At 40.5% G+C, this 64323-nt stretch overlaps 2 protein-coding genes, 1 long non-coding RNA gene and 1 pseudogene across 5 annotated transcripts; 2 read left to right on the top strand and 2 right to left on the bottom strand.

Annotated features, from left to right (window-relative positions):
* The first annotated feature begins 10239 nt into the window (after window positions 1-10239).
* On the top strand, window positions 10240-24775 carry LOC115280079. The gene is made up of 4 exons (XR_003903631.1): window positions 10240-10286; window positions 18232-18417; window positions 24443-24525; window positions 24620-24775. It is a non-coding gene; the product is annotated as an uncharacterized LOC115280079 (long non-coding RNA).
* LSMEM1 (leucine rich single-pass membrane protein 1) lies at window positions 21530-35032 on the bottom strand. 3 transcript variants are annotated; one of them, XM_029924735.1, is made up of 4 exons: window positions 32264-35032; window positions 28000-28128; window positions 26124-26252; window positions 21530-22124 (listed from the first exon to the last, which is right to left on the bottom strand). In XM_029924735.1, exons 1-4 carry the CDS (start codon window positions 32331-32333, stop codon window positions 21994-21996), a joined length of 459 nt encoding a protein of 152 aa, XP_029780595.1. In that variant the 5' UTR covers window positions 32334-35032; the 3' UTR covers window positions 21530-21993. The 3 variants fall into 3 exon arrangements, with proteins under 3 accessions (XP_029780595.1, XP_029780601.1, XP_029780610.1); XM_029924741.1 differs by having other exon boundaries at window positions 31964-32354; XM_029924750.1 differs by lacking the exon at window positions 32264-35032 and adding an exon at window positions 28234-28489.
* LOC115286102 lies at window positions 25321-25419 on the top strand (annotated as a pseudogene).
* Window positions 35033-35595: 563 nt separating the features above from the next.
* On the bottom strand, window positions 35596-58188 carry IFRD1 (interferon related developmental regulator 1). The gene is made up of 12 exons (XM_029924770.1): window positions 57853-58188; window positions 53973-54077; window positions 53476-53560; window positions 52563-52687; window positions 50597-50754; window positions 47752-47802; window positions 47491-47669; window positions 47297-47405; window positions 42662-42796; window positions 39011-39139; window positions 38512-38607; window positions 35596-36331 (listed from the first exon to the last, which is right to left on the bottom strand). Exons 1-12 carry the CDS (start codon window positions 57941-57943, stop codon window positions 36242-36244), a joined length of 1353 nt encoding a protein of 450 aa, XP_029780630.1. The 5' UTR covers window positions 57944-58188; the 3' UTR covers window positions 35596-36241.
* Window positions 58189-64323: the final 6135 nt, after the last annotated feature.

The raw sequence follows: 64323 nt of genomic DNA on the forward strand, positions 1-64323 counted from the left end.
AATTAACTGACCTTAATAATTCATATATATCCGAACTGAGGGATCATTAGACTTGCACGAAAGGCCTGGCGTCTGAATGAAGAATCCTCAGAATGATCTCAGGGACAGCCTCATTTTAGAGAGGTGATCTATTTTTGTTTTCTCAAGAACAAATCTACCACCTCCAAAATGATTGAAGATCCTTTCTGCAAATTACGGGTTTGCCATAATACCTTGATTCCTCCAATTTCCTCAGCCCCTCCAGGGAATGTAAAATATTTTTAGAATCACAACAGCCTAACACATTAATTGGATTTCATTATGCTGGCTGCTGATTGGAACGTTCTACAGTAAAGGGGAAAGTGACTGTGTGTGTCCTCCACAGACTTCCAAATCAGCAAGAGGGGGACAACAGGCCTCACTTTTCTGGGGGATTAATACAATCATTCAATTCACAGCCTCCTGCCGTACAGGCTGCTGCATAGAAACCAGCCATGAAATTAGTTCAGTGAGCCTCTCGGCTCTTGAAGTCACTCTAAGAAAGAGAAGGAAACCTGATAATCTCATTCTTGAAGACAGTGGGACACCCCCAAGCAGGTATAGTATTGACATTTGGCCTTCTGGGGCATAGCAGGCAGAGGTGGAAACCCATCTTAAGTCCACACAGAAAGGAAGGGGGAAATGAATCATAGCTGCATTTGCTATCAGGACAAAGTCACTTTCCAAAAGCATTTATTAAACAATACACCCGCTTCATAGACAGAGGAGCACACAGATGGAGGCGGGGGCTCTGTTGCAGAGGACAAACAGCAACGGTGAACAAAGAACAGCAGGAGGTTCTTCAGCAGGTCAGGACACCGCGGTGATGACAAAGATGCAACTGGCCATGGTGATGGGGGAAGAAGAACACCTGCCCCTGGCAGCGACTCTAGCCCATCCGGCCAAGGCCAGCACTGCAGTGCGCGTGCCGCCGCTGAGTCCCAGAGCCAGCAGCAGGGCCAGAGGACACCTGCCTCACCAGCCAAGGGGACCTTGCCAGAGGCCCAGCTGGAGGTGGGAACAGGCCAAGAGGATGCCAACATGCAAGGACCCCTGTCCATGGGATCCTGAGTGTTGGGGGTGCTTGTTCCCCACAAAAATTCACATTGAAGCTCTAATGCCCAGTGCCTCAGAATGCGGCTTTATTTGGAAATAGGATGTTACAGATGTAATCAGTGAAGACAAGGTCATACTGGAGTCGGGTGGGCCCCTAATCAAATATGACTGGTGTCTTTATAAAAAGAACACCACGTGAAGAGACAGACACAGGCCAGAGAATGCCATGTGAGGATGGAGTTCTGCCACACGCCAAGGGGCTGTCAGAAGCCGTGGGAGAGACCTGGAACAGATCCCTCCCTGGGGCCTTCAGAGGGAGCAGGGCCCTGCTGACACCTTGATTTCAGACTCTGGCCTCAAAAACTGTGAAATTTCCATTGTTCTGAGCCACCCAGTTTGTGGGACTTAATTACAGCAGCTGTAGGAAACTAGCTCACAGGGCTGAGTAAAAAGGTTTGGAGTGGGTGGGAGAGGGATCGATTCTCTGGCACTAGAATCCAGCTGTCACGGTCCAAAGCCCAGGAAGGTGATTTTGGACAACTTGCTAGCTCTTTAAACCTATCCCTCCATCTATAAAATAGGGTTGTGTAGACAGTGCTTGTCTGTTGCATTTTTATGAGGGTTAAATGAGATAATGCTGGTCACATGGCTGGCCCTGTGCTGACACATATTAAGCATTCAATGAATGTGTGTTAGCTCCTGTTAAAGGGCTGCAGAATCAAATTAGCAAAGTGTGGGTGACAGTGGACAGCCATCTGTAATCTTTTTGTTCCTAGGTTTTACTTTGTACATTGCATGAACCGTGGTGTGCTTTTTCTAGCATGGCAGCTAAAATTATTTATCTACATGGCTGATCCAACATCACAACTCTCCTCAAATCCTTTCCCTATCACTGCCTCACGAGAGGACTCCTAGGTTGCAAGTCCTCCATTAGTCCCTGTCTCTACATCTCCCTTCCTCCCTGCATCTCCATCCATCTCTCCCACAGCTTTCCCTCCTGGGAGGATGCCTTTTCCTCTTTGCCCTTACTGTCGGTTTCGCCCACCTCTAGCTAGAAATCTTTCCTGCTCTCTAGCTGCTCTGCCTGGAGCAACCTCCCATTGTGGGCCCTCCCCTCCTTTCTTTAAACCCCCTCCTGTCCTACCTTCTCCTCCAAAACACATCCACATCCAATTATAGTGAATGGAAATAGGAGGCAGGTTCCCACTTACACCTAAACATCATCAACTACCTTCTAACCCCAGCCCACCCACTGCTGATAAAAATAACCCTCTAAAAAATAGAATGAGTCAGTTGAATCCAACCTCTCTCCATTGAAAGAGCTCTGTCTCCACACCCTGCACAGAAACATGGCATGTGCAAGATAGGGATGTCTGTGTGGGTAACAGTTCATGAAAGAAAGTTGCTGGGAGCTGCCCTGGGCCCCCTCACCTTCCCTGCCCTGCATCAGTGTCTACTAGATGCTCCCAGGAAAAAGCAGAGGCAGAGAAGCCAGTAAGTCATCTGCAAACGTACAGAAGGGAAGCCAAGTCACACAGGCAATCCCCTCTTTTCTCCACCATGCTATTCACCATGAATCAACCTTTGGGATTTCTACCCACCTGTTATAGAAGCATCATCCAAGATGTGAGCTACATCAAGTGCAGCAGTGCACATATTTGTAGGGAGAGGAGTTCTTATATTCTTTCCCCAACATCTTGCTACCAATTAACAATTAAATAGTACATGATTCTGGTTTTTCCCTGCCAGTGCCTATTTCTTTTGAGGAACTATTCTTTTTCTATTCCATAGGAGTCTCATGATGCAATCAAGCAAAACCACACACACAGAGTGAAAAAAAAAACCAGACCTCATCCTCTTGGCAACAGTGATTAGTCAAGGAATAAGCACATGATCTATAGTATAGCTATAGCACAAATCAGAGTCCTTCACTGTGGCGGCATATACACATGGGAACAGAGAAGTGCCTTTTCCTACTGGAGTTGCTAAACAGAAAGGATGTTTGCATGTGATTTTCATTAGCTATCACCCTCACCACATTGAGAGCCCGTCTGCAGGAACCCACAGAGAGAAGGTAGAGGTAGGAGACTGACAGAGGTATACACAAAGACCTAGCAACATCATTTGAGCCCCTGCATCCAGTCAATCTTCAAGTCATATCCCCCACCACGAGCACCGTCACCAGCAAGAGGTGCAAGAGCCCTTTTTTATTTAATTCACTTGGAGTTGGAGTCTTAGCTGTTGCAACTAGAAATTATATTGAGCCGATGGCTTCTCATGCCAATTATTCCATTTTTTCCCTGGATATTACACACCAAGAAAGAGATTGGTTCTTCCAAGTCAAACAAAAAAAAAGGGGTGATGGCACCCCTTTACCCAGAGCAGGGGCCAGCTTACCTTTCATTAACCAAACTAAGAGGATTCACTCCAATGAATCTTCAATTAAAGATCTGTTTCCATGTAATTCCATTAAGACTACCAGCTGTCAATTTTTCACACACACACACACACACACACACACACACACACACACAGGCTCAGAGAAGGCACCCTATGGGACACCTTGTTATATACCTGGAGGCAAATAGATACGTGAGGGGGAAAGCTGTCCTTCCATATGCCAGATACAGCTACATCTCTATTCTAGGTCAGGCCTTGTGACACAGATACACAGTTTCCAATCTGGTCTTTGTTGAGGCCTATTAATTAAATTTCCACTCAGGTAATCCTGGGAGAAGAGTTGAGGGCAGGTGTGAAGGTAGGGGCGCCTGGCAGAGCACAGGGAGGATGTTAACAGTGGCCGCTTACCTGAAGAGGGGGTGAGAGTGAGACGGACTTTTGAGGACCCCTCCTCAATAGGCTTCTCACCCTACTGAAGACTCTGCCAACTGTGCGGAGTTTTGAGAACCAGGACATTTAAGAGGCTCATCTCCTTTCCATAATCCAAGAGGCACTTAGCCAGCCCATCTGGTCAAGGAAAGGAGGGAGGACTTGCAAGCTTTCAAGAGATTGAAAAATTTGATGCATTGCTTCCTCTGGCTCAGAGGTAAGAGGAGAAGAAATCCCCTGTCTCATGCCTCAGCTCCTCCTGTTACCTCCCTGAGAGTTTGGACATGCTTGTTTTCCAGCCTCCAAAGAACATCTGCTGAGGGTTTTGCAGAGTCCCGTTTACGTTCCTGGCGTTGCTCTTACTTAGCTTGCGGTTTGCCTGCCATCATCAGGAAGGCTCTGGGCAAAGGCAATGATGGCAATTCAATGACTATGTAGACAAGATGGCCCAGGGGTCGTGGGAAATCCTGCTTTGTGGAGAAAACACAGACTGTACAAGCATACCCAGGGGAGGCGTTTGTGCTCTGTTAATCCCCAAAGCATCTTTACAAAGAAAAATTAAAGGCAAATTTAGACTAGAGTTAAGTAAAGGATATTACAAACAGAAAATGTTATGGGTGTGCTAGGAAAATAAACATTTGGAAGTTCCTGAAAGAAGCCAGTGTGAGATGTGTATATCGTGTGCTCTGAATTATCTGGCAGATAGCACTGGGACTTCAGAAATTAAAATTGAAATGGGGGCAAAATACCCTAAGAGAAATAAACCTCAAAGATTTTTTTCATTTTATTAGAAAATAATTCACATCCGTGTGGTATCTAAAACTGTACTGTGGAATGGAATGGCTCAAAGTGACAGGTTTGTGATTGAAGGCATCTGTAAAAACAAGATTCCCCAAAGTGCCTGGCAGGAGGAGCTGGTCAGAGGGCATTTTCCTGACCTGAGACTTGCCAGGCAGAGAGCAGTGGTTCCTGGTGTCCTGGAAACCCCATTCATTCTTTCTCTCCCTCTCTCTTCAGGGTCTTCCCATGTTTGCCCTTGGCCTCCACCTCCCATCCTACTGACACAGCCCTGGCCCCGCCATAGCCACTGCCACTCTGAAGTCATTTAACATCCTTGGATAGTGAACCATCATTCCAAACTCAAAAGCTAAATTCATAAATTCTCCTTTTTTCCCATCCTCCCCTCCCAATCAAGTCTACTTCTTGACTTTGTTTCTGATGATAGCACCTCCGTTCTCTGAATCATCTCCACTAAAACCATCAAGGTAGTTTTCACTTTCTGTCCATTAACCCTCCCCCTAAACCCACTGTGGAGTAAAGAATTAACCTCATGTATAAAAAGGTCTAGCCTTTGCCCTGGGCTCTCAAAAGGTGATCTCTAGGCCATTCAGCTGTCTTTCCTGATAAGAATATCTTTGTTGGAGCACCTGGGTGACTCAGTCGGTTGAGTGTCCAACTTCGGCTCAGGTCATGATCTCACAGTCCGAGTTCGAGCCCCATGTCAGGCTCTGTGCTGACGGCTCTGAGCCTGGAGCCTGCTCCAGACTCTGTGTCTCCCCCTCTCTCTACCCTTCCTGTGATCATGCTCTGTCTCTCAATGATAAATAAATGTTAAAAAAAATTTTTAATGTCTTTGTTTACCTGGGGACCCTCAGCCCTAGTAGATCATCTAACAGTGTGATTTGTGGGGCACTAGATATGAACCGGGTTAGGAAGTAGTTCCCAAAGATGGCCACAACAGTATCCTTTACCCCACCTTCTCTTTGGATGCCTGAGCTGACTGTGTCAGGGATCTGACTAATTTATGGCTGTCACGTTGTGAGGAAATCTAGATCACAAGGGGAAGCCCTCGGTTGGTGCTCTAGTTCACAGCCTCCACCAGGTACCAGAAAAATAAGGGAAGATACTGCTGGTATTTCCAGTCCCCAGCCATCAAGTTATCCCCCGCCTCTCAATCCTTCTTGGCTGAGGTCCCAGACATTGTGGAACAGAAGAGAACTGATTCCAATGTGTCCTTCCCAAATTCCTGATCCACAAATCCTGTGAGTGTAATAAAATGGAAGTATTATGCCACTAAGTTTTGGGCCAATTTGTTGCCTCGCACCACTAAGTGATACAGTTTTCTGGCCACACAAGCCTGAGTTGGGCTTCCATTCTCTGGACTCCTGTGGCATCTTGTACTTTCCAAACTGAACGGTCATTGCTAGCTTGTTCGTCTGAACCCCACTAGGCATCACAGTATGAAGTCAGAGACTGCATTTCTCTCTAGGTGTCTGTGTCTCCTCAGCATTCTGCACAATGCTTAGCAATAAATAGGAATAATCCTCATCCAACAAATCCCCAATAAGATGGTGCCACAAAAGCACCAGACAACTGGCCAAAAGCATCACACAACAGGAAAAAACATGCACCTGGCAAATCAGATGTATCATCTTCTTGTATGAAAAGAAGCACCTCGGATCAGTGTGAGAGTTGATAAGAGCCCAAGCCCAATTCCACCATAAAACCAGACCTCAAGGTGTGAATTTTTCATAAAAGGAAAGCAATTTCTATACTGGAAGACAGACCCAGACAGCAGAAAGGCTAAAAGGTCAGGGCTATGATTCTGGGTGGAAAATTATACTGGGAGTTTAAACCACAAAGGGACTCAGAGAGAGAAACAATGCCTAGCTGACCTTTAGCTAAAGCCTGAAATTAATTATTAATCATAGATCCTGACCCACATCTATTGAACTGAATCCTATTTCAACAGAGGCCTTTATGCTGCTCAAAATATCTAGGGAAAAGGGTCAGGATGTCACACTGGGGAATAATGAGGGATCAGGAAGATTCACTCCTTGGATTAGGAAAAATTAATGTTTGGCTAAGAAGCCAAGATTTTATTTAAAAGAACTTGATGGAAATGATAACATGTGAATGCCTTGGCCAAGTAAAAACCTGCAAAAACAAGAAATGTTATCTAATCTTATTTCCTAACTAGAAGTAGGAATAACAGATTACAAGAGTGTGTGGCAGTATATGAAATACTAACCTGCCAACGCAACAGCATGTAAATAAAGCAGACAAAGGAGGTTAGGTAATAGAATGAAGACTTCTTTAAAAAGAAAACTGGAAGTTCAATTTAAAAAACTATTTCTAGGCCTGAGTAGGTGGCTCAGTCAGTTAAGCGTCCTACTCTTGATTTCAGCTCAGGCCAGGAAGGATATCACTGTTCAAGGCTTGTGTTGTCAATGTGTAAACTGCTTGGGATTTTCTCTCTTTCTCAAAAATAAACAAATGGTTTTTGTTTTTTTTTTAAATATTTCGACAGTAGGGAATTGTATCTTTTGACATTTTTCTCTCTTCGATGCTGTGGGCTTTCTTTCCCAAAAGCACTAATATGAAAGGAAAGGTGTTAATAAAATAACCAATTCTGACAAATGGTGGAGTGGCATACTTGTTCAAAGATATTAGAATCAGAGAGAACTGGGGTCTCGCAGAGGTCCAAGATGGTTCTTTAAAAATTCACATTCATGTTCATCTATGGGAGTCATTCAAGCTGAGAAAGAACGATGTCTTTTCTGTTTTCTCAAGCTTGAAGGGAGTCAAAAGCTTACTAATTTTTTCAATATGTATGCATGCACATGATATAAAATTCTACAGGTATAAAAGGGTAGAAGCTACAACTAAGTTTCCCTCTAAGAATGCTTTTTAAATGCCCAGTTTTCTTTTGGAAATTTAGAATCTCTGATGCTTTATGTGGGACCTACAGCAAAAAGAGCATGAGGAGTAATTTTCTGTGTTTGTACCAGGAAAAGAAATCTATTCAATCGATGTGTAGTGTTATTATTACAGTCACTTTCTGTCTTAATTCAACTCTTCTTAATTAAGTTACTTTCCTGCCTCACCATGTTTTGAGACTTATGACCATGGCAAAATCCTACCACCTAGTGGAAAAACTCTTTATCCTTCACTTTGAATCCTTTTTAGAATTTAGAACACATTAGTCGTTAGCCATTAGCTACCTATGTAGGTCACTTTGAAAACTTTGTTTTAAGGGAATGAACTGTTCAGACACTTTTAATCAATGAAAGATGCTGTAAATTTTGGCCTCAGAGGCTTCAGCCATGTATCTATTTCTGAGACAAGCAATAGTAACTGGGACCTGCGGAGATCTACTTTCATTGCTAGGACTTTTTTCATTTTTGTATTCATTTAGTGTTGATAACATCAAGATATAGGCACCGGTGGGTGACATCAAGTACAATGTTCATCTCTTGGACATGTTAAATTCATATCCACACCTGTCTATCTGCGTCATTGAAACTGAGAAAGCAGCATGTCTTTCACAGACTTGAGGGAAAAGACATGTTTCTTTCTCAATTTGAATGACTCTCACAGACAGGTGTGGATGTGAATTCACCGTGCTTTCTGTGGATTTTGAGGTTGCATTTCAAAATGGCTAGATGACAATTCAATGTGTATTATAGACAGGGACTTTCCAACGCTTTATTCAGTTTGACTACCCCAGCACAGGTAGTCAAAGGCATAAAACTTGATGCAGAGATTATGGGCTAAGGCTCTGACCAGCACAACAGAGAAGAGAAGGGGAGGAGAAGAGAGGGAACAAAATGGTTAGATTTTCCTGAGACTTCAGTCCATTCTAATACTAAATTGGCATGAGTTGACACTGAAAGAAAATAAGATGTTTGCTCTTTTCCATATTTTCCTCCTTCTTCCAGATGGAATCTTGTGTTCAGGTCATTTCATTATTCACCTCAGACAGCAATGAGAAATCTGTCATCCTTACCTTCGTCCTTCTGTAGTTAACACGTCATTTTCTCTGGCTGCTTTTAGTATTTTTTCTTTATTACAGATTTTAAGGAACTTGATTATAATATGCTTTCTTCATGTTTCTTATGTTTTGGTTTCACTGAGCTTCTTGAACCCAAAGATTTTTAGTTTCCATCACATTTGGAAAACTAAGAGCCTGTATTTATTCAAATATTTTTCTTCTCTCCTTTAGGGACTCTAGTCACACAAATCTTAGACTTCTTGGAATTTTCATATAGTTCATTGATGTTCTGTTTACTTCTGATGGTTTTTTCTTTATTTTAAATGTTTATCTTATTTCTGAGAGAGACAGAGAGCAGAGACAAAGTGCTAATGGGGAAGGGACAGAAAGAGGGAGACACAGAATCCAAAGCAGGATCCAGTCTCCTAGCCATCAGCACAAAGTCTGACTCGGGGGTCAAACCCACAAACCACAAGCATGACCTGAGGTGAAGTCCCACGCTCAGCCAACTGAGCCACCCAGGTTCCTCTACTGGTTTCTCTTTTTGTTGCATGTTTCATTTTAATTAATTTCAATGGCTTTGCCATCAAATTCACTGAAGATTTCTTCTGCAATGTCTAATCAGCCATTAATACATTCAGGGCATTTTTCATCTCGTGGCTTGTTGTTTTCATTCTAGATGCTTTAATTTGGGTCTTTTTGATGTTTTCCTTTTCTTTAGCTTTTTAAACATACGGAATACAAGCCAAGGCAGGAAACTGAAACAATGGTAGGGCTTACCCTGTTTGTTTCCTCTCTCTAGAGGTAAGAGTCTTTCAGTGCCTGATGCCCATTATCTTGACACCACAATTGCATATATCTTGGGGGACAAGGGAACGGTAAATCCAGTCCTAACTACTTTGTCTTGATCAGAAGCAGAAATCCCTTCTTCCATTGTCTAAGGTCTCTTGTTTGACTTTTCCTTGGATTTCAGCATATTAGCCAATGTCTGTTGAAGAAATTCTCTTTTGCCCTAAGCAACAGTATCTGATACACTGAACAAGTAGAATTCATGGAGTTTCATCATAACAACAATACCCAAAAAATGTATTTTTGTCTCCTATATCTTTAAACCTCTTCAGGAGGTAACCGTTCTTCTCCTGATCTTGGGGAGAAAAATTCGGAGCAGTCTATGTAGAAGTTTTCAATATTAGTACCTTCCCATGTATAGATCACTTCCGAAGAAGGAACAGAGAAAGCAAATGTCAGAAGACATCTTACGTCTCTAATATAGGTGATAGATTGGGAGGGGAATGTGGGAAGAAAAAAAAGAAAATAGAATATATAAATAAGTAGCTACAATGAATTTATGTAATATCATAGGCTATACACATCTATAATGTGTTTTTAATTTCTAATCATTCAGAGGAGCTATAGGGAATCACCATATTCACCCATAAAACATCGCTGAGTGCCAGAGGTAGAAGTTCAGACCACATAAATCTCTGATCTGACCTAACACAGGTGGCCCTCCTTACCACAACACAACCATTAAGACCTAACAATAGGTTGACATGGAGCCAAAGAATGTCAAGAAATGGACACAAAATCAATCAAGAGTCAACTAAAGGTGAGTGCTAACAAAAATAATTTGGAAGTAAAACTCCGCCTCAGAAACTGATAATGAACAGATGTAGAAAAGGATTAAAAGGAGGAAATGCCAAATATATTGTAAGAGAGGAGCCAATTATGAGAAAAGAGTATGGATGTAATTTGGACCATAACAATGGATGAGAATTGGTGAACCATCTACAGATAAGCTAGGTCTCCTAAGATAAGGCAGCCAAGTACTGCCTACACATCCATGGCTCTTTGAACACCACACTCCATTTTAAGCACTTTATTTGCTGAGGAACAAATGAAAATTGGGAAGAATCCAAGGAAAACTAAAAGTGATCATAGGAGAGCAGACTTTTTTAGGGCAATCTAAATTAATTAAAGATGGAAAATCTGGTTAAAAGACAGTGAAAGCAAAGAAGGATACATGGATGAAATTTAGTCATAAAAACAGTGCACAAATCCTAACAGGAAGAGAGTATGACAAGAATAGGAGGACAAACGCCTTAAACCTAGTAAAACCTATAATGCAAAGACACTTGGGGTTTGGGGCGAATAAACAAACAGGTGTGAATTACTGGGAGCACAGCCCAGCTTTGTGAAGGAGAGAGGACTTACTGGTCAGGTATCTCTTTTTCTAAACTTCATGAGTCAGAAATTGAGCTGAACACTGAATAAACTGCAGGAACACAAAGACTTTCTTGTCTCCAACACAGTTACAGTCTCCAAATCAGTTTCATGGGCAGTCAACCCAGGTGGTTGCACAGGACCCTATGCTTGGTCTAATGCTCTCCTGGCACCATCTTGAAATTCTTAATAATTTACAAACGAAGAGCCTAAAATTTTATGTTGTGCTGGACCCCATAAATTAGAGACTTGATGCTGCAATGAACTCAAGACCATAAAAAATGTTACCACTACCCACAAAATAGCTTTTCCCTCCACATCTAAAATTACCGATAAATTGAGAGGGAGAGAGTAAACCAAGAACAAGGACCATCCATTCAACTCTTTTCTCTGCAAGACCTCCCTTTCTGTCATACCTGACAAGTGAGCTTCCCCCAGTCTTCCTTCCCCAGGACAAGAGGCACAAGGTTAATGAGAATGGGCCTTGATGGCACAAGCTGTGTCATAAAAGGCCACAAAACAATGAATTCCTCCACAGAGGTCACTACGTGTTAATAAAATCTTTCTTTGGTCAAGTGACTGTGCTAATCTTTCCAGATTAAATCACATTTCTTCTTGCAGAATCCACATTCTGTTTTTGATGAGTAAAGAGCTACATTGGCAGAAAGGAGAGCAGGTCTGCAAGGCCTCAGAGAACCAGAGATTTCCTATCCCAAAATAGTATGAATAAGAAATTGTCAGAAAACACATGTACAAAAATATATTCTAATAGCTAAAAACTTTGATTTATATATGCAAAAAGTCCCCCTCTGTGCCAGGCACTGTCAGGCACTGGGGATTCAAGGATGAATAGAGCATAGTTTCTACCCTTATGGTAGTTATTGTCCAGTCATATTAAATGTGTTCAGTTTATGTAAGTCCAGATACTGAACAGGCAATTCATTCTTTATCTGAAGCATAGTAGAAAGATCCGTATTGAACAGATATGGAATTCACCGATATATAAGTGGCATATAAAACCATAAAATAAGCTAACCTAGAAATAGCATGTAGAGACAGAAGAACAGTGGGCAAAGCCCCAGGAATGGCAACTTTCAAGAGGGAGGTGGCACAAGAGGAGACATGAATGGAAATAGAACGGAAACCCCAGGAGTATAGAAGGAAAATCAGGAGAGTGTTGACCCAGAAGCCAAGGGAGTAAACAGTTTCATGAAAGGAATGATCAACAATATCAAATCCAACATGAAGGTCCACTAAGAAAAAGTTTGAGAAATGGGCATTGGATCTAGCAGTGAGGTCATCAGTTATAAGACCTCAGCAAGGACAGTTTCTATAGATAGGTCGAGGTGAATGTCGAGTTGCAGCAGACTGTAAGGAATGGAGGGAGGTCCAACTATAAGAGACAACGGGTGTAGTCCGCCATTTTGAGAGCTCCAGACAAGAGGGAGAGTAAAAAACAAGGCAGTGGCTGGAGGAGACAGTGGGAGAATTTATTAGGACAGGAGAGATTTAAATGGGTATCAACTGGAAGAGAAGGAGCTAGTGGAAAGGGACAGACTGACTAGAGAGAGCGAGCAAGTTCCCAGGTTAGAGAAAGAGATTGAGATCAAAGATAGAAGGCAATTCAGTGCACACTGATCTGAATCATGAGGAAAAGCCACAGTCGGGGTGAGGTTGTAGGTAGGCCTGTAGAGAGACAAGAAAGAAATCCAGGCAAACTCTCCTGAGGGCTTCAGTATTCTCTCTGAAGGTAGGGTAACCAACCAGCCCAATTTTCTGGAAACAGAAGGCTTTCTTAAGACAGTTGGTTAGTTTATTGTCTGCTCGGGGACATGCCTTCCCTCCCCCACCAAACCTTTCCAGCTCTTTTTCTCTGGGTCACAGAATTTGGGTTATGCACCCAAATGGTTATGCCTTATTTTTTGTTTTGCCATTGTGTGGTAATCAGATCTTCCCACTCAGGGTTAAGCTCCATGAGGGTGGCATGTCTGCCTGGTGAAAAGACATTTATGGAGCTTGATAAATTCCTACTGCCTCATAGAGAGATACTTCCCAAAGGACCTGAACTAAGGTTACCCTGTGCAGACCTTCCCAAAAATAGTATCAGAGAATTTGCCAAAATTCAAAAAAACTATGAGCCTCTCACCAGAGCCAGGAGAAAGCTGCTTGGCACCAAACCCTGCTTTTTTCTGTGAATAAAATAATTAACAGCCCCCCTCCTTAATTAAATGTTTACCAAGTATTAGGCATCCTTTTGTTCAATTATTACAGCAATCTTATTAGGTAGGATTATTCCCATTTTATAGGTAAAATGACCAAGGCTCAGAAAAGGTAAATAATTTAGCCAAAGTCACACCGCTGGTGAGCAGCGGAAGCAGATTCAAAGGTAGGTCCTTCATCTCCCAACCACACACTCTTCAGCACCGTCTAGGTAGCCTTCTACCCTAATGGCCATTTACCTCAGACATAAGCCCTCAATGGTCCTATGTCTGATACAACCATTCACTCTCCCTTGGATTTCATACACCAGATTTTTAGCTCTTGCCTTTTTTCCTCCTTTCAAAGTGACCTCCTTCCTCTGAAATAACCTCCTGCCACCAGGTGTCCCTCCTCTCCTATTAGTGAGCACCACTTTGTTCTAATTGCAAATCAGAGGCAAAGCAGGCAAATCGGAAAGACTTCCTAGCTTAATTCAATTACACAAATTCACATTATTGAACAATATTCTATCCCCTGAGGAAACACAGATGAGTCACACAAAGGCTATAACACAGTATATAATGACAAGAAAAAAATCTGAGAGGTTCAGATGAAGTTCTAGGTTCAAAGATGGAACAGACTGTATCAAGTTGATGGGGGAAACAATTAGGAAAGATTCCTTTGTGACTTCTACAAAAAATATGGAAAGAACCTGTGTTTTCTATCATCTAAACTGAATGAAGGTTTAAAAATAGGTCCTAGATTGTACCTCAAAGGCTACCTAATGTCTTTTCCTTCCTTGTTTTTTTCTGAGCCTGTAAGAAACTGTTTTTGAGCCCTCAAGTGATTCGGAAGTTGACCTCAACTCATCAATATTAAAGAAGTTTGGGAGAGCAAAGATGTGGAATAGAATTATAATTTAGTCTGTGGTGGTATTTAAAACCACTTTAGGGCATGGAAAATTAGACATTTTTAGCATTTGAGGAGCCATAATCAAAATATTAACTGGTGTTTCCATTGTTTGGCCCATTTGCTCCCTTTGTTCATCAGACAATAAATGCTCTGTGGCTGCCGCTCTCCACGTTCAGAAAGAATATTCCTGATGGAACAAGCCTGTTACAATCCATGTCTTTGAGGATTTATGCATGAATAATGCATCATGTTTTGAAATTTAAAAAGGGACAGGAGAGTCAGAGGAAGCCAAAAAACAAAGAAAAATTAGGATCATGACTTCCTTTCCTACAGCACATGCCTTTTTATCTATCCAAGACGACACAGAATAGCCCGTGTCTTCCTCCATCCGGGAAGATGTCAAAGAGTGCCGCCTTGCAAGTGGGCACTCTGCTTCACACCATGGCTGCCTTCTCTGCCCTTATTCACCTTCACATCCTACTCCCCACATTCTTGGCCTGAAACCAAACGTCTACAGAAAAATCCTTAGTATTTTATTGGCAAGACCAATTTTGAAGGGAAAAAAGAAAGAAAAAATGAAACAAAGATAAAAGCTTCCTCAAATTTCCTTCCAATCAGTTATGTGACTTCCTAGAGGTCCAGTTCTATTTCTTTTCGATGATGGGGGGGGGGGGCAGAATTCAAGGACAATGCAAATTAACACTTGCAAAGACAGAAAATTCAACCAGCTTTAAAACCAGTGTTACTGTCTTTGCAGTTTGAAGAGATGCATCATGCTGAGTTAATGGAGTCACTACTCATTCCCCACTGCTTGTGTTTGGTCCTCAGGTGCTGAGGACTGAATGCATCATTTACGTCACTTCATTGTCCATGACTATCACTGGTTTCAGTTGACTGTTGAATATTTTGATATTGATTCTGATATTTTATCTCACCACCTCTGTAGAGTTGTTTCTAAGTCACTTATAATGGTTACATCAAGGAGGAGGGACATCTGACTGTTCCTCAACATTATTTTTAATCCCTAGGGAACATCCATAGTCTGTCAAAGGACCTATAAAAAGTCTTCAGTTGAAGCTACTAAGGCAGGAGGTTCGCATTCAAAATGAAGACAAGGTGGACTCTGACAGAATGAGTGTGCCTGGGGCAAGGGTGGGGCCATTCTCATGAGCAGCGAGGGCACTTTCTTAGGCAGCACCCCCAGACGCACTATCTCAAGCAAAAATCTAAAATCTGAATCATTGTGTCTTTAGATGAAGATCAAAGACACAGCTTTTCAATGTATGTAAAAAGACAAACTGCAGGACAGTCTATGAGCCTCTTCAGGTTTGCGAGTCTCACATCTCCAGTAAGCCTGTAGGTAGGTCATACTATTACAAATTTGCTACTACAAAAATAATCCTCTTTTGCTCTCCTGGGGCAGAAACTGACTTCTCCTCAGGTCCCTGACCTTTCAGAGTTCTGAGTTCTTACATCTGCTACCAAGAAAGCCTTCAAGGGCTCTTTAGAAAAGTGGAATAGCCCCTTAACCTGGAGCCTAAGCCAAGTGCAGTTGAGAAGGCCCAAACATGGGAGGGTAGGGAATGAGGGAAATGAAAAGTAGAAAGTGGAATGTTCTTCTGAAGACATTTGTGGGTCCTTTGACAAAAGATAATTAGTCTTCCCTGGAGATTAAAAATATTATTCAAGGTTGCCTGGTGGCTCAGTCAGTTAAGAATCTGCCTCTTGATTTCAGCTCACGTCATAATCTCACAGTCCTGAAATCGAGCCCCAAGCCAGGCTCCATGCTGAACGTGGTGCATGCTTGAGATTCTCTTTCTATCTCTTTCTTTCTTTCTCTCTTTCTCTCTCTCCCTCTCTTTCCCCCTCTCCCACCCATGGTGTATATGTGTGGTCTCCCCCAAAATAAATAAATATTTTTTAAAAGTATCCACAAATGATCAGGTGGTCCCCCTTTTTAAAGCACAATTTATTAGCAAATTATAAATAATACAAAGCCTGAAGAACTTTTTATCAAATTTTCCTGTTCTCACCAGAAGCAGTGCTCCTCCATGTCACAGAGGAGCATCCTAAAAATCGCGGAAGTTACAGAAGTGAAGAGAGGTCAAGGCTACACTGTTACTCATGTGCAGTACCCGAATCCAAACCCAGGTTTATTCCAAATCCATGATCTGCACAGCCACCGACCCAAACTGAGCACCAGACTCATCACAGCAACTTTTTAACAACATGAGCTTCCAGTCCCACGCCCTGCCTTCTAGATCAGTATCTCTAAGAGTAGGGTCCAGGAGTCAGGGGCTTTCTATTAATTTATTTTTTTAAATCTTAGTTTATTGTTAAATTGGTTTCCATACAACACCCAGTGCTTCTCCCCACAAGTGCCCCCCCCTTCATGACCATCACCCCCTTCCTCTTTCCCCCTCCCGCTCAGCCCTCAGTTCATTTTCAGTATTCAGTAGTCTCATGATTTGGGTCCCTCTCTCCCCGCAACTCTCATACCCCCCTCCCCCTCCCCCTGGTCCTCCATTAGGTTTCTCCTGTTCTCCTGTTAGACCTATGAGTGCAAACATATGGTATCTGTCCTTCTCCGCCTGACTTATTTCACTTAGCATGACACCCTCGAGGTCCATCCACTTTGCTACAAATGGCCAGATTTCATTCTTTCTCATTGTCATGTAGTACTCCATTGTATATATATACCACATCTTCTTGATCCACTCATCAGGTGATGGACATTTAGGCTCTGCTAGGGATTTACCCAAGGGATACAGAAGTGCTGATGCATAGGAACACATGTACCCCAATGTTCATAGCAGCACTTTGTACAATAGCCAAATCATGCAAAGAGCCTAAATGTCAGGGGTTTTTTAAAGCCTCCCAGGAGATCCCTCAAAGGACATGCTGGGAACTGCTATCTCCTGTTTGTGGTGACAGGTTGATACGATACTGGTTTCTTCCTCTTATTTGCACATTCTCCCTGCCCCCCCGCCCACCACCATTTCCAGTGACTACAATTTACCTGTTCTGTAGAACCAAAAAGAAAACAGGAAAATATTTTTTTAAATATTTTTTTCAGGATGAAGTAATCCTCTAACCCACTTTTAAGAAATCAAACAATCTCCTCTTGTGATTAAAAAAAGAATATAAAGAAACCACCACAGAGCCAATCTGTTAGCAACACAATGCATTAAATGCTTTTTTCTGTTTTCTCTGGCTATTCATAATTTTAAAACAAGAAATATGGGGGGCGGGGGTGGCTAACCAAACCTTTCGGTTCAAGGAACAAAATGTCTTTCATAAGTCTTAAATGCCAAGGCCTGCCAGGGTAAGACAGGAGGACAGCCTATTATAATCAGGTGCTGGCAGTAATGCTATTATAACCAATTAACGTGGATCTATTTGACCAGTTGTTCCTCATCACATCATGCTTATCGAAAGCACGGTTCCTCCATCCCCAACCAAAGGTCATGTCCCATATAACTCCCCGGGTTGGAAAATAGTTGGTTCCTAACGTTATCACATGACATAGATGAGAAGCCAGTTTGGAGAAGGGAGCACACTTTGTCTCCTCCTGGGTCCTCCGCAGCCTGGGCTCAGAGAAGCCCAGCATAGCCCCCACTACTGCGTACGGCGCATGCGCTCCATTCCCACCTGTTCCACGGAATCAAGTTTGTTCTGACTGGCTTTCTCATCACGTCTTTAAAAATCCTTTTCACCTTCACGAAAAGTAGAATAATATCTCCATCATGTATTCCCCATAAAAAATTTTTTTACTGAGAAGCTTTTATCTTCACCAAGTAAGAATACGGGGACGCACAGGTTCCCATAAAAATATTTTCGTTTTTCCTCTGTTTTAAAAAAGACACTTTCTGACTCTGAAAAGATAGCTGATGGCCCTTTCTCTTTTTCACAGCTTCTTTTTTAGAAACTCATTCACAAAAGGGATAGGTTGCCAATCTGTACTGATCTCTCTTCTGCTCATTCTCTACTGAATTTAAATGGAGTCATTATGTTAAGCTGGGATAGAACTATTTTATACAGAGAGGCCCTGTTTCCACTGAAATAATCTTTCTAAGCAATAAAAGTGGGGTAAAACGCAATGATTTGTGCCGTATTTCCTAAGCCACCTCCACCTGACATGCACACCGATGTTATTACCTTTTCCACAGGTTGTTGTTAGTAAAACAAATAATTGTTTTCTGCTATTTTTAACCCTCCAGGCTTGCTTTGTTCTTACCCAAAAGGCTTGTTTTGGAGATTGGTGTCCACTGGCAGAAACTCGGACAGATGACGTTGGTCTTTTCTGGAGAAATAAGTAACGTGTGTCCACTCAATTGCAGCTCCGCCACACTGGGAAGCTGGGGAACCGGGGTTCCAAGGTGCTCAGCGCTCCAAATGGCCTCCAGGTGTGAACAGCGGAGGGCGGTGGGAGGGGCTGGGCCAGGCTCACCTGCAGGTCCTTGTCAAGGCAGAACGATCTGAGGGGCTATAGGAAGGCGAAATATAAAGTGCACAGCCCTGGAGGCAGAAGATGTGTGTAATCCTTTCCTCACAGTAGAGCCCACTGCCCGGGAACAAAAACCTCTCTCTTACCCTCTTGTGAACACATAGAGTCCAAAGAATGATGCAAAATGGTCTTTTCCTATCATGACTGGTCTCAGATTAGCTGTCTCTTTTAATTTTTTTTCTCCTTTGCTTCACATTAGTGTATCACCTCCCTCCTTCCACCGAAACTTGTGGTCAGTTTATTCGTGCAAGACAGTCAGAAAGATTCCTGGCTTCATCGGGGGTGGGCAAATGTGAATCTTTATGTTCTTCAGATGACAATAAGCTCTCCTGCATTTATTGATCACGTTTTATAGCACAGTAAATTTTTTTGCTAAAAGGCTCCCACCTTCTCATCCTTGGCGGGATGAGATCAGGATGCTATGGTCTTAAACAGTGCAGCTGAAAAAATATTTGGGCTGTAAGTCCTCTTAATGTAGAGGTTTAAAGGTAGCGGGGTATTGATACCACACTTACTCCTTTAACATTAGTAATAATTACAGTAACAACTAGTAGTTACTTTGTTTCTGATAACTTTAAGTCCTTTACCATCTCTTTTAAGTCTCCCAATACTGCTAAGAAATAAATTTTATAATTACCCAATATTGTTGATAAAGAATCAGAGGTTAATTTTCCCAAACTCATGGCAAATAGTGGCAGCAGGATTTGAACTAGAAAGTTGGGCTCAACAGCCCATGTCTCAGTTGCCATATTTGACTGCTGTGTAGGCAAAGGGTACCAAGTTTACCTAATGCAAGATGAATGTATTCTCCAGACCTTAGGTCCAGCCTGGCATGGCAATTAACAAAACCGTATTGTATACCTAAAATTTGTTAAGAGGATAGATTTTAAATATTCTCACCCCTCAAACCTGCCCCCCAAACACAGATGGTGACTATACAGGTGATGGCTTATGTTAATTAGCTTAACTGTGGTGCTTACTGAACCATGTGTACATATATCAAAACATCAAGTTGTATACCTTAAATATATATAATTTTATATGTCAATGATAGCTCAAGAAAGCTGTTTAAATAGAAAGAAAAAAATGGATAGCTCTATTAAAAAAATTCTCCAAATGTTAACATGTACCTCAGTTTTATACACACACACACACACACACACACACACACACACCTTCTTTTGAACTTTTTTGGGTTTGAAGACATGATATCCTTTTGTGCTTAAATGCTTCCATGTATGTTTCTTAAACACAAGGCCAGCCTCTTAAATAGTCATGATATAATGATTAAAATCAGGAAATGAACATTGACATGATAGTATTATCTAATCTACAAACCTTATTCAGATTATGATAGTTGTTCCAATAACAGCCTTTACAGCAAATTGAAATCCCTGTGCTTAAGGGGGGGAAAAAAGCCTACATGTAGACATGTTTTAAAGCAGGGTCAATGGAAGGTGTTAATCTGTGAGTCCAAATATCAGGAACTACGGTGACTGGAGTTTTCCAGGCTGTGAGTGACCACGGCTCTGTCCGTCGTCTATGCTGTGCAGACAGGACAGAGCAGATCCCAAAGGACAGAGCCACAAAGATGGGTGAAATGACCTATGTGGCCCTACTTCATGCTGTAACATATACATTTATTGGAATGAAGATCGTTTGTTACTGAGCACAGAATACACCCACTGTAAACTGAATGAAAAAAACCCATAACAAGTGGGCTATATATATATATACAGAGAAGGAGCTTATTTATTTATTTTGAGAGTATGTGTGCATGAGTGTGAGCAGGTAAGTGTCAGAGAGAGGGGAAAGAAAGAGAATTCCAAGCAGGTTCTGTGCTCTCAGCACAGAGCCCCAGGCAAGGCTCAATCTCATGACTGTGGGATCATGACCTGAGCCGAAATTTAGATGAATGCTTAACCAGCTGAGCCACCCAGGCTTCCCAGAAATGGGTAAATTTTTAAAAAATTGTTGCTTCCGTTCTTCTCTGGTTTCTGCAATGATGCTCCAACAAATACTGATAAATTATTTTGCCACAACCCATCAACAATTCAATGAGGATTTTCGAGTAAACACAAGTTTCGATTATTAATATAGCCTATATGATATTTATCAATTTAAGAATGTGAGTATTCAGGACAAACGTTTTTGAGTGCAAAAATGGGTTAAGTAAAGTCTTGTGTTTACTTCATTAGCTATTTAGTGTTACAAAACGTATGTATATGTTTTTAATTTGGGGTAAACAGGTTTTTGACCAACCCAATATGACAGGATCACAATACATTCATCAATAAACTTTGCACAATGTATTTGTATTAAGTAAAAGATTTTCTAAAACTCATATGTGGTTTTTGTAGTCAATTTTTAATTACTATTTTATTATTATTATTAGAGAGAGAGAGCAAGCAGGGGACAGGGAGAAAGAGAACCCCAAACAGACTCAATGCTAAGTAAAGAACCCAGAAGAGGGTCTTGATCTCAAGACCCTGGGATCATGACCTGAGCCAAAATCAAGAGTCAGATGCTTCACTGATGAGCCACCCAGGCGCCCCAAGATTCATTTACCTTTTTAAGCTCACTTATATCACACCGTGTCTTAGATCATAAACTGTTTACCTTACCTTGTGCTAAAACAGGGCAGGTTCCAAATATTCCAAATATACAATTTCCTACTGTAGCTTAGAAAAGACCACAAACCTATCAAATTTCTTCAAAATTAATCAGCAGAACACTGAAGGATTTTTCTTTCCATGAGAAAGGAAGCCAACAAAGCTTATATAATTTATATATAACTATACATCCCTTTGTTCCCAAATCGAATATAAGTTCTTCTCAAGTAGATGGATTGCACACAGTAAGAGCTCAATAAACATTAGTCGAATAAATTAGTCTCTCTCTTTTAATCCCCGCCCTCCCATTACACATATAACTACTACTAGCAAATACCACCAGAAGGCAACTAGCTCTGAAGTCCACCTGTCCCTGGGGGAAAAAGAGTCAAAGTTGAATCACCTGAGCAAAATTTCTTTTATTGAAAAGAGTTAAAACCTGGTTTCCTTGAATACAAATAATTCAGTGACTTCATTAGGCTGTCCCGGGAATTCATAAAGATGCACGAGGTGCCATGAACCTCACTGGCACAGTGAACTTACTCTAGTTAGGAAAGCTCCTTTTGAAAGAGAAGTTGTATGTACAGAGCCAAATTCCCTTGCTTACTTTTGGTTCTCCCCACTAACAGCCACCCTTAACCCCAGTAAAGCAGAAGGACACAGCACACAACGAGCCCTTTTCTGGCTGCTATCCCCACACCCCTTTGCCTTGCAGTTGCTCCCAACCCTACAGCGGAAACTTGGCCCCAGGGTTGGGATCACTAACCAGGTATTCTGGTGCCTGCAGAAATGCGCATGCTCAGTTCATAAGCCATAAAGCATGAAGCTCTGGTGCTGGCGGCCGCTTCTGGATGCTCGTTTCTTTAGTTTTGTTCCGCTTCCAGTTGATTGAGTCTCTTTACAATCATGCTGTTGATTTTCTTAAGATCGTCTATGTCCTTTCCCTCAGCTGTTAGTCTTCTCGATACATCATCCATCTTGTTTCCAGTTTGAACTTCAAAACGGAAAACAGACTGTGTTACATTGATACCCAGTGCGTTCCGTTGGGACTCTTAGTGCCTTGTGTTGATACTTAGCTGAGTGCTGAAAGGGCCCCGTGGCAAGTCCCCTGCTCCAATATCCCACGCAGCCCAGAAGCCCGGGAGAGAAATTGCCGAAGACTAAAGTGTCTACAGAAGTGCATTGCTTTTACAATTTATTGGGCCCCGCCTAGGCTAATCTTTGGCAGCTCCGCACAGATTTTGGCTGAGAAACATCACTGTGAGCAACCCAAGGAAACCACCAGCGAATCTCATTAGAAGCATATCGGAGAAGTGACTGTTACATTGCCTGTTTTAGACCATTCTTCTCCAAAGGTTTCTGGCTCCTCTTTGGGAAATGAGGTTTTCTGGGTTTCAGCCTATTTTGACCTAAATCTGCTGGTTCTGAATTCCCAGCCCATAAATAAAAATGTAATAATTCCCCTCAGATCAGCCTAAGAACAGAGACAATATTTTCAAAATAAATAGAACTCTTGGCAGTCAAGTAAGCTGTGGAGGTCTGCTCATCAGAGTTAAAATTTTCCAGGAAATGCAGCATAAAATCCATACTTAATATTTGAGCTTCTTATTTCCATTTTAAGCAAGTTTTTTCCCCAGGGTATCTTTCAGGAATAATGTTGCTGGTATGCATGCCACAGGCTTAGTGGTAAACTAATGTGGGAAAGTAAACTAGATGTTAGAGCTTCCCCTTCGAGGCTTGGGGCAAAGTGTTGCCCAGAAGCAGCTTCTTCCCCATGTCTGAAAAACTAGGCTGGATGAATGATGGTCTAACAAAAGAAGGGAGGATCTTAATTGAGATTAGCTGCAGAGCCAGGCAGAAATACCACTTGCTGCTGGGGAAGAATGTGAAACTAAAGTAAATTCATAACATGTAATATCCTTTCCCCTCCTGGGAACCTCCTAGAACATTAGTCAAACAGAGAAGGAAGCCGCAGCCGTGCTGGCTTGAGTGTGTTCCACAATACACTGACTCCAAATTAAATTCCAAACAAGAACAAGAGTTCCACGTGCAAAAAAGTTAGTGAAAATTTTTATACTAACCTGCCTCTTGGAAACTCACAAGAAGTAAAAAAAACAATAACAAAAAACAACCTACTTTGAGCATTATCCAACTCAGCAATTCTCAAACTCATTTGACCATAGAATCCTTTTTTTCATCAGGCAACAATAACATGCCGGCACATAGTATTCTCTGAATACACTCCTTGGCCACCAGAAACATCCATAGTAATCTACTCTTATTGTCCATTATTCCTTTTTTAGCACAGAGATTATGAAAAAAACATAAGGTCCAAAGGTTTACTAAGAATGTAATCAGTGTAAAATAAGTCTTCTCTCACGCAAAAATGCCAGTTATAAAGAATGCAGGTGAAAAGACTACAAATTTGCACTGAATCCTACTGAGAGCAAAATGATTTCCTTGTTAAAGATGAGCACAGGCCAAGTTCATTTCCAGATGCCTGTGCCAACTCCACGCTGAGGTCTGTCTGAGAATTACAGGAAGTCCTTGTTTTGTTTCTTCAACATAGGCGATGGAGGGCCGGGGAGCTTTGGAGCCAGACAGGTCAGGGTTTGAATCCTGGTTCTGCCTCTGATTAGTAGGGGACACATAAAGAAGTCAACGTTCTGGGTCTTAGTCTCGCCTCAGTGAAATACAAATGCTAAGTACTATCTTAAGAGGTAAAGATTTAAGATAATGAATTTTTGTATCTGGCACAGAGCAATGGCCAATTTAAAGATATTCTTCTTTATTCATATCTTCTTTCTCTTTCTTCATATGACTTTGCTCTCAACATAAAACACTAGCAGCAAATATAAAAAAGTCATATCTATACAAGAGGAGTATAATGACATTAATAAAGTGCATGCTCTTTGAAGTCAGGCAGGAGTGTCTTTGGGCCCTGATTCGGCACTTATTAGTTGGGGACCTCGGGCATGGTAATTAATCGAAGCCTCAGTGTCAGCATCCGGAAAACCAGAATAATAGTAGATCCATGACACAGAGTTGTTATGAAGTTGTGAGCAAACAGACATTAAGTGCTTACTTAGTACAGTGCCTGAGACAATGAGTGTCCAATATATAGCATTTCTTATCATCATTACCTTTAACCTTAGTACCCATCACCCCACAGAAGCAAGAAGGTCCTTTGGGTGGCTCTCCTGCCTGTAGGGATACCTAAAATTTCCCAGTAATCTAAGTCAGTCTTTACCCCCAGATGGGTGTGGGAGAATAATATTTGGAGCATTAATTTTTGTTGGTATAACATTTCAGAAGAGTAATCCATGGGCTGTTTCTGGGCCCTGAAAATTCAGGAACAACCTCATCCAACTGATAGACACAAGGACACCATTATTGTAAGTATAGTTCCCACTGCAGCTTCTGCGTCTGAGAGGGCATCACCTGGGCCAGAGAAAAGCAGTTAAATATCCCTACCCGTCCCGACCCCAGGTGAGATAAAGAGCTGAAAGAAGGAAGTCTGCAGAAGAGAAGGGGTCTGAGGCTGTAAAAGAGCGACACACCCCTGCCCACCTGTCCCCGCCCCCATCATCACCACCACTACCTCCTTTAATCCTGAATGAATTTAAATTAAAGGCATTCCAAAGACACGGGCTCCACGCCTCCTTGAAATTTGTGAAGGCTACAAGGCCTGCAAAGCATGAAAGGGCAGAAGAAATAAATAATGGTTCCCAGAATCTAGGGGAAAGGGCGTCAAAGATGACTCTCTGGCCTCTCGGGCTCCTCCCCACTGTTGGGGAGGTCTGCGGCAGGAAGCGGGAGATAACTCCAGAAGATGGTCCGCAGGAGTTAGCAGAGAGAGAGAAATGGTGGGCTGGAGGGGAGGGGACTACAAGCAGAGGATGGCCAGCACCCTGCCCCTGCCAAGGCAGAGAGGAGAGTGGCCCTGAAGTCCGGGGTGGGTCTCCCCATGTAGGACAGCCTGGGTCACCACTCAAGGGCAGAGATCAGGCCTGGCCAGGCCAAGAGCCAGCAGGGTAGGTGACACAGCCCCGGGGACATGTCAAACAGCAAAGAAGTGCCCCCATCACCTCCCTTTAACACAGCCTCTGGGACCCTGCACAAGCCCTCAGGCTTCCAATGGATCGCTGGGAAGTGAGAAAACCTGGGAAGGAGTTTGAAACCTGAACTTGGTACTTCAGCAGCACATATACTAAAATTGGAACGATAGAAGATTAGCATGGCCCCTGCGCAAGGATGACACGCAAATGTGTGAAACGTTCCATATTTTTCAAAACTTGAGAGACTCTTGAGTACTGATAACAAACTGAGGGTTGAAGGAGAAGGGGGAGGGGGGAAAAGAGGTGGTGGTGATGGAGGAGGGCACTTGTGGGGAAGAGCACTGGGTGTTGTATGGAAACCAATTTGACAATAAACTATTAAAAAAAAAAAGAAAGAAAAGAAACCTGAACTTGACTCTATGGTACAGACTGAATTAATGGAGAAATTACACACTGGATTAAGAAAATTTAGAGTCAACGAGAATAAGCTGCCTAATATTTTGATAGCTGAGGACTCCAAGTAAGAAAATCAAGTTACAGAGGTGCCTGGGTGGCTCAGTCAGTTCAGTGTCTGACCCCTGGTTTGGGCCCAGGTAGTGATCTCTTGTCAGGCTCTGCATTGTCAGCATGGGACCCTGTCTCTCCCTCTCTCTTTGCCTCTCCCCCACTAATGTGCATGCACTTGCTCTCTCTCAAAACAAACAAACAAACAAACCTAAAAGAAAAGAAAAGAAAAATATATTTAATGTCCTTGTTTGTGAACTTGTGGCACCGTGGGCTTATGTCCTCAGAAGCACAGGGTCACTGTGGGCACTCGCTGTCTTTCAGGGTAGCAGTGATTGCCAAAAAGCATGGACTCCTCATGGGAGCAAAGTTAAATAACCAGCAACAAAGTAAAAGCATTTAAGAAGTGAGATCATGTCGGTGGTACTTACCTATTAGAAAAATCACGAAGGACACCAGTACCAGGCTGACAATCAGCACAATTATCAGCCCCATAAAGAATAGACCGTGACTTCCGTTTCCTGAGTTAGTGCCAATGTCCGGGATTTTCTCCTGGAGAGCTAACATGAAACAAACAAGAGCAATGATGACAAAAACTGCTCAGGATCCACCTTGCCAGCAGAACTGAATGGGTCCCCACTATTAGAGACCTGACTAAGGGATACCATTTTCCCCTGTGATCACCCTGGAAAGTGACTTATGTCTTGGGGATGTCTTTGCACTGGGTGCTCTTTGTGAACTTCTTACCCTCTTCAATCTTGGTATTTATAAAAACAAACACTTTCCTTGGAAAGCTCTTTGAAGATGGTGTTAACACTGGAGAGGCAGGACATGGGTTTTCTTTTGGGGGGTGGGGGAGATTATGTGTGTTAAGGGTTCAGAGTGATGGAGGCTGTATTGCCCTTCCCCACCCCACCTCACCCCACCCCACCCCACCCCACCCCACCAAGTGACCAGGGAGTAAAACACAGCTGGCTGGGACACCTATGCTGAGTGGAAGGCTGGATGCTCTGGGGTATATCCCAGAAATGCCTTTCACCATAGGAGTAATCAATAAGCGTACATCATTTAAATAGAAAAATGGCCCTGATACATTTGGATTTCTCAGAGCTGTCTCTGGGATGAACCTGCTCTGAAAATAAGGTTCTTTTAAATGTGCAGCTACACTGAGACTGCAACCATGCTTATAAAGCAGCTAAAGCATGAAGTATCTGCATTTGGCCATCATTTTGTAAGGCCTGTTTACCTAGGAACACCCACATTAAATTAAATAAGCAATATAAGAACTTGGGGTAATGGAGACTATTAACTTCCTGTCTGTGTTCTCTCCTTCTTTGCATCAAGCCCACACACTGTGCTACTTGATTATAGCTAGGTGGGTGGCTTAGGTCCCGGGCTGTGTAAGCACATCCTGTGTCACCCTGCAAAAACTTTTGCTTCCTAATCAAGGCAATGGCATAAGCTGGTACCCAAATACCTATTTCTATGGAGACTTGACTGCAATAGAAGCAGGTGAAAATCTGAACCCATTAAAATAAGGGAAAAAGCAAGACCTCCAAAAGGATTTAGAAGGGGAGTAATAGATATAAATTCGGGACAATCAGAGTTTAGAATAGGAATGGAACAAACAGCCAATAGAAAATTAATGCCTGTGTTTGAAAGTCAGCGTTTAAGCTGGAAAAATGGGGCTCAGAATGATCTGAGAAAGCTCATTTACAATATTTAGGGATCAAAGTACACATCTAGTATTTAGCAGATTTTTGTTTTGCTTTTCTCCTCCCTTTTTAAGCCTTTAATGGGGGCCATTTGTACTTTGTAAGGAGAAAATGAAGTTGACTTCTTTGCCCAACAATATTTAAATGACTTCCTGAAATCTGGATGAATGTGTGGAGTATTTTCTCAGCAACCCACTACAAAGTAAGACCTCTCCGGGAAAGTGGGCACCGCCGTGACCTGGCCGCGGTCCCTGGAAGGCACAACAGCAGCCAAGAGGGCTGAGCAGTCCTCTTGGAAAACCAGCTCTGCAGCCTCCCCGCCCTTTCCAGGGAGAACCACTCTACAGAAACTTCTCAGAACGCTTGAAGACAAATTCTAAATCTTGCTTAGGACCCAAGAAAGCCCATAAGCCTGCCAAATAGTAAGAGAACCAACACAAAAATTGCCTAATAATAAAAAGTCTTTCCAGCGCTGAGCTGTTCCTAATGCCCACCCCGCCACCCACTACACCCACGGGTCCAGATTAGCCTTTACTACTTTTAGGGGGCCTGGAACCCAGGAAGAGCCAGCAAGCCGGGGAGACACACGTACGCAGCAGATGCTGTGAGCCAGCAGGACAGAGGGTCAGTCTGTTTAAGTCATTTATGGAATCCACAATATAAAGCTTTCGATCCTCAGGCATGCCTCGAGAGCCGGTGTCCTGGGAATGATTCATTGTTCCTGGAAGAGAACACTGACATCAAACAGAAGGCTGGTCCTGGGAGCCCCACTGCACAAGGAGCAGAGGCCACAGGAAGCTGGACAGGCACGTCAGGAACCACCCACCTGCATCGCTTTCCGCTGAAGGTCTAGGAAAGCTGTGCTTGTCCAGAAGAAAATATTTCCTTCTGGGGACAACTTTGTACCTACTCTTTTTGCTTGGCTCGCCAGGAAGCTCAAACTCAAGTATGTCACCCAATTCGAGCCCTTTATACTCTGCTTATCTGAATATCCTCCTTCCTCCTCCACAGATTTCTCAATTCTCGCTATTTGCCCTGAGTCTGCTTCTTAATTTTGTCATTTATTTCACTAACTTTTTAAAAGTTTTTATTTATTTTGAGAGAGAGCGAGAGAGAGCACATGAGCACGAGGTGGGGAGGGGCAGAGAAGGGAGATGGAGAATCCTAAGAAAGCTCTGCTCTGTGCTGACGGTGGAGCCCGATTCAGGGCTCAAACAGTGAAATCATAAACCATGAAACATGACCCCAGCTGAAGTCCCAGTCGCTTAATTGACCGAGCCTCCCAGGTGCCTCAAGAAAATTATTTAAAAATAAATTACAAAATTAGGGCTGCCTAGGCATCTCAGTCAGTTAAACATCCAACTTTGGCTCAGGTCATGATCTCACAGTTCATGGGTTCCAGCCCCACATCAGGCTCTGTATTGACAGCTCAGAGCCTAGAGTCTGCTTTAGATTCTGTGTCTCCTTCTCTCTTTGCCCCTCCCCCACTTGCTCTCTGTTTCTCTCTCTCTCTCTCTCTCTCTCTATCAGAAAATGAATAAAGCTTAAAAAAATAAAATACTTTTCTTTCTTTTTAAAAAATAGCTTTCATTGTTTATATTCTAGTGAGATGCCCTCAAATCCTTTGGACAAGAAAACTGTGTACAGGCATATTGAAAGATAAAACAAAGCCACAAAGCTAGTCACCTGAAGAGAATATTACCATGAACCATCCTAATTGCATAAGGCTTTAAAACAAAACTGCAATTTTTATATTCTCGCTCAATATGGTATATGAGTCTCTACCTTAAATGTATTCTTTAGCCATGAGATGCTGGGAGGGAGGCCTCAAGATAAAATCTCTACAGGCTAAGGTACTACAAAGAGGGACAATGCAGCAGGTTGGAGGCTAGACTCTAGGACATCTGAGTTCTCTTCCCCTGAGTGTCCTTAGATTGAAGCCACTTTCATAGTAAAGAATTTTAAAACTGAGGTTTACATTTAAGGTAATATTTTCGAATGACAGCACAACTTCAAGCAAACCTGAAAGGCCCAAATGGATTTATAAAGTCTTATTATGTCTCTCTAGCACAACAAAGAACATGTGCCCTTTTAATTACATGAAATAAAGGACTCTAGGAAGACAAATTCAAATTACTATCAAACTGTCTCTTTCACGGTGATCCCCTTTCATAAAATGAGTCTAATGGTGCTATAGGGACTTTTTGATGTGAAAGGGATTGTAGACATGCTCTAGTCTGGCCCCCGTCCTTCCCAAAAAGGAGGAAATGGTTGCTCAGCTGGTGAACACCCAAGACCATACATGTAGTTAGTCAAACCTCACCTCTCAGAGAATCAATCTGCCTTTCCTTTGTGCTTTTGCTGGATGCAGTACATTCTTCCATCAGAACATGTACACAATTTTACAGCATTTACTGCTTACATCTTTGACTTTCCCCATTGACTGAGAACTCCTTAGGGTGGGCACCAATTCTATTCTTCAACTACCCAGTGTCAAATGTATAAGCCATGACTTACATTGCAACAACTAAAATATTTTATTTACAGTTTGAAGTTTACCATTTTCAAAAGAATTTGAGGCAGTTAATAACAAATGCAATGACAGAAACAAAACTGAGGGTACAAATCCTCATGTGATATTTAGCTGGACTCTGGTAAAGTCAATAAACTTTGTGCCTGCATTGATGTGAAGCGACACACTATTTGCTTCCTGTTCCTATTAAAAGTCTTTCCTTTAATATCAGTTACAAAATGAAGAAAAATAGAGTTAGAGTTAGGAGAAAAATTCAGGGAAAAAATGTTGTGAACACCTACAGATCTGAAAAAGGATCAGCCATTTACTAAACAGTGTAAACTGCATTCTGAAATATTAAAAACCAGGAATTCCCCAGTCATACCTAAAACCCACTGGTACTTAGGGAAAATATGCTCTTGAAATCCTAAGAAAAACGTGGACTAATTGAAGTCATGGATGAATTAAACTTTATCAATCAAAGCTAAAAACTAAACAAGATGTTTCAGTTATGCTGAAATTTTAATTAACAAAAATATATAATTCTGAGTATTTTAGATTAGATATTACTGAAGCACCTTAGATACTGATATTACTGAATTCCAAATACACTTCATGGAATAGTCCTAAGGGAATGACATGAAGTGATCATTTTTTAAAAAGCAGCAGCAGCATATAAAATAAAGGAGCTTTAGAGATCAATCAAATCTTATCCTTTCACAGATAAAATCGTAAGTTATGAGTGATGCATGGTCACAGATTCTATTCTCCCAGAAATGTTTTGTATTTTATCATCTCTTATACTTTATTATCCTGAATGCCAGTATTTGATGAGTAATAAAGGTTTGTATGTCACATCATAGGATCATCATTCCAGCCGCGGCTTCTATTTCAGGTGTGGTGACTGGCACGTGGTTCATTTTTGGATCTCTGACTTAATGTCCTTAAGCCTTAGCTTCCCCTTTAGGAATGGAATTGCTACGGCTCAAATCTCATACTGAAGCTTAATCAACATTTACAAAGCGGAGAAACAACTAGAAAATCAGCCACAAAAACTAACCTAAGAGCAGGGCAGCTAATTAAATCTCCAAATTATTAGCCTTGCTGCCGACTGAAAAGGTGATTCAGTGCAACAACAAATCCAAAATCACTGACACAACAACTTAGAGTAAGCTATGATGTGCCCTGAAAGGAAATTTCTTCATCTGGGTAAAATCATAATATAAATAGGTACCATGTTCATGTACTTTCAAATTTACTACACCATGCAAATGGAAAATAAAGAACTAGCAAAGAAAATAGGGTTGGGTGTCCGTGGTTCAAGGCCACCAAGAGCCTATAAATGACTCTGTGCGTAAATGGATACAGGATCACATGGCCCCGAAGCCAGGACCCACAGTTGCTGACACCAGTTGCTGCTATCTCTGGCACCTCCATATAAGGGCACCTGGGAACAACCAGCAGGGCTGAAGAAGCCGGAGTGTTACTAAATTCTGCATCACACTCGCTCAGCCCTCTGGTGTGCAAATCTGCTCACTAAGATTGCCCAAAGCAGCATCCTTTTAACGGAGCCCTTTCTAGTACCTTGCACTCCAACATGTAAGTAATTTCATTTTCCTCCAGCTTAGATCAATGCTCACAACTCTTTTTAGCATTTAAGAATTCTTTGCCTAGCTACAAATAAATATTCTGACAAAATAGTTGTCTATGAAAAATTGCTTTGCTCTTTATTTTTTCCCTGGGTGATTGGTATAAAGCACAGAAATAACACCCCGGTATTGCTTGCCACAGAATCCAAATTGTTATAACAGGGTTTAATTCAAAGCTAATAGGAAGCTTTATTGAGTGAGTCATGGTAATTTGTTCTTTAATTCCATTTCAGAGTCAGTGCCTCTTTACATTCAGGAATTAATTTTTTAAGTCAAGTCTGAATCATTTCTATCAAAAGTTTAAAGCACAGAGCACATGCAACAAAAAAACACCCCAGCCCCAAGAATCATAATTCAGTGTTGGTAGAGTAATAAATAGCATGCAAATTACTTACAAAAATGTGAGCTTTGACTGCTAGGTTACCAGAAAAGAACAAAAAAAAACTACTCGGAAGCAACTACAGTAAAACTTTCTATGAATTCTGTAGACCTGTCTTTGCCTTCCTTCAGTGCACGGGTGCTTCTACAAGGCCCATAAACCCCAGCATGATGTTGGTCTATATTTAGTGTTAATTTAGCCAAGCAGTGTTAAGATTCCAGATACTTTTTTCACGGTGTCTATGACTTTTAGTGAATATATTACTGAAACTACGCTTTAAAAAGAAAAAGGCTCCATGCCTTTATTCAATTGGTACCTGATGAGGTGCTTATTGGACTGAAGTTAATGTCCTTATTTGGCTGATGTGACCGTGTAAGCGGACACATTTCTAGCACTTCTGCCACGGAACGCTCCCATATATAAATATCCAGTAACCGACTGGAGCTGCCATTCTGACAGGACTCCAGACCAATCAGAGGCCTGCAATAAACAGGGACGGAGTTAAGGTTGTGATACTGACTAGGATGACAGGGCGTCAGGGAACACGTACTGCTTCCAGAAGCTACAAAAGAAGATTGTGAGTGGGAGATTGTATGGCAACAGACCCACTGCAGGAGAGGGAAGCCCTTTGTCTCATCAACTTCCCTTTCTACCCAAAGGCTTTATTTACTCTGGGAGTCTTTATACATCCCCTTTCTCAGAAATGTCAGGCATTCTCTCCTGTGGTTCCCTCACACAAGCACGCCGAGCTCCTGCCCTCTGGTGCACGTGAAAGGAGCTACAGTGAGGGCTGCAGTCCCAGGAGTCCATTCACAGTATTGTCAATATTCACCAAAATTTGTCCATAGGGACAAACTATTCCCGCAGGACGCTGAAGGCTGGGCAGTAAATGGATCTGCAGCCCTTTCTAACCCTACCTTGGATTGCACATGTAGATGGACATTACGGATCCTTGAGACATTTTGTACACCAATCAGAAAATGTTTGCTTCACAGAACTTCCTTTATATTTATATTTAGTGTGGAGGACCTCAGTCTGCTTTTAGGGGGAGGAATGCCATTTCCTTAAGCTTCATCCTTACCAGGGGAGCAGTTCAAGGAGGAGGACAATACAAAACTAGTAACTGTCTCCTCAGAGGTACATTATATATTAAAAAGCTATGCCAAATTTCCTGAAAAGTGGAAGTTTGCTGTTATATTATCAGCCCGCTTATAAATCTAACTGCCTGACCAGTCTTAAATCATCGAATCTTTGAAGAAATAATACAACGGCCTTATTCTGAGTTTGTCCTATGTTCTTGTCTCTCCTGTCACCTTATAACCCTATCAATCCCCCTTCAGGGATGAGGAAAATGAAGCCTAAATAATTCCTCACCCCAAAGTCAGAATTCAACCATAGTTTACACCAGTGAAGGGGATGAAAACGTCCTATGGCTTGTGATTAATTAGACTTCTGAAAGTACATGAGAGCGAAGGAAGGTAACGCACCTCATTTAATCTATTACATACTTGAGAGATCACATCAAGAGTTCAGAATCATAAGAAAAAAATAGGTATTCTCACCCGAACTGTTTAGTCCAGGGACATTTTTAATTACTTCTTGATTTTTACTTCAAATACTTTTTTACTGTATCGAGGTTCAACTCCCAGGAAATTCGGGAAATGCTATCACAGACAAGAATCATGGATGCCGAATGCTTCAATAGTAATGCTTGAGCATCAAAATATTAACAACATATTAGGCAGAAACCACTTTAAATTCCTTTAAGCCAGCAAGATTAATCAAGAATCAAGGAATGAACTGGTCTATCATATACCATTTTACTACTTTCAAGAAAACTCAAGTATTTTTAGACATTGAAGCCCCAATAATCCTTGTCTAGCAACTATCCATTAATTTCATGAAGATGTACCCATCCATAAACTTAATATGCAGATTAACTCATTTCTCTCTTCTTCCTCCTAAAACCCCATTAAAAAGGCAGAATAGTAATTAATTTTACAATCCTAAGTGCCTCTGATGACAAAATGAAGAAATCAGAAATAAAAATTGCAGATTACACCACTTTAATTATAAGAGAGCGATGTCTTCAAAATCCTGAATTTCATTTTCTACCTAAAATTTTATATACCAAGCCATCTTACCTTTTAGGTAGGTGGGAGTCTGAGTAATTGAACTCTTACGCACCCATTCTCAGAGTTACTGAAGGAAGGGTTCCACTTTATCAAGTACGTAATCTAACAACAAAGACACAGGGTCCACATATGTGGACTCCAACCCAAGAGAGGAAAACAAATCCCAGGATGATGAAGTCTCAGAAACAAGTTGTATATATATTCATGGATAAGAGAGAAATTAGTTTAGACTGAAAGTTACATGGTTGGGCTTTGACCATGCAGTAAAACTTAAAAAGTTTTACTTTAGGACTGTTTTGAAAGAATTAGTGATGTATATGTAAAACCAAGACAAAATGTTGAGAATGGAAAGGAAGCACAGGCAAATCGTTCAGGAATGAACATAGTAATATGGTTACTATAATACGATGCCAATTTCACGAAATTGAGAAGAGAATGGGAGAATGAAAAAAAGTAAAATGGCAAAAATCTTCATCTATCAAATAGGAAGCTGTCAGATGTCTAAACATAGTAACTAATAAATAGCAGTAAAAGCATTATTACTATGAAATCTGAAACCAAGGCCCTAGGGAAAAAAACCAAAGGCTGAAATTCCCTCTGCGAAATGGAGAAGGATGGAGCAGGCAGCTAATTTTCCCCCTTATAATCCTTGAGGTACCATTCAACTACGTATATAGACCATCTTAATAATTCATTTTTACTTAAAAAGATGCATGCATAGGAAATTGAAAATTTAGGGGGAAACTACTTGCAGTCGCCTTTCCAGGATCCTAACCCACTTGGGCGTACGAGGGAGGGGACAACAGCAGAGTCGTTCTGGATTTGAGGTGGTTTTGCGCTGCACCAGATCTGAGGGAAGGGACTCACACTAGCAGCAGCAACAGTGACTCCACAGGCCAGACTACATGGGCTTTTTTTTTATTTTTAATTTTTAATTTTTTTATTTATTTTTCAGAGACAGAAAGCGTGAACAGGGAAGGGTCAAAGAAAGAGGGAGGTACAGAATCTGAAGACAGGCTCCAGGCTCTGAGCTAGCTGTTAGCACAGAGCCCAATGCAGGGCTTGAACCCACGAACTGTGAGATCATGACCTGAGCCGAAGCTGGAAGCTTAACCAACTGAGCCACCCAGGCACCCCGCAGACTACATGGTTTCAACAAGAAGCTGCATCCGATGTCCCAGGAGTTGCTGAGAACGTGGGGGAGGAAGAGCACTAGTTGGGGGAAAATGCCTTCACCCACTTGGGCTCTTGTCTACGCAGCACAGGCTCCCCACCCTGGGTGCCGCTTACTACTGTTTTCTGCACTAAAACCAAAGAAATCAGTCACTAGAATCCCAATGAGATGCAAGTATTATTCTACACTGTTATTCCCAATGACATTGCTACATTCTTTCATCTGTCTTCATGTTTCCAAAACACAAAGTGAATTTTGTCTATCACCCCCTGTCTAGGTTGGTTATTTGGAACTCTGTTCTCAAACCTATAAATGTTTCTTCTATTAGAAAAGAAGCACTTTTGGTGTGAAAAGATCTTTATTTCAAAATATAAGACTACAGCAGATAAAACATGTTACTGCCTTCAGAGGTCAAGGTTGGCAGCCTTTCTGGCATATGCTAAACTCCTCATGAACTCCCCATAAGTGGACCAAATGACCTTTGGTCCAAGATCTAAGATCTTGATCTCTAAGATCTCATGGTATAATTCTCTTTGTAGATCCTGGTGACATAACTAAAATTATTAGGTCCCAAATAATAATTAAAATATAGCAGCTTTTCCAGAAGAATTAGCTCCCAAAATTATATCCAGAATTTACCTGTCTAGTATCTTATGTACCTTATATATTTACATCATTATAATCAATATTTTTGGACAACCACAGTATCAAGAAATTTATGAAATCAAGTGCAATACCATATTTTTGCTCTCTTCATAAATAGAAAATGACCAAACATTACAAATACTTTATTTATGTTTACTGATTATATCTACAGAGAATATTCAATAATCAGAACTCACCATTTGCAAATACTGTACATTAAATTATAATACAATCCCTGCTAAAAAAGCTACCTATGTTAACCCAAGATAAAAACTATCTCTAGTTTAATACATTAAAAGTTACAAAAAAAATAGAAAGTGGTCTTTAAGTTCTGAATTATCTAGAAGAATTCTCCAACATCTGCTCTCTTATCTCGACATTTGCTTCGAGCTTTTGTTCGAGCTTTGAAGGCTGCAGAATTATACAGATGCTGAAATGAAGGAAAGGAAAATACACGTGAATCACTAACACTTAAAATATTCTTATAAAGAAAGGGATAAAAGGTATAAAGAAATTAAGTAAGTTGCCCTTATAAGTACTTTAAATGTTTATAAAGTACACATACAAAAGAACAGTGGAGAATTAACACATAATAGATGATGGTTATTCTGTAGTAAGAAACAGTAATCAAATACCAAGAAAATTCCAACAAAAAATTTTTAAAAACACATCATTTAATCTGATCAAAGAAAAAAATCATGAACTAACGTGAACACTATATCTAATACCCAATTAATAAAATAACAAGGAAAAAAAACAAGGTTCCACTCCAATGCCAATTAAAGTAACATTTTAAAATCATGAAACTCAGTATTGTCAAATGTGTGACAATATGCCTTCATGCATCCTGGAAACAATGAAAAATTAAGCAATCAAAAATGATAGCATAACTTTAGAAGGCTATTTGACAGTACATATCAAAGAGTCATAATCAGAGCGCCTGGGTGGCTCAGTCGGTTGGGCGTCCAATTTCGGCTCAGGTCATGATCTCATGGTTGGGGAGTTTGATCCCCACGTTGGGCTCTGTACAGACAGCTCAGAGCCTGGAGACTGTCTTCGGATTCTGTGTCTCCCTCTCTCTCTGACCCTCCCCTGCTCACATGGTCTCTCTCTCTCAAAAAATATTTTAAAAAATTAAAAACAAAAAAAAAAAGAGTCATAATCCAGTCCTGTATTCTCATGTAGATTTCTTCAAGAAAGAATTCAAAAGAAAAAAATATAAAGATATTAATATTAAAATACCTAATAATCAATTATGTGGCTATAAAATGATTAACTATAGTCTATAAAAATATAGTTAAGCACTCCTCACCCACTAGTATCGCTGTAAAACAAAAACAGAAACAAAAAAGCCAGGATAACAAGTGTTGATAAGGACATAAAAATTGGAACTCTCACACACTACTGGTGGGAATGCAAAATGGTTCAGCTGCTATAGAAAACAGTTTGGCAGTTCCTTAAAAAGTTTAACACAAAACTACCCTATGACCCAGCAACTCCACTCCTACATACACACCTGAAAGAGTTCAGAACAGGTGCTCTAACAAAAACATGGATACAAATGTTCATAGTAGCACTATTCACAAGGGCCAAAAAGCAGAAACAAGCTAAATGTCCACCAACTGATAAATGGATAATCATGTGGTGTGGCCACACAATGGAATATTATGCAGCCACTAAAGCACTGGAACATTCTGTAATATGAACACTGGCAACATAATGCTGAATGAAAAAAGCCACACAAAAGGTCACATGTTATAGTAGTCTTTTTACATGATATAGGTCTATCCAGAAAGCACATTAGTGGTTGCCAGCAACTTGGGGAAGGGGGATAGGAAGGGAATGTTTAATGGATAGAAGTTTCCTTTTGAGATGATGAAAATATTTTGAAACTAGACAGAGATGACAGTTGCACAACACTGCTGAGTATACTAAATACCCTAAATTGTAAGCGTCACTTTTTTAATGTTTGTTTATTTTCAGAGAGAGAGCAAGCGAACACACATGCGCACATGAGGAGGGAAGGGAGAGGGAGAATCCCAACAGGTTCCACACTGTCAGCACAGAGCGGGGCTCAAATTCATGAAAGCTTGAGGTCATGACCTGAGTTGGTATCCAGTCAGACACTTAGCGGACTGAGCCACCCAGGTGCCCCAATGAATTCTACACTTTAAAATAGTTTATTCTAGGTTATGTGAATTTTACCTTCAGTAAAAACATAAAAATATAATTTAAGGATTTTGGAAATGTTAAGTGAAATTACATCCATTAGTACTTAATGTTACAAACTTAGTAAGTAGGCTTAGTTATATGATACGAAAGATACATTGTGAACTTAATTCAGAACTATAAAAAATTAACAGAATAAAAGAAAAGAAGGAAAAATAATTTCTGTGTTAATGGGATTACGAATAAAAATTATTCATCCTAACTCCCCATTCTCTAAATACAGTAAAGTTTCTACAATTTTTATACAGCTGTTCTGAGTCTGAAACATCATAAAGCACCACAAGCCCACAGACTCGGCTAGACACCCATCACCTGGTAGAATCAAAGCCTCAGTCTACTTTTCCTTGATGCACTGAGTTCTGATGAAAAAACAAAACCTACCCTTTCAAAACGAGAAATCTTCATGGTTTTAAGTGTCGCAGCATCAAGCATCACCGGGGGTCCAAGTTCAAATACATTACGAAGGAATTCATTTGACTTTGGTAAACAGAAAGGTAATAAAATAAGGCTCATTATCAAATATCAGCTCTTTTTTACTATATAAAGTGAAATCTGATTAATAGAAATTATGTGGAGCTTATAAATTAAAATTTGGGTCACTTATTTTCTTTCTTTTTATGAGACTAAATTGTTTCCAATGCCTTGAATCCCAGAAAGTTACATAAGCAAAAGCCATCTACAAAACTTAGATGCTCCACCAGACTTACACCAAAAAAACCAGTTACATACTTAATTCTACTTTAAAAAAAAAAACAAATGCAGCTTTGTGTCATGCTGAAAGCATCTGCATATCCAACTAACTTCAAAAGCCCATTAAGTGAACTACATTCCAAACCACTCCCTAATTTAAAAACATACAGGAAAGAAGTCACTCACTCACCTGCAAATGGTACTGCATCCCTGATCCAAGAATTTCCTTAAAGGTGTCATAGGTATGTTTTTTGACCCAGCAATCAATATACATTCGTTCAGGACCAAATTTAACAGTTTCTGTTGGAAAATCCCGCTCCTAGTCAACAGAAGCAGCAAAATTTTAAGAGGAATTAAGATGGCTTCCCAAGATCCTACAGAAACACAATTTCTGAATAGACACATTTACAAGTAAACAATATGGTTTAGACTGGGAACTCTGATACCTCCATCCCTGAGATGTGAAGAGACTAGCAAGTATTATCCTAATACAATAATGTAGGACTTGTCTATTTATAGTAGACTTGAAGGCACAACTACGTTCGGATAAATATTACTGGCAAAACCAGATTATTGTGAATGTCTTTAAATTTCATTCAGTAGCAGTCAACAAACTTGAAGAAAAAAGTTAGAGATCTGTACTGGTCTATAAACGCAGGGTGAGGTGGCGAGGGAGGAGGAAGACATTGCAAGACAAGTAAGGAGATGCCCCCACACACTAGTGGTGGAACTGAGAGGAAGCAGGGGTCAACGGAAGGAAGCAAAGGTAAATGGGGTTAAGAGACCAACCAAAAAGTAGAGTACCAGCAACAAGAGGGCTCCAAGGGTAAAAAGAGCAGGCCTATTAAAAAGAGAGGTAACAACGCAAGTTTAAGACTTCAGAGATGGAACAATCTTGTCAGAAGATAATATCTAAAGCACAATCATGAGAGGGAATCAAGTGAATAAAGGAAATGGAAGTAAAGATCATTGAAACAAACACATGAAAGGTTCTCCAAATGCAGAGAGGAGTCACCCAGAATGGGGGCAGGACTTGGGATGAAAAAAACCAGCTGCTCCATTCTTAAATGAATTATGACTATGGAAGAGTAACCAGGAGGAGAGCAGCTGATCACCACAGGGACAGGACAAAGGATGGAACTTGACCAGTCCAATGCCCTTCCCCACATCTATCTAGCCCCCTTCCCTCTCAGCAGACACAGTATATAATGTAATCGAAAAGGACATTAACTCTAGACTTTCATTGGTGCACCACTCACTGGCTTGTCATTTTGGTAAGTGATTTATTTAGCCCCTTTGGGTCTGTTCCCTCGCCTGTAAGGTGGGGGCTTCAATACCTATACCACAGAGTTATTGTAAGTGTAAGATAAAGCATGTCTGTGAAGCACAAACAGTGCCTGGTCTGTTACAACTGAAAACAAACCCAGTAGGGTTCTACTACGTCAGGCTTTCGTATTTCAGAAACACTGAGACACCAGGAAAGAGCTCCCTCTAAACTCATCTGTACTGGAACCTATTCCTCTCTCCTAAATCTCTCCAATTCAACGGAAACCATACTCCTTACATCATTCTCTCAATCATCACTTATATTTTCAAATGTTGCCTTCTCCACTGGTTCCTTCTCCCATAAACTGCACCCAGCATCTAAAAACAACAAACTCTCGCACAACCCAGTGATCAAATCTCTTCCCCTTCCAATTACAGCCATGATTTTAAAAAGAACAGTCAAAACACAACATCTCCACTCCTTCACTTTCCAATCCACTTAGGTCAAGCTTTTCTGCCATCATTCTACTGAAGCTGCTCTTATAAAGATCATCCATGGATGACTGAATGGACAAATCCAATGGATACTTCTTTTAGTCTATCACTTGACCTACCTGCAGCATTTGACCCTGCTGAGAGCACAGTACAGTGGGTTTAAGTTCCAGCTTTGCTACTTATTGTTCTTTATGCCTTTGGTCTCCATTTTTCCTTAAAAAGATTAACTGTGTTGCTTAAATGTTATATTGGAATGGAAATGAGAAAACAGTATGTCAAGGCACCTAATACACTAAATGCTTGATGCAGGAAATACATGAGCTTAAAGAAAGATTTCCAGATGAAAAGAAATGCTAGGAAGCAACAAAGCACACCTAAAATGGAGAACTTTCCTCTACAGCAGTTTAACCACCTTCATTTAAAAGATCCATCAAGGAAGCAAGGTCCTTAAGAGAAAGCTGGGTTCCAGCAAAAACAAAGAAACAAGAATACCTAGCAAGGCTGTAAGGACAGGTCTTTCTTTGGCAGGTACACTGAAGCAGAGCTGGAAAACTGGGAACCCAGGCAAAGGGCAGGGGAGGAGGGGAAATCCTGAGGTGGAGAGGGGAGGGCAGAGGAGGCCTGGGAGGGAGAGCACTGCAGGGAAGACTTAGGAGGCAAAGAAACGGCTTCCGCGTGTAGGAGGTGCTGGGCAGGAGCTAAGGCACACGAGAGGCCTGTCAAGGCCGGCGTGCTCTGCGAGCCGGTCTGTGTCTTTCCCAGGACAATCAGTGCTGCGCTGTGGCTGCTCAGGTGGAGGGGCTTGTCAAGGGGGTCTGCTCAGATCCTGCCGAGCCTTAAGATCCAGTAGCCCAAGAGGATGCATCAAGACAGAAAGTCTGACGTCAAGTCTATTCCAGAAAACACAGAACACGTCTTATCGTATCTTTGGTGGTGACCGTTATCCAAACAGAGGAGTCCTCTGCAGTTATTCCAGAAAGTGCCCTGCTTAATTTAGGGACGCTACCACACTAAAACTAGATCAGACGGATCAGTTTTTACTACAGATGTCTGCTCAAGCTTGGGTATTTTATTTTTCAGATTCTAAAAACCAAAGTATAAAATACTATAATGTAATCAGAGTTAGCATTAACCAAAATGTATAGATCCCTGAAGATTTCTATACTAATTTATACCCTAGGTTTTACTTAGATTAAAATGAAGAAAGTTCTTAAGCAGGCTACGCATGAGAATCACTGGAACATTTCAAAACTGGACCTAATGGGGCCTTAGCATCTTTATGGTTTTTAATTACCATTCTAAATTTCCATATACACGCCAGGTTGAAGCATCTTCGGTGTCACTTATTCTTAAATGAGCTAGCCTATTGGATAATAAGAGCCTGAGCTATTTATCCTTTATATTCAAGAAATATTTCTTACTGGCCAACCAAAAAAAGAAAAAGAAAGAAAGAAAGAAAGAGAGAAAAGAAAATGTTAAATACTTTGGTATTCTCCATAGTAAAACTGCCCTAACCTACAGTGCCTTTTAACTGTGCGTTCTATTCAAATCCCTGAAGGTTCTGGACCAATTTATTTGCCAGGTAGATTGAAACAGGTTAGAAGACTGGAGAAGGTACTCAACCTTATCAGATGATTGTAAAACCTTACTTAAATGCTAGGTTTTGTTATTGTTTTTAGCATCGAAGCTTCCTAGGGAGAATACAAAGGTCTTTGCTTAAAGGTACTGCCGGGTAGGCAATAATTCACTATTCACAGGGAACTCTGTACTAGATATAAATATGCATGTGCTAATAAGCACCACTGTTTAAATGATGGCAAATATAACAAAGTGAAATACACTTTTGTGACAAGAATCTTCGCATTTTTTAAACTAAGAAAAAAGTGCCCTTATGCATCAAAATTAATTTGCCTTTGTTTAAAAAAAATTTACATATCTTGTTAAAAACCCACTCCAGGCTAAAAATGAGGAAACTACTTTGATCAAAGGTGAAGTTCAATCAAAATGACCCAACTGTCAAGTTTAGCCTAAAACAATCTCATTCCAAAGTGGGCAGCCGTTACAGCATTAAAAGACCTACCTCCACTGCCCTCAGGATGTCTCTGAACACAGACCGCTGCTTTCTCTTGTCCACTTTGGCCCGGTGCTTGTTTCCATCTGTGGCCAAAGCCCTAAGCATCTGAGTCAAAGACTCCATGTCTTCATAAAAAAAGTCCTGGTGAGGAAAAAGAATTTTAGTTTGTTATTGGGTTCCTTTTCTCCCCAACCTTTCCTAGTGCTAACAAAGAACAGTCCACTTTGGAAATCAGCTGGCAGCAGTAAAAAGAGCACCACGCATCTCTGAGCTCTTTAGAAATCTTGGCACACACGCACACATTCACGCATTTATAATATCATGAGAAAATTTTAATCTAGAAATGCTGACTACAAGATGATATGCTACCACTAAACTATGAAGATTCCCCTGCCACACATATCCAGACACATTCAGTAAATACTTACTGTGTTCCTACCATATTCAAGACATGGCTGGGATTTCAAAGAAGTTCAGTGGAAGTCAGATACCACAAATACCAACACAGCTTCTATCCTCTGGCTCTCCGGTCCGCAAAGCACATGATCCAGAATTCCAAATATTCTTGCTCCCCAAGTACAAGGCTATCAGTAGTGCTTAAAACACCTAATCTCTAATTTACTGGCCATATTTCAAATAAGCAAGCATTTAAATCAGGTGCACAAATCACATACTTCAATTATTCAAGCCAAGAAGTTATTCTTATCCCTTTTGAAGAGAAGCCAAAAAATTTGTCACTATTTGCTACTGCCCTGATTTAACTATGGGTTTCCTTGTTAATAGTTTAACAATGGCTATACTTTTAAGAAGTATCCCTGAGTGTTTTTATTCTCTAAGTATACTTTATAAAGACATTAAAAAATGATTAAAAGTTATTTAGCTGACCCAAACTAAAGCAGACACTTAGAGAAACCAGAAAGTGAACAAGCTTCAGCTCTAGTTCCTCACAGCTGTTTATTTAACTTCTATTAAAGTAAGTAACTCTTAATCTGGATATTCTTCAAATTGCATATATAATTATTTAAGCTCAAAACATATAAATGCACTTTCTTTTAATGTCTAAAATGAAAAAGACTATTAAAACTGGTATAAGTTTTATTATTTAAAATTTATTATTACTGGTAGAAATTTACCACATGGATAGTCTAACTTTTAAGCATATGTTTTATTGTCAATATTTTAGAGATTATGTACTAACTATTCCAACAAGTTTTCTTCAATGTTCCTAATCAACCTTCTTTGTCTGAGTAACCTGAACAATACCTTAAGATTTGAATCTAGAAAATCGACCACCAAAGCTGATGAGGTTTACTAAAACAGATCAAAATCATGTTTATCTCTATGTACGTAAATCCGAATGAATGTGATATTGTCATAATAGTTTTACTTCTAGAAACAAGTACATGTCAGACACTGTAAAGTACTCATTTCACTGGCTATTCATTCTGTTATGGTATTCTCAAAGAAAAATGTATGGAAAATCTTAAAATACATATAGGAAAATAAACAAAATTAAGAAAACTGCGTATTACCTTAACTTGTTTTAAGACCCAAGAACCACTGTTAGTCTTACCCATCAGGGGACATTTGGCTATGTCTAGGGACATTTTTGGTCATCACACCTGAGGAAAGAGCAGTTGCTACTAGCATCTAATGAGTAGAGGCCAGAGATGTTGCTAAACATCCTACAACGCACAAGACTGCACCCTTTTCCCAACAAAAAATTACACAGCCCAACTTACCAACAATACAGAGGCTAAGAAATCCTGCCGTAATTGATCTCAGTAACTGATAAAACTCAATCTAGTGTATAGCATCAATCACTGAGTTCAATATAGTACTAACTTGGAAAAAACAAATGTTAAATATTGTAGGGAAGTATCTCCATAACATTTTTGGGCATTAAAAAGAAAGAAAACGTAAAACAGTCCATAAATAGCATCCAAAAGCCAACTTATTGGGGTTTAAGATAACTATATAGTAAAACTATGTATCTATGCAGGGACAAAAGAAAAATGGGCTCTTGGAGATATAAACACCTTAACTCCTATCAAATATAAAAAGAAAATAACAGAATTATTATCACACAAGGGTGAGTGTCTATCTGTCTGTCTCCTGAAATACTTCCTTTGTCAGGTTAAATGGGAAATAAAAATGGGAGAATCAATAAAGGTCTATGTTATATTTTGGTATATACTGCTAGGTCGGCACGTTAGGTGGCTCCCAAGATCTGTAACTCTGCCTAATAAATAGTCTTGGTCTTGTTATAAGTCATCCTAGACAGCTCCTAAGAGGCCACTACTAGACCACTGCCAGAGAGGGGGAAATAATACTGTTTAATAAACAGTTAACAGTAATAGCTATCACTTACACTGTATCTATCATGTGTTCTCAACAACATTATGAGATAGTTACTATTTTATTCTCCATTTTGAGATACTGATACTGAGGCATAGAGAAGCTGCCCAAATCATCTAAATAGTAAGGGTGGAAAAGAAATTTGAACCTGAGAATGTGGCTCCTGAGCACTCTCTCACCTGCGTGGTTCTAGAGCAAATATCCATTATAAACTAGAGCGAGCACTCTCACAATTCATGATTCCCCATGGGAACTTATATTAGCAAAAGGGTATGAATATTTCAATGCCATGCATTTGCCACTAAAACCAAAATTTAAATCAGCCTATGTATTCATCAACACGTGGTTTAATTTTTTGAATGCCCTACATCCTACCCCCACCACCACCACCACAAACTCACTCCTTCCAAAAAGCTTACTTAACAAAAATAGCAAACAAAACACTAGATTCTGTTCTGCAGTTCAGTTCATTTGTGTCCTTAGATAAGGACTTATCCAAACATGTTTCATCTGACCTGAGTTCTCCTAGATATCTCTTACGATTTATTAAACCCAGAGAACAGATGATATGTGGGGAATAATAAATGTACATTTACACAATTATTAAAAAACTCAATGTATACTTTAAGTATTATTACTTTAAAGATATACTTCAAAGGAAAAATTACCATTTCTAGCCAGTAGAGTAACAGAAAATTTAAAAACTGAAACATCTGGCTTCAATGCCTTGAGGTTAAGGAGCCATTAAGTAGCTTAATGAAATTAAATTGATTACTAAACTTGAGTCCAATTTCTCCTAAGTATATTATTTGCTACTGACAGCATTAATAGCTTTCCATTCCTACCTGCTACCCTTCAAAAAATAAGGGGTGGGGGGAGTTAGAGGAAGCCTAACAAAGATACTTCCTAGATAGAAGTTTTAAGAGCCTAAACGTTATTGTTTTTTTTAATTTATTTTTATTTATTTTTTTGAGAGAGAGAGAGAGCAAGAAAGCAACTGCGGGAAGGAGAGAGAGAGAAAGGGAGACAGAATCCCAAGCAGGCTCCACACTGTCAGTGCAGAGCCTGATGCAGGGCTCAAACTCACAAACCATGAGTACATGACCTGAACCGAAGTCAAGGTTAGTTGCGTAACCAACTGAACGAACCAGGCGCTCCAAGCCTAAACCTTATTTTTAAACACAGGACTAGAATGGTTTGTGAAGGACTAAGACAACAGAAATATTAATTCTATTTGGAATTATTCACTGTTAAGTAACACATTTAATTCCAGAAAAGGTTTCATTCCAGAAGTACAGTCTTTGTCTTTCATTAAAAAGCACCTAGTAAGTAATTGCAGGTTCACAAGAGAGGATACAAACTAGGGTGACCAAATGCCCCAGTTAACCAGAGAGGAGAGGTTCCCTGGAACACAGAGCTGGTAGAGCTAACCTTAGGACAGTTCCAGGCCATCCGGTAAAGTTGGTCATCTATCACAAAATACCTTTGAAAGCCAAATTGAGTAACAAACATCATGAGCAGAGAGTGGGTGGGGAACTGCAAAGCACGTGTCCCAGTCTAAAGGTCCATGTTTGTTTCCAGGTTTGGCTTAGAGAAGTTAAACAGCAATGATTAAATATATCTGATCCCGGGGCACCTGGGTGGCTAGTCGGTTGAGCATCCGGCTTTGGCTCAGGTCATGATCTCATGGTTCGTGGGTTCGAGCCCTGCATCGGGCTCTATGCTGACAGCTAGCTCAGAGCTGGAGCCCGCTTCAGATTCTGTGTCTCCCTCTCTCTCTGACCCTCCCCTGCTCACGCTGTCTCTCTGTGTCTCTCAAAAAGAAAAAAAGAAAAGAAAAAAAAACATTTAAACTTTCTTTCAAAAAAAAAATATGTATCTAATCCCAAACCTATGTTGACTTAGTATTTCATCCATTTGTCCAACATTTATTATAAAGCATCCATGCCTGAACACCTTAATGTGTCCCGTGTCTGAGAAATCCAAGCAGTTCCATACAGATCGTAGCAAACAACTCTCTCCATGGCTAACAGAGCTCCCAAACTTGAGTTCTATAGATAGCAAGAGTTAAATGTAATAAACTACACTCAAACTGTTGCTCAACCAACCCCTACTGGTTTATGCTCTTAAAATTACTACTAAGCCTACAGGCAGAGCAATCAATCACCTGGTTCTCAAGCTGGCCATGCTCCCAAGTTATCATCCAACTCTTAATTATGAAGATAATAATACAATATTGATCCTTGTGATACAATCTTTTTTCTCTATTCATCACATACTTACACTCTCCATCCCTCTGGCCAATTCAAACATAAGTGCCAAGGATTCACCAGCAGCTATTCTCATGTTTACATCATCAGAAGAGAGGAGGCTTGGAAGTTTATGGAAATGCCTAAAAAACAGTTAGTCATTTCTATGTGAACACAGCCAACAAGGTCAATAAATGTTTTCATAAAATATGAAACTAAGATATTTACATCTCAAGCTTTTTCTTCACTTCACTGATTGGGCATATGGTCAATAAGAGCGTCCAAGTGAGAAGCGAGCTGATATGAAGCACTGTATTAGGGGTGCTGCAAATGACATTAGTGTCTTTCTCTTTGAGATAGGACTTGGTGAAGATATTTTCCAAACATTCCAGAGTTGAATACAGCTCCTAATACATAAGAACATTAAATAAGGTAACCATCTTAAATTTGAAATGTACACATAAGTGGAGTCAAAGGTTTTCTACTTACAGTAATGTCATCTGTAGCAATAAAACAGCAAACACCAAAGCAAGTGGCACACTAAAAAAAAAATAGAGACATTAATGTTTGTAATGTTCTTATCTCTGTATCTTCCTTTTATAATTCAAGGGATAAATTCAATTCATAAATAAATTAAATTCATAATAAAATTCAAAATTTCAATATAATGAAAATTTTAACTACATGACTAGATTGGTCCCAAGCATACTACAAAAAAAGAGAAAACAGAGAATACAGGATCAAGAGTTAAGGCAAGTAGGTTTCCGCCCAAGTTCTGCTACCAAACTGAGAATATGGGAAAGTTCTTCTCTTTCTCTCAGGTCTTCTTCCATTAATCCAGGAGATCATTTTCAAACTTCTAACTCCAACTCAAAGAGATGAAGTCTGCATATTGGAGATAAAACGGCCTATCTCTATTATAAACCCTTGAAACACATTGTTTGTTATAAGGCTTTTAAAACCAATTATGTTCATTTGTTTTTACAAAGACTCTACTATGAAAACTTCCAAAAGAATTAATTTTCCAAGACATAAGCACACCAGGAGCAGATTATCTCCAATTTAAATAGCTCTCCTCAAACTTCCCCCTAAAGAAAAAACTCATTAACCCCAGATCCCACGGTTTCAGAGTATACTGAAAAGCGGTCAGGAATCCTGTAACTGCCTTTTGTTAGAGGGGAAAGAAAAGGGTGATATAGGACTACAAAGGTGTAAGTTACCTAATAAAATGGACTCAGAATACAAAACTTACACACAACCATGTGCTTGCAGCATAAATGGGAGCCATTAATTTTCAGAACACTGCTCTAACAGATCATATGAAAACAGTTTATGATTTATGAGATTTTTATTATGTCCACTTCCCTTTTCTCCATATTTTCATTAAAATTCTCAAGTTGTTCCAAGTGCTACTAAAGCGTTAAGTCTTTAAAGTCACCATTCACCCAACTAGGTTTCAGTTAGTTTGGTTCTGGTACCACGAGGATACTTATGGCATCAATCAGCTTGATGTCACTATTTTATTTCCATTATTTCACCCTGGTAAAAACTGGATACCGATAAAATTAAAAAGTAATCTAGGTATTATTCTCAGTTAAGAAAACTTCCTATCTGTAACCCCTTGTCCTGAGCGAGCAGCACAGGCAAAGCCACCTCTCTCCTTTTGGTGCCTCAAAGAGAAAAAAGGTAGCTTAACAATTGCAACTACCTACATTCCTCTGCTAATGAGGACTCTCAAGTAATTTTTTTAATTCACAGCAAGCATCAAATGTATTTAAAAAAAAGAATGACAACAAACATGTGCGATGAAAATTAAGGGGTCACTACAAGTCCCCACCCAACAGTGGTTTCTGTCAAACATTTCAAAAACACCTCTCTAATCCTGCATGATTTAAAGGTTGCATGAAACTACCCCAAAAGAGGGAGAAGAATGTCAACAGCAAATGCTTAATAGCTATTTTGGGATCACTAAATGCTAGAGGGCAGCGATACCTATGAAGTCACCAAAATCCTATTTCTTTACCTCTGGGGAAACCGCTTCACTAGTCTCAGCTTCCATACAACTGGTAGACCAAGGACCTGGCCCCTAAAGGGATCCACTCTGGCCTGAGCACACACGCTCTTCCCTTTCCCTACCCAGCCACCACAGCTGCCATATGGATGACCTACAGGTAGGGTAGAGTCACAGGGCGGGTGCCCAGGGTCTCTACCAACTTATCCAAGGACATGAACAAGGAATAAACTTTTATTAAGCCAGCAAGATTTCAGGACTTAACTATTATAAAGAGCAATGTCAATTACTTTAAGTAATATTAAAGAGAAAGCTACTCTGAAAAATCAGTATGAAAAGTATTAAAAATTTTCAAACTTGAACTGGTTCTCTTGTTAGAAAAACAGCTTATGATTCAAAATCTACTAAGATTAAACTTTTAAGATGCGTTAAGATTCTTAACATCCATTAAGAACCAAATCCACTTTCTAAACTCAGAAAGATGTTTGCAATAATCACTTAAGCACATCAAAAACAAAAAACACACACGATCTAAAGTCAACTGTTATGAGTGATAAATTTCAAACAATTGGAAAAAGAAAGATTTTTCAAACCCCAGAACTAGATGAGGATCTCACAAGTTAGATTCTTAGAGCAACCCAAATCCACCCATGGAAACAAAGCATGCACCTTTTTATAAGAACTTGTAAGTTACAGCAGAAAATTTTTTTTAACACCTATTGTATTTCTTAACAGTAAAAAATAACCACCCAATAAACACTGTTAGGTTACTTCTTTAAGTTCCAATCAAAATTATTTTCTTAATGTTTTATTATTACTTAATGTCTTATTACAGAGAGAGAGCACAAGCAGCAGGGGAAGGACAGAGAGGAGGCAAACAGAGGATTGGAAGCACGCTCTGCCCTGAGAGCAGCAAGCCCAAAGCAGGGCTCGAACCCCAACTGTGAGACCATGACCTGAGCTGATGTCAGAGACTCAACCGAGCCATACATGCGCCCCTTAAGACTACTCTTCAATCATCCTAAATAACTCAATATAGTATTCCCTATCAGTGCATGACCTTCCATTTCAAAGGTGTAGAAATTTGCTCTATCTAGGTATTCTATGGCATCAGAGAAAATTTAAGAAAACAATTGTCATATTAAGTCAGTTCACTCAAACGAAAAGACAAATGAGAATAAAATGTTATTTACAAACCTACTAGTCTAAAAAGTCTAATTTTCCTAGATCATTCATCAGAGTAACTGGCTGTCATGCCTAGATAAATTTATAAACTAAAAAATCATATACTTAAAAAAAGAAAAAGAAAAATCATACACTTACAGTTTGCCTAGCCTGGATACTAGCTGTTCCATCACAAATTATTTTCTTTAGGATTGGTCCAAGAGTTTTTAAAACTTCTTCACTTTCAATTCCAGGGCCCAACTGAATACACAGAACAGACGCCAGCGCTGCAGCCGCACGCTGCTCATCACTCTTACCTACAGGAAAAACGGGAGCAACCGTGGGAAAATTACTTTCGGACGACGACTAACTTACTAAGACAGCCATTTCCCAACTGGTACAATCCCAAAGTATCCTCTACCATGTATAAAACCCATAGTATGTTCCGAGCTTAGACGTGGGCTGCACCCTAGTGAGCTCCAACTCCGCACACAGACCTCACTCAAACCCCAGCTCCACCACTTACGAGCCATGTGACTTATTCGCAAAACATACTTCCTCTGCAGTAAAATGGAGTTTAGCACCCATCTTAAGCAAGTACCATAATAAAACGGGTTTTGTTTTACAAAATAATGTGTTTCAAGCTGATGTGATCTTCCAAACCTTTCACGTACTCACAGAACTGTGCTCAGGTAGCCTCTGCATTCGTCTCGTAAGCATTTCAGACATTCGGAGCCCACGAGACAGCCTGACCTTCAGGGTTTCCCACCACACCCCCACCCCAATTTTTAAAAAATAAACAAGGGATTAAAAATAAAGGATTCACTGCAGACACCAAAGGGTTGGGGCAAATTTTAAACTAAAATTATTACCTGACAGATATAAAAAATCTGTAAAATAGCAGAATGGAAAGGAATTTTTAGAGGTCATCTAACTACCATTAAAGGAAAACAGCTTCAATGTAAATACCTCCATAAAAAGCCTTTTTAATATCTCAGAAAAGTTGTCTCTGCTCTAACTATACCACCAAGAAGTTATGCAACCTTAGACCAATCTCACATTTCCTAGGTCTTTATTCTATACAATGAGAGAGGTGGAGTGGATGAAAGGTTTCCAAATACCCATTCATCAACAAAGCGTTCACATGAGGCAAAATGAGAAAAACAAGAACATAAAGCTAATAAGCTCATTCAACTTAAAAAAGCATGTGAGCGGGGCACCTGGGTGGCTCAGTCGGTCTTCAGCTCAGGTCAGATCTCACGTTTGTGGGTTCGAGTCCCACTTCGGGCTCTGTGCTGACAGCTAGCTCAGAGCCTGGAGCCTGCTTCCAGTTCTGTGTCTCCTTATCTCTCTGCCCCTCCCCTACTCATGCTCTGTCTCTCTCTATATCAAAAATAAATAAAACATTTTATAAAAAAAGAAAAGAGCATCTGAGCATCCCACATTTCTGGGGCTGAAAATATTTTGTTTATAAAAAGATAATGATAGAGGGTCATTATTCTCACAATGTTCTTATTTGGCAAAATAATTAAGCTGGCAGCCCCAAGTCTTTTTAATCTTCGTGGTTCCTAAAGCTGAAGTCTGGTGATACTAAATCTTCAATGTCTCCCTCTTCATTCTTAAAAGTTCTAGGAGATTACAATATGAATTCCAGAATCACTACATAGTTCTAAAATTCAAATATTCCAAAGAATATCCTGAAAATGAGGTCATCCACAGGTATGACTGATGTTTTAAGTAAGTGCAAAGGAAAGTGAACTACATGATTATAATACTTTTTCAATTTCAGAAAAATGAGGTGGGATGGCTTTTTTAATAATAGCTTTTGTCAAAATCTGACACAAGCTTTCAAGATTTTCTTCTTCGAGCATGGCAATCACTTCTTGCAATACAAGAAAGGATGACAATCCACCACAATCCTATGTTAAGCTGTCTATTACATAAACAAAACCAAAGTTTCTAAAAAGTCTCATTTTGAATTTGAATAAGCAGAGTGTGTGTGTATTCCTTGACACCTAAAGTTAAAAGACTGAGCCAGTCTTCTCTTTCTATTAACAAATGTTACTGCAAAGAGGGTGGCAAATTCCTTTTTAGTTCTGATTCTGACTCAAAAAAAGGACAGTACCTTTCTTCAGGCAGCGTTCAATGCTATCAGTCAAAGTCATTCTTCTTTCCAGAATAAATTCATAAAGCATTTTTGAAGCCAGTGCATTTTTAATACCTTCAAGAGCTGCCTGCCTTGTCTTCGCACTATTTAAAACAAAATCAAAGATCCAGTTTGAGTGTACCATAGGTCAGTGACTTACAACTTTTCCTCTTTCAATTTCTAATTACAGATTTGTAAATCATTTTTTATTTAACTGTCATCAAGCTCTAACCATTTTTCAGTAATTTAATTTTCATACACAATTCACCTTATCACACAAAGATTTTAAGCTGCTTTATATAACATTTTTTATTACTCTAATTATCACAAGTTTAAATGACCACATATTTTTATAGTTATTTTATAGTTTCAATATTTTATAGTTTCAGTGTGCAAGACACGTTCTCCTGTATTACATGTTTAAGTAAACTCACACTTTTTTTTTTTAACACTACAAAAATCTAGAGGTCATGTTTGAATTTCCAGGGCTTTTTAATTCTGTTTGTTATAAGTCAGCTTTAGAATTACCATGAACAAAATTTAGCTTTGCTATTTTCATGTAGACAACACAATTAGTGGACAAGAGTCTTAAAGCCGAGTTTACCTGTTCTTTCTAGCTCAAGATTAACTTTTAATTCACAAACCCATTTCAATTATAATCAAATACAGTTATGTGTTATTATGCTGGTGTAATGACTAATCTATCTAAATTCTAATGGTATGTTCCTATCCACATTAAAAGGCCAAAGGAACAAAAAACATTAAAACATCCAAAGTAAACATATCAAGCTTTAGAAAAACATACAGTCAAATCAGAGAAGTGCATACAATATACATAGTGGCTGATCAGAATCCTTGGCACAGAATGAACAGAGTTTCCAGTATCTCCTACCTCTTATCCAGGGTCAGGTCAATGAATCCCTTCAATTTGTACTCTAAATCTTCTTGAGTTCCTTCCTCATCAAGGACTTCCGGTCCTAAGAAATAATATAAACTAATTGTTGTAATTTAAGTTAAAAAAAAAAGGCAGATAGGGAAAAGTGATAGTATGCTTTAGCTATAAGAATTTTTCCACCTAAAATATCCTTTGATCTAAAGTTCCAAATTTAAATTTAAAATTCAGGGGCGCCTGGGTGGCTCAGTCGGTTAAGCCTCCCGCTTCGGCTCAGGTCAGATCTCACGTTTGTGGGTTCGAGCCCCGCATCAGGCTCTGTGCTGTCAGCTAACTCAGAGCCTGGAGCCTGTTTCCGGTTCTGTGTTTCCTTCTCTCTCTCTGCCCCTCCCCCTCACATGCTCTGTCTCTCTTTCTATCAAAATAAATAAAACATTAAAAAAAAAAAAGTTTAAAAAAATAAATAAATAAATAATAAATTAATTTAAAATTCATACCATCTTCAGCCAAACTGGAAGGATCGCTGTAACCACTGCAATGGCTCATTGTTTCAATCGATGCATCCTCATCACTAAAAGGTTGAACATTTCGATGCTGGCCACCTGTTAGATAAAAGAGGGTCAAAGTAGATGACCTGTGTTGTCATATATACAAATATTTAAGTTGGGAATTTTGAAATTTATTTAGGAGAAATCCAGTAATAAAAACCCAACCTTATTTAAGAGAAGGGATGATTAGACTACAAAATAACATACTAAAATACTTTTAAAATAAGTCAATTCACCTGTTTCTCAGACCACCAACTGTTTACAATATACATCAATTTCAGAAATATGTCAAAAACTGGTATTATGGATGAAAAAACAACTTCTAAAACATGACATTAAATCATGAAGACAATGAAAATAGATCCAGACACAGAGTATGAGATCATTTATCGTAAGAATAAGAAAAGTGTATTTTCCAAGGAGAATGACTGAGCTCAGTAAACAAATATGAGAGTAAACAAACATGGTAAATGGGTTAATTTTTAGGTTACATGCCACATGTGGAAGAATTAAGACATTAAGGGATGGTTTTAAAGAAAACTTGAGTTAAGAGGGGGAAGAAAGTAAAATAGAAATTTTAGTATTTAATACAAAAGCCTGTTAGTTCCCCTCTAAATAAAGGTTAACATATTCAACACTTTAAAAAAACATCAGGGTTGTTACTAAAAAATAAAATCTTTTTAAAAACTAGAATCTTTCCTCAAATTAACTTAAAAAAAATCCATATTATGGGGGGGGGTTGCAGGAATTTGATACTAATAAAAGTACTGCCCAATCATGAATTACATTGAGCAGTGAGTTAAACTACATCCCAAATTCTGCCCCCAAAATGGCTCTAAGTCACCCGATTTCTTTGAGCCCAAGATTCCCTTATTAGTAAAATCAAAGATTGCACCAAATATCACCAGGTACCTATGTTCAAGAAATTCAAGATATTTACCACTTTAAGAAAAGTTGTTTTGTTTTGTTTTTTTTAATCCTCTATGTTTAAACCTGTTAAGTTTAGGGATTTTTTTCTAGTTTTTTTAAAAAATCAAAACAGAGATTTGCCTGATTTTTAAATCGACACAAGGTGGCAAGCGGACTTAAATCTGCTGGCTATCCCAAAGGAATAAACTTTGCCAATCAAAGTAGGAAAGCATCAAGAATAATCAGTGAAGCCAAGATACCACAATGTATTAATCAGAGTGCTTAGGGAAGAAGTAAACAAATAAACAAGGACCTACCACATCATACTCTATTTCTGGATCTGTCTTCACTGTCTTCATGATGTGAAGCTATGGCTATGGTTGAGTCATCTGACTAATACTAACATCTATTCAACAATTCACATGTTTTTACTTTTCATATTCAGTCTATTGCTAAACTCCCAAGAAATGTATTCCTCCTATATAGCATTTACCCAGCGCCTTTTTCTAAGTTTCAATCAGTTTCCAAGACTCCACGCAAAGAGAAGTTAAACAAAGACCAAGAAAAAGAACAGTGTATGAATGCCTGATATCTAGATCAAACTCACCCACCTTGTAATCCCAAGTAATATTAATTAAGTGGTACTCTACACACATGTAGTTCTTATTTCTTAGGGGGCGTACTAACGAGGTTTTGTTCTTTCTTAAAAAATGCTCTCTTCAAATTATGTATGCATACTTGTCAATTTTATCACCTTCCGAGAAGTTGGGGAGAACTTAGATTTTAAATGGGCAGATAATTAAAGTGATAGGAAAGTTGGTTATCTTTTGGTTGTAAATGTTAAAATCTCATCTGAATCCCATCTCCTCTAGATGTCATTTAAAAATACAAATAAAGTAAATGGCTTATAAATTAGTACAAGTTTGTGACAACTTTCTATCTCTTCTCAATTATTATTTATTCATTTAAGTGATACATTTACATGGAACCAAATTAAGGTTTTAAAAAAGTAAATCCCATCTGCATACCCCATTTATCAGAGGTTAGCAGAGTTAACAAGTTCTAGTGTAAATTTCCAAAGACATTCAAAGCCTGTAGTTTTATGAACTAATCAAAGAATTACGCTCCATTTACCTAAACATGCTAAAATTGAGTGTTTAAATATACCTTTTCTTTACTGAAAATAATCAGGCTGCTGAAAGATCAGGAAAGAGCCTGGAGGTAAAATTTGAAAGGCAATCCCTCACTGCCACGTGAGGTTATTCTGTTAGTACCAGGAAGAAAGGAAGCTTAGACAGGAAGTTTCAGAGGGAATAAAAGGTTTGTTTATGATTCAAGGAAGCCATTAGTAACATCGTTCCAATATTTCAAATGACTTTGGCTAGCTGCTCTGCACCATTTACTTGCTTCATCAACAAAAGATAAACTTAAAGGAGAATAAAAATAATAAGGGCCTTCCAGACAGAATTCAAATTTCCTTCAGAGCAGTAAAAGGTTAAGCACAGAAAAGTAGAGAGGTATCCTCAATTCACACAGAGCAATCAGATGCCACACCAAACTAATTTTGTATTTTATATCTTCATCAAAAATGAATTTCATGAATATCGAAGGCATACAATCAAAATAGTGATATTAAAAAAAGGGAAAAAATGGCCTTCTAATAATCCATTCCTATTGTCAATTATTAAATATTTAATACATGAACACAAGTTTTCGTGCTGCTATAAATCCTATAGAAACCGTTTTAAATGCCAGTTTCCAATCACATTTAACAAGAAAATTGGACTAATGAACAAAGGCATGTCATTCCGAGGGTCGGATTTGCAACTGTGTTGACAAATACATAATGGCTAGTAGTTCCGATGGGATAATGTCTGAGAACATTCCAGTATTTAATTTCAAAATCTAGATCAAAAAATTGACTTCACCCAACTTAACTTTAACAGTCGATTTGCATTTAGTGGTGTCTCGTAGGACTTTCTGATTTGAAGTCCTTTATTCTTAACCCTATAGTTAGTAGCACAGAATCATCAATTCACGGAAGCACCTACCCATCCAGGAAAAGCTTCAACTTTCCAGTGAAAACACAAAAACCTAAACTTTTGGCCAATTGCAATCTGAGCTCCTCACCACCCTCGCCTATTCCGGTCTCAGACCAAAGAACCTATGGAGAACGCAGCACAAAGGAGAACGCGGTTTCTGCCCCGGGTAGGAGGAGGTCACCTGGACCGTCCAGCCACAAGAGGAGGAGGGGACTCGGGATTTCTGCAGGTGCCTGTGAAGGGCAGGAATAGAGCTTAGGCTAGGACAGTGGCCCCGAGCCTCCTACGCCTCCACCCAGCCAGGTGGACGCGCGGGATGCCCAAGGCGGCAGCGGAATGGGACGCCACACGTGCGCCTCTGCGCCACGCCAGCCCCACAGGGCAAGGGCCAGGTCTCGTGACGCAAGACCCCGGCCAAACCCGCCGGACGTTTAGCATTCCGGAGAACTCCATGTTGGGAATCGGTGGGTCAAAGACGAACACTGACAGCCCAGACGCAAATCCGAACTCGGCCCCACCCCTCAGTCAGGGTGAGCTCTGAAGAGCAAGCACCCACTTCTGGGGTGCCTCTCCCGCCCAGCAATCGGCCCAGTAATCCGCCACCCTGGACCCCGACCCACTCTCATTCCCTAGGACCTATTCATCGCCCCCCCCCCGCCACGGCCGGTGCCTAAGAGTTCGCTTCCAAAGCCAGATCCAAATCGCGCGAGGCACTGAAGCCAGGGCACGCTGGGTATTGTAGTTCGTCAGCCAAGCAAAGGGCCCAGCCAACACCAATGTCTAAAGGGAAGGAACTACAAATCCCACGGTGCCCGAGGCTAAGAGACTAGCTAGCCCGGCCGGCAACTGGGATGCCTACGGCGGGGATACCCCCCTACCTGCTGTCGCCGCCGTCGCTGCAGCTGCCCCTGAGCCGCTGCCACCACTGCCACCGCGGTGGGGAGTGTTCCGCTTCTTATTCTTCGGCATCGTGGGACGCCCGGTGCCGCCTAAACTCTGGGCTTAGCGAGGATCAGCCGATGGAGCTGCACTTTTTACTCGAGCGTCTGTGCGGAGGGCGGCTAAGAGGCGAGTCTTCAGTTAACAACAGAGGCGAGAAGCGGCGGGGGTAGGAGTGGACGGTGGCAGCAGCAGAAATCCCCGTGAAGAGCTGTGATCGGAAACGATACATGTTTCTCTCTAGCGCGGGAGCTAAGGCGGGGCGGGCTGTGCCACAACGCCTTAAGTAGCAAGACTGCCGCCTGTCGTCACCACATGTGGGCGGGACTCGGAAACTCACTAACCAATCCCTATAGATCTCCCAGCCAGAGTCCTACCTCCGGCGGCTGACGGATGCTGACTACCAATCCCATGTCTCAAGTCTTCCGGCAGCGCCCAGGGAGTGACTCTTAGCTACCGCACTTAATTCTGGGAACTGTAGTAAGGTCGGGGGGTTCGCCTTCTGTCTCCTCCCAACGGGCTTTCCTGACTAATTGCCTCCCAACTCGTGACCCCTCCCCTGCTTCCCAGCAGCTCCGCCTTGGAATAGACCGAGTTGGTCCTGGGTGATGAGCAATGGGGCAAGTATGCCTGATGACGACGGCCAGCTTCCAACTGGGAGCTACGCAATCAATCAGCGTAGCTCGTCTTTTTCCAGAGGCTGGCGTTCTTCTGTTTAACCTTTCCCCTGCTTCTCGGCAGCCTCGCCCGGGCACAGCCATACCCCCTGCTCGGGAACACCTCCAAGGTTGTTGGATTCGTTTAGCAATCACCAATATCTGTCACTGAGCTGTGGTTCAGGGCTGCACCTCCAAATAAGGGGTGCTTTAGTCTACTTAGTCGTGTAGTTTGTGTATTTCTCCTATTACAGGCTAGAAAGATACAGCGATTCAGTGTCGCTGGAGTCAAATTTCTACACAAGAATGAGTTGTTTAACAATTCTAGCTGCCCGTTAGGTCAGTCTGGTTTCTGAGAATTGAACAGCTGGTAAAACAAACATAAACTATAAATACCAATATTTCAGTGTTTTATTTTCCAAGGTGCTCCTAGATATGTCTTCCTTGTTACATTTGTTATGTATTTAGGACCTGTTATTAGGTGTAGTGCTTATGACAGCCAGAACTCACTGACTCACCTCAATATAGGCGACTCATCCCCCACTCCACCTCCCTGAGCTCCTTCTCTTATTTTCAACTGCCTGTAGCACATTTCCACCTGAAAGTTCCACCTGCACCTCAATCCAGTATCCCTAAAACAAGAACTGTTTCCCTCTTCCTGTCTGCCCTTTGTGTGTTCACAGTACTACTATCCTCCCATATGTCCAGATTAAAAAACTCAACTTCATACATGGTTCCCCTCTCCCATTAATGCCCCCCAAAACGATGAGCTCTACAATAAAACTCAAGTTCATGTCCAATTGTCCGGTCACATATGGCCTCAGTTCATACCCAGACACTGAAAGGTCTTCCAGCTATTTCACCAAGGTTTCACGCATGACAATGCTGCCACATTTATTTATGTATCCTTATTTTACTAATTCACTTATTTAACAGCTGCTCAAAAGCCTTCCTTGGTTCCATTACCAATATGTTAAATGCCAACAGTCTTAGCCTGGCCTGGCCTCCCTTTCCAGCTCTGTCTCTCACTGCTTCCCCACACACACCCTATTCTTCAGCCACACTGTGTTGCTTGTCATTTCCAGGACACAGCTCTGCTCTTCTACCTCCATTTTCTCTTTCACATTGTTCTATGTTTTTATAATTTTCCTCCTCCCACCTTGACATTACAAAATTAATCCATCTTTCAAGGTCTAGCTCAAATCCCCACTTCTTCATGAAGCTTCTAATGACAATTGTTTCTTCCTCCTCACAACTCTTAGTCCTCTTTGTAATGCTCTTTTGCCACTTATTATATTCCCACAGGCCACACAGCTTATTCTAAGATGGGCCTCAAGGAACAAGAACTCAGGGTGGCTTTCATTTTGCTTAATCCTGAAGCAGCAAGTAAACTACACAGACCATGTAAACCAGAATAGGAGGCAGGTTGGTAGACACAGCTCACACTAATTTCCTTCTATCATCTCTCCCAATGACTACACATCTGAAGTCTGGTGGACTTGGTGCACATTGAATGAGATGACCCCAGGTTGGAGGAGCACAGAACTCCATACCTTTTATAACCCCAGACTCTCCCTCATCTGGAAATAATTAACACTACACATAAGGCAATAATTTTGCTACAGTGTGAGCCCATTACCCAGGCTTGATGTCCAGGTTTCCGGTTTTGAGCTTGTACTTTGCCTGCATCTGAGGCATCTTCTTTTTATCTGTATCCATATTCATGTCCACTTACAGGCTTTAATTGGGCAGGCCCAGCCATGGCCTATCACATCATATACATACCTGCTTTGTGTTTATTTATTGAACACATCTGTCACCTAATAAAATTGTCAGGTCTCCAAAAACAAGAACCTTGTTTTCATCATTTCTATTCCTCATGGCATATAAAGAAGTGTTATTTTTGTAATTATAGTCAGTATCTGTTAAATGAATATTTAAGAAATAATTATCAACTAGATTCTTCTAGTACAAGAAAAGGGAGATACATTACATACGTGGAAGATAACTTTCAAATTATGAACTCTGAGAGGTACTTTTGATAAAATCATCTTAATATATTTTTATATCTATAGTTATCTCAAATAAGTACATATACCAGGAAGACTTAGTCACAGTCCTCATAAGACAGTGGTCCTTAACTCAACATGTTGGCTTTACAACATATTTAAAGAAATTGCTAGACTCCAAACAACACTGAGTCACCAAATGACTACAAATAGCAAGAGGAAAGGGGAACCCAGGACACAAGGGCTTTTTCCTAGCCAGGATTTGCTTTTTTACTCAGAAAATAACACCTTCCCTGGGGACTTCTGCCTAGATCTCACTGGCCGGACTTTTGTCATATGACAATCCTTGACCTAAAGGGAGTCTAGAAGACAAGGATTTTTAGCTGGGCTTACTGACAATCAAATCTGTGGTTCTGTCAATAAGAATGAAGGGGAGATCATGGATGTAGGATAGGCAGCTAGCAGTGTGTCCTTCATGTACTATGAGACAAAGTCTTCCCATGCTCTAACAAGTAGCACATTATTTGTTACCAACTTGATATTATGTGCTGCTCCTCACCTCTTACTAGTAGTAAGATGTATCCTCCTAAAAAATACAACCTACTCAGTTTAACCTTCCATCTGACAGATACCACCATCCTGGTAAGTATACTCATTGTTGCAAAAATAAATTTTAAAGTAATCTAAATTTGATGGCACACCTGAGAAGGGTTCTAAGCTCTCATGGGGTCTATATACTAAGAAATAATAAGGTTCAAGAACAATTAACACAAATAAGACGGGTATTCAAACCTCCCATGAAGGCATAAACATAAAAGGTTTTCTTTGAATGTCTTTAGTCATGGCTTCCTTGGGATTCTTCGCATGGCATTAAGCAGAAGTAAATGTCTCCCAGATCTAGCCAAGACTTCTCATAACCTAGGTCCTACCTAGCTCTCCCAACACTCCTCTCAACACGTAACAGCACAGCCCCTTCCCTTCTGCCATATGGAACGCCTGGCAGGTCTCAGAGCACGTCATGCTCAAGCTTCCAGCCATCCCCCACTCCTCGCCCACTACGGCACGTTGCCTAAAGTGTCTTCTGTACCACCTCAGAATACAAAGTTCATTCCCCCCTGAAGACTAACAGCCCTCCCTGACCCCTGAGCTTCCACAATTGCCATTCAGATCTCAGCTTAAGTGACACGTCCCTGACCCTGACCAGGCCCCCCCTGCCCTCAGTTCTAAGGTAGCCCCTCATCCCACCTACCACCACCCTACCTATGTTATTCTCCTAAAGCATAGCTTACCACTGAATATTTCTCAAGTTCATTTATTGTTTTCTCTTGGTCCTAGTAGAATGTTAGAATTGTGAGAAAAGAGATTTTGTTTTATTCACTGCCATATCTTCAGCACTGATACTTATTAGATGTTCATTTCATCTACTGAAGTGAACTGAATGAATAAATGGATAAATAACTGAATGCCACTCCTCTACCTGAAACATCCTTGTCCATAATGTCCTCTCATCTTTTAAATCACAGATCCTGGACCTTCTCCCCCATCCTGTCAGGTTTCAATATCCCCTCTTCTGTGTTCCTATAGTGCCTTCCGTAGAATAGCAGTAATTACATGTATTGTAATTCTTGATCACGTGTCCATTTCCCCATCAGACACAAAGTGGGCAAAGTCCAAGATTATCATTACTGAATCAGACGCCAGAGTTTCAAACGCACATGTAGCACCTTTGTGCAAATTAGAGGCCAAGGCACTGAGCTTATTGAGTAATAATGAGCTAGAATTCAGCCCCCTCTCTCCCTTCATCAGGGAACAATTTATCCATCTATATACAGGGGCCCTGCTAGACAGTAGTTGTTTAATTCGTTGAGGGAGTGAATTTCCTCTACATCTAAGCAATTTTCTTAAAGACAAACTAAGGCTGGGAAAAGGATAACATTAACAACTATTGGAAGTCCACCCTACTGCTGGCCCTTTTGTAGGTTTTTCCTTTTTTTCTTTTTTTACCACTTTTTTGAGGTATGATTGACATACAAACAGCTGTGCATGTTTGATGGCTACAGCCTGATGAGTTTGGAAATACGTGTATACCAGTGAGACCATCACCACAGTCAAAGCCATAAACATATCCATCACCTCCAAAAGTCTCCTCCTACCTTCGTGTGTGTGTCTGTGTGTGTGTGTGTGTGTGTGTGTGTGTGTGTGTAATAAGAATACTTAATTCTAGGTTCATTTCACATGTCTTACATAATTCTTACACTGTATGCACAGCAGATTAGTTTTAACATTTTGTGGTTGGGCTCAGAGAGGTTTTATCATTTCCCCAAGGTTGTACATTATCAAATAGTTTGTGATGGAAACTCAGGCCCGTTTGTTTCCAAGGTTGTCCTTGGCTGACCTGGGCCCCATGGGGCCCTGACTGCTTCTACCCAGGAATCACAGATTATGTATTAGTCCCGCTAGTACAGGCCCACATGGGCAACATCTTCCCTTGTTCAGCCTTTTTTAGGTGTCTTTTGACCCTTACTGTTTCTGACTGCCTGTTGGTTTGATTGTTTGGCAGATCTATAGTTTTCTGATATGTCTAAGCCTACAGAAGAACTGTATTATCAAATAGCAATGTTATCAATCATACTTTTTTTAATGTTTAATTTTGAAAAAGAGAGAGAGCATGCAAGCAGGGGAGGGGTAGAGAGATGGGAGGAGACGGAGGATCCGAAGCAATCTCCATGATAACAGCAGAGAGCCCAACATGGGGCTCAAAGTCAGGAACTGCAAGATCATGACCTGAGCCAAAGTCCGACTGAGCCACCCAGATGCCCCTCAATCAAATAATTTTTAAATGGATTATCACTTGTTATGGTTTAGATTATGTTGCTTTCTTAACATGTTTACAAGTTTTGTTTTACTGCCAGAAATGGTGATAATGCAACATGCTAAATATGAAGTCCCTGTTTCTTTTAAGAAGGGATACAGTAGCAAAATTCGTTAAAACTTCTAAGCTTTCAAATACATTTTGTTTGCCTTTTCTCTTTTTGTTATGTAGGAGACATTTCTTTGTGGTTATCAGTTTTGAAATTGCATATACTTTCTCTAATGAAATTTCTGAAAAACAAAAGATAACAAGGTTGCCAAAGGTCTTCTAATAAGAGAATGTTATCTGTCCTCATGAAGTTCTTAATCTATCAAGAGTTCAGCACCAAGTGGCCTGTAGCTGTCCTGCCATCACAGCCCTGTTATATTCCCAGGGATGTAACCAATGAGATCCTTCATCTACCCTTAAGCAACCAGTCCATAGGCTCCCCAATGAGGCCAGTCCTCTCTTCTGCAGCAAATCACTTTGCCATTGTGGATCTCCATTTTGGAATAAACAACCTTCCTTATTATGTCACTGGATTGTTGTAAAAATAAAATGAGATCATTACGTAGTCTTTGTAATCTGTCTGGTCATCTATAAGGATGATATACTCCATGTGTTAAGCCAAAAGAGACAAAAAAAAAAAGGACTCTCCTTATGACGGAATTGTAGACATCAATCAACAAGGGAAGATCTTTTGGCTAGGAGCTGATAGACAGGGTAAGAGGAGGAACTGCACCAAGCCTCTAAACTAGGCTTACCAACAAGGACAAGACTGGACTGAGTCAACAAGGCATCCAGCATTGCTCCTGAAAATCTATTTGGTGACCATATATTTTGTTGGAAGGTCACCAGGTTTTAGATCCAGACAAGATGCTTATCTACCACTTA

This window comes from Suricata suricatta, chromosome 2 (genome assembly GCF_006229205.1).
Source record: "Suricata suricatta isolate VVHF042 chromosome 2, meerkat_22Aug2017_6uvM2_HiC, whole genome shotgun sequence".
Lineage (NCBI taxonomy): Eukaryota > Metazoa > Chordata > Mammalia > Carnivora > Herpestidae > Suricata > Suricata suricatta.

What these genes read in the sequence shown, in the direction of transcription:
- LSMEM1 (XM_029924735.1), bottom strand. Translation starts at nt 32,333, where the DNA reads ATGTGTCCGCTTACACGGTCACATCAGCCAAATAAGGACATTAACTTC. An exon ending in TGGCTCACAGCATCTGCTGC is followed by an intron (nt 26,253 to 27,999) that starts GTACGTGTGTCT and finishes GTTTCATGTTAG; the next exon opens with CTCTCCAGGAGAAAATCCCG. An exon ending in CTTCGTGATTTTTCTAATAG is followed by an intron (nt 22,125 to 26,123) that starts GTAAGTACCACC and finishes TCCGTTTTGAAG; the next exon opens with TTCAAACTGGAAACAAGATG.
- IFRD1 (XM_029924770.1), bottom strand. Translation starts at nt 57,943, where the DNA reads ATGCCGAAGAATAAGAAGCGGAACACTCCCCACCGCGGTGGCAGTGGT. An exon ending in GTATCCAGGCTAGGCAAACT is followed by an intron (nt 47,803 to 50,596) that starts GTAAGTGTATGA and finishes TTTTTTTTTTAG; the next exon opens with TGTGCCACTTGCTTTGGTGT. An exon ending in TTGCTACAGATGACATTACT is followed by an intron (nt 47,670 to 47,751) that starts GTAAGTAGAAAA and finishes CTTATGTATTAG; the next exon opens with GAGCTGTATTCAACTCTGGA.